Genomic DNA, 71,920 nt, shown 5'->3' on the forward strand with positions numbered 1-71,920 from the left:
TTGGTATTTTACCATTTCAAAGCTGTAATACTGTGCCTGGAATGGTAAATGGCTTTTCTCATTTTACAGCTCGGCAAGGTCAGCACTGTGCTAGTCCTATGCTTAAAGACTTTGCTGTAGAAATGGCAAAAGACTTTGTCCATTTCTATCTCGGCGTGGATAGCACTGTGCTAATCCTATGCTTAAAAACTTTGATAGAAAAGCAGACATTTAAGGTGAGCAGATCTAGAGTGTCGCTGGCGTTGAGGGTGCTCTATACAGGAGCTGCTGTCCACCTAAACTTGAGAACTACCCAGAGTTCTCTACTTCTTTTTTGCATAATTTATTCATCACTCTATGCCTGAAAGGGTATTTTTTTGACTTATACTGGGTGCTCCCTTATGTCTGGACAAAGCTATGCCTCTCTGAAGAGCTCTAATTAGAGCGAAACACTGTGTTAGGGGTTGCTTTTACTCATTTCAGGTTGGCTTGGTTGGTATTTTACCATTTCAAAGCTGTAATACTGTGCCTGGAATGGTAAATGGCTTTTCTCATTTTACAGCTCGGCAAGGTCAGCACTGTGCTAGTCCTATGCTTAAAGCCTTTGCTGTAGAAATGGCAAAAGACTTTGTTCATTTCTATCTCGGCGTGGATAGCACTGTGCTAATCCTATGCTTAAAAACTTTGATAGAAAAGCAGACATTTGAGGTGAGCAGATCTAGAGTGTCGCTGGTGTGGAGAGTGCTCTATACAGGAGCTGCTTTCCACCTAAACTTGAGTACTACCCAGAGTTCTCTACTTCTTTTTTGCATAATTTATTTGTCACTCTATGCCTGAAAGGGTATTTTTTTTACTTATACTGGGTGCTCCCTTATGTCTGGACAAAGCTATGCCTCTCTGAAGAGCTCTAATTAGAGCGAAACACTGTGTTAGGGGTTGCTTTTACTCATTTCAGGTTGGCTTGGTTGGTATTTTACCATTTCAAAGCTGTAATACTGTGCCTGGAATGGTAAATGGCTTTTCTCATTTTACAGCTCGGCAAGGTCAGCACTGTGCTAGTCCTATGCTTAAAGACTTTGCTGTAGAAATGGCAAAAGACTTTGTCCATTTCTATCTCGGCGTGGATAGCACTGTGCTAATCCTATGCTTAAAAACTTTGATAGAAAAGCAGACATTTAAGGTGAGCAGATCTAGAGTGTCGCTGGCGTTGAGGGTGCTCTATACAGGAGCTGCTTTCCACCTAAACTTGAGAACTACCCAGAGTTCTCTACTTCTTTTTTGCATAATTTATTCATCACTCTATGCCAGAAAGGGTATTTTTTTGACTTATACTGGGTGCTCCCTTGTGTCTGGACAAAGCTATACCTCTCTGAAGAGCTCTAATTAGAGCGAAACACTGTGTCAGGGGTTGCTTTTACTCATTTCAGGTTGGCTTGGTTGGTATTTTACCAATTCAAAGCTGTAATACTGTGCCTGGAGTGGTAAACGGCTTTTGTCATTTTACAGCTCGGCAAGGGCAGCGGTGTGCTATTCCTATGCTTAAAGACTTTGCTGTAGAAATGGCAAAAGACTTTGTCCATTTTTATATCGGCGTGGATAGCACTGTGCTAAGTCTATGCTTAAAAACTTTGATAGAAAAGCAGACATTTGAGGTGAGCAGATCTAGAGTGTCGCTGGTGTTGAGAGTGCTCTATGCAGGAGCTGCTTTCCACCTAAACTTGAGAACTACCCAGAGTTCTCTACTTCTTTTTTGCATCATTTATTCGTCACTCTATGCCTGAAAGGGTATTTTTTTGACTTATACTGGGTGCTCCCTTGTGTCTGGACAAAGCTATACCTCTCTGAAGAGCTCTAATTACAACGAAACACTGTGTCAGGGGTTGCTTTTACTCATTTCAGGTTGGCTTGGTTGGTATTTTACCAATTTGAAGCTGTAATACTGTGCCTGGAGTGGTAAATGGCTTTTGTCATTTTACAGCTTGGCAAGGACAGCACTGTGCTAGTCCTATGCTTAAAGCCTTTGCTGTAGAAATGGCAAAAGACTTTGTTCATTTCTATCTCGGCGTGGATAGCACTGTGCTAATCCTATGCTTAAAAACTTTGATAGAAAAGCAGACATTTGAGGTGAGCAGATCTAGAGTGTCGCTGGTGTGGAGAGTGCTCTATACAGGAGCTGCTTTCCACCTAAACTTGAGTACTACCCAGAGTTCTCTACTTCTTTTTTGCATAATTTATTTGTCACTCTATGCCTGAAAGGGTATTTTTTTGACTTATACTGGGTGCTCCCTTATGTCTGGACAAAGCTATACCTCTCTGAAGAGCTCTAATTAGAGCGAAACACTGTGTTAGGGGTTGCTTTTACTCATTTCAGGTTGGCTTGGTTTGTATTTTACCATTTCAAAGCTGTAATACTGTGCCTGGAATGGTAAATGGCTTTTCTCATTTTACAGCTCGGCAAGGTCAGCACTGTGCTAGTCCTATGCTTAAAGACTTTGCTGTAGAAATGGCAAAAGTCTTTGTCCATTTCTATCTCGGCGTGGATAGCACTGTGCTAATCCTATGCTTAAAAACTTTGATAGAAAAGCAGACATTTAAGGTGAGCAGATCTAGAGTGTCGCTGGCGTTGAGGGTGCTCTATACAGGAGCTGCTTTCCACCTAAACTTGAGAACTACCCAGAGTTCTCTACTTCTTTTTTGCATAATTTATTCATCACTCTATGCCTGAAAGGGTATTTTTTTTACTTATACTGGGTGCTCCCTTGTGTCTGGACAAAGCTATACCTCTCTGAAGAGCTCTAATTAGAGCGAAACACTGTGTCAGGGGTTGCTTTTACTCATTTCAGGTTGGCTTGGTTGGTATTTTACCAATTCAAAGCTGTAATACTGTGCCTGGAGTGGTAAATGGCTTTTGTCATTTTACAGCTCAGCAAGGTCAGCACTGTGCTAGTCCTATGCTTAAAGACTTTGCTGTAGAAATGGCAAAAGACTGTGTCCATTTCTATCTCGGCGTGGATAGCACTGTGCTAATCCTATGCTTAAAAACTTTGATAGAAAAGCAGACATTTGAGGTGAGCAGATCTAGAGTGTCACTGGTGTTGAGAGTGCTCTATACAGGAGCTGCTTTCCACCTAAACTTGAGAACTACCCAGAGTGCTCTACTTCTTTTTTGGATAATTTATTCGTCACTCTATGCCTGAAAGGGTATTTTTTTGACTTATACTGGGTGCTCCCTTGTGTCTGGACAAAGCTATACCTCTCTGAAGAGCTCTAATTAGAGCGAAACACTGTGTCAGGGGTTGCTTTCACTCATTTCAGGTTGGCTTGGTTGGTATTTTACCAATTCAAAGCTGTAATACTGTGCCTGGAGTGGTAAATGGATTTTGTCATTTTACAGCTCGCCAAGGTCAGCACTGTGCTAGTCCTATGCTTAAAGACTTTGCTGTAGAAATGGCAAAAGACTTTGTCCATTTCTATCTCGGCGTGGATAGCACTGTGCTAATCCTATGCTTAAAAACTTTGATAGAAAAGCAGACATTTAAGGTGAGCAGATCTAGAGTGTCGCTGGCGTTGAGGGTGCTCTATACAGGAGCTGCTTTCCACCTAAACTTGAGAACTACCCAGAGTTCTCTACTTCTTTTTTGCATAATTTATTCGTTACTCTATGCCTGAAAGGGTATTTTTTTGACTTATACTGGGTGCTCCCTTGTGCCTGGACAAAGCTATACCTCTCTGAAGAGATCTAATTAGAGCGAAACACTGTGTGAGGGGTTGCTTTTACTCATTTCAGGTTGGCTTGGTTGGTATTTTACCAATTCAAAGCTGTAATACTGTGCCTGGAGTGGTAAATGGCTTTTGTCATTTTACAGCTCGGCAAGGGCAGCGCTGTGCTATTCCTATGCTTAAAGACTTTGCTGTAGAAATGGCAAAAGACTTTGTCCATTTTTATATCGGCGTGGATAGCACTGTGCTAAGTCTATGCTTAAAAACTTTGATAGAAAAGCAGACATTTGAGGTGAGCAGATCTAGAGTGTCGCTGGTGTTGAGAGTGCTCTATACAGGAGCTGCTTTCCACCTAAACTTGAGAACTACCCAGAGTTCTCTACTTCTTTTTTGCATAATTTATTCATCACTCTATGCCTGAAAGGGTATTTTTTTGACTTATACTGGGTGCTCCCTTGTGTCTGGACAAAGCTATACCTCTCTGAAGAGCTCTAATTAGAGCGAAACACTGTGTCAGGGGTTGCTTTTACTCATTTCAGGTTGGCTTGGTTGGTATTTTACCAATTCAAAGCTGTAATACTGTGCCTGGAGTGGTAAACGGCATTTGTCATTTTACAGCTCGGCAAGGGCAGCGCTGTGCTATTCCTATGCTTAAAGACTTTGCTGTAGAAATGGCAAAAGACTTTGTCCATTTTTATATCGGCGTGGATAGCACTGTGCTAAGTCTATGCTTAAAAACTTTGATAGAAAAGCAGACATTTGAGGTGAGCAGATCTAGAGTGTCGCTGGTGTTGAGAGTGCTCTATACAGGAGCTGCTTTCCACCTAAACTTGAGAACTACCCAGAGTTCTCTACTTCTTTTTTGCATCATTTATTCGTCACTCTATGCCTGAAAGGGTATTTTTTTGACTTATACTGGGTGCCCCCATTGTGTCTGGACAAAGCTATACCTCTCTGAAGAGCTCTAATTAGAGCGAAACACTGTGTTAGGGGTTGCTTTTACTCATTTCAGGTTGGCTTGGTTGGTATTTTACCATTTCAAAGCTGTAATACTGTGCCTGGAATGGTAAATGGCTTTTCTCATTTTACAGCTCGGCAAGGTCAGCACTGTGCTAGTCCTATGCTTAAAGACTTTGCTGTAGAAATGGCAAAAGACTTTGTCCATTTCTATCTCGGCGTGGATAGCACTGTGCTAATCCTATGCTTAAAAACTTTGATAGAAAAGCAGACATTTAAGGTGAGCAGATCTAGAGTGTCGCTGGCGTTGAGGGTGCTCTATACAGGAGCTGCTGTCCACCTAAACTTGAGAACTACCCAGAGTTCTCTACTTCTTTTTTGCATAATTTATTCATCACTCTATGCCTGAAAGGGTATTTTTTTGACTTATACTGGGTGCTCCCTTATGTCTGGACAAAGCTATGCCTCTCTGAAGAGCTCTAATTAGAGCGAAACACTGTGTTAGGGGTTGCTTTTACTCATTTCAGGTTGGCTTGGTTGGTATTTTACCATTTCAAAGCTGTAATACTGTGCTTGGAATGGTAAATGGCTTTTCTCATTTTACAGCTCGGCAAGGTCAGCACTGTGCTAGTCCTATGCTTAAAGCCTTTGCTGTAGAAATGGCAAAAGACTTTGTTCATTTCTATCTCGGCGTGGATAGCACTGTGCTAATCCTATGCTTAAAAACTTTGATAGAAAAGCAGACATTTGAGGTGAGCAGATCTAGAGTGTCGCTGGTGTGGAGAGTGCTCTATACAGGAGCTGCTTTCCACCTAAACTTGAGTACTACCCAGAGTTCTCTACTTCTTTTTTGCATAATTTATTTGTCACTCTATGCCTGAAAGGGTATTTTTTTGACTTATACTGGGTGCTCCCTTATGTCTGGACAAAGCTATGCCTCTCTGAAGAGCTCTAATTAGAGCGAAACACTGTGTTAGGGGTTGCTTTTACTCATTTCAGATTGGCTTGGTTGGTATTTTACCATTTCAAAGCTGTAATACTGTGCCTGGAATGGTAAATGGCTTTTCTCATTTTACAGCTCGGCAAGGTCAGCACTGTGCTAGTCCTATGCTTAAAGACTTTGCTGTAGAAATGGCAAAAGACTGTGTCCATTTCTATCTCGGCGTGGATAGCACTGTGCTAATCCTATGCTTAAAAACTTTGATAGAAAAGCAGACATTTGAGGTGAGCAGATCTAGAGTGTCGCTGGTGTTGAGAGTGCTCTATACAGGAACTGCTTTCCACCTAAACTTGAGAACTACCCAGAGTTCTCTACTTCTTTTTTGCATAATTTATTCGTCACTCTATGCCAGAAAGGGTATTTTTTTGACTTATACTGGGTGCTCCCTTGTGTCTGGACAAAGCTATACCTCTCTGAAGAGCTCTAATTAGAGCGAAACACTGTGTCAGGGGTTGCTTTTACTCATTTCAGGTTGGCTTGGTTGGTATTTTACCAATTCAAAGCTGTAATACTGTGCCTGGAGTGGTAAACGGCTTTTGTCATTTTACAGCTCGGCAAGGGCAGCGGTGTGCTATTCCTATGCTTAAAGACTTTGCTGTAGAAATGGCAAAAGACTTTGTCCATTTTTATATCGGCGTGGATAGCACTGTGCTAAGTCTATGCTTAAAAACTTTGATAGAAAAGCAGACATTTGAGGTGAGCAGATCTAGAGTGTCGCTGGTGTTGAGAGTGCTCTATGCAGGAGCTGCTTTCCACCTAAACTTGAGAACTACCCAGAGTTCTCTACTTCTTTTTTGCATCATTTATTCGTCACTCTATGTCTGAAAGGGTATTTTTTTGACTTATACTGGGTGCTCCCTTGTGTCTGGACAAAGCTATACCTCTCTGAAGAGCTCTAATTAGAACGAAACACTGTGTCAGGGGTTGCTTTTACTCATTTCAGGTTGGCTTGGTTGGTATTTTACCAATTCAAAGCTGTAATACTGTGCCTGGAGTGGTAAATGGCTTTTGTCATTTTACAGCTCAGCAAGGTCAGCACTGTGCTAGTCCTATGCTTAAAGACTTTGCTGTAGAAATGGCAAAAGACTGTGTCCATTTCTATCTCGGCGTGGATAGCACTGTGCTAATCCTATGCTTAAAAACTTTGGGCCTCATTTATGAAAAGTGACGCATCACTGCGTGAAAACAGTGATGCGCCACTTTTCACTGCGCCCTCCCTGCGACTCCAGTGATGCGTCATATTTACAGTATGACGCATCATGTCGCAAGGAGTCACAGATACGTCAGTATTTCTGACGTATCTGTAGGCGCAAAAGTGACGCATCGCTGGAGTGTGTCACAAAAGTGACGCAACTCCAGCAATGTGTCCTTTCACATGGGGCAAGCCCCATGTGAAAGGGCCTGCGTCAGTCTTACGCCTGCTGTGAGGCAGGCGCAAGAAATTGACGCATTTGCACACTAGAAGTGGCGCAGTGAAATCTCGTAGATTTCACTGCGTCACTTCTACGACCCTTTTTTGCGTCAAAACGCCCCCCTTGCATACATTATACCTGGCGCAGGTATGATGTGGCGCAGGGGTTTACAAAGTGACGCATCTACCTAGATGCGTCACTTTGTAAATATGGCGCAACATGGCGCATGTTTTATGCCACTGGTGCGTCACAAAAAGTGACGCACCGGCGGCGCAAAAGTGACGCAGGGGCTCATAAATGAGCCCCTTTGATAGAAAAGCAGACATTTGAGGTGAGCAGATCTAGAGTGTCACTGGTGTTGAGAGTGCTCTATACAGGAGCTGCTTTCCACCTAAACTTGAGAACTACCCAGAGTTCTCTACTTCTTTTTTGGATAATTTATTCGTCACTCTATGCCTGAAAGGGTATTTTTTTTACTTATACTGGGTGCTCCCTTGTGTCTGGACAAAGCTATACCTCTCTGAAGAGCTCTAATTAGAGCGAAACACTGTGTCAGGGGTTGCTTTCACTCATTTCAGGTTGGCTTGGTTGGTATTTTACCAATTCAAAGCTGTAATACTGTGCCTGGAGTGGTAAATGGATTTTGTTATTTTACAGCTCGCCAAGGTCAGCACTGTGCTAGTCCTATGCTTAAAGACTTTGCTGTAGAAATGGCAAAAGACTTTGTCCATTTCTATCTCGGGGTGGATAGCACTGTGCTAATCCTATGCTTAAAAACTTTGATAGAAAAGCAGACATTTAAGGTGAGCAGATCTAGAGTGTCGCTGGCGTTGAGGGTGCTCTATACAGGAGCTGCTTTCCACCTAAACTTGAGAACTACCCAGAGTTCTCTACTTCTTTTTTGCATAATTTATTCGTTACTCTATGCCTGAAAGGGTATTTTTTTGACTTATACTGGGTGCTCCCTTGTGCCTGGACAAAGCTATACCTCTCTGAAGAGATCTAATTAGAGCGAAACACTGTGTGAGGGGTTGCTTTTACTCATTTCAGGTTGGCTTGGTTGGAATTTTACCAATTCAAAGCTGTAATACTGTGCCTGGAGTGGTAAATGGCTTTTGTCATTTTACAGCTCGGCAAGGTCAGCACTGTGCTAGTCCTATGCTTAAAGACTTTGCTGTAGAAATGGCAAAAGACTTTGTCCATTTCTATCTCGGCGTGGATAGTACTGTGCTAATCCTATGCTTAAAAACTTTGATAGAAAAGCAGACATTTGAGGTGAGCAGATCTAGAGTGTCGCTGGTGTTGAGAGTGCTCTATACAGGAGCTGCTTTCCACCTAAACTTGAGAACTACCGAGAGTTCTCTACTTCTTTTTTGCATAATTTATTCGTCACTCTATGCCAGAAAGGGTATTTTTTTGACTTATACTGGGTGCTCCCTTGTGTCTGGACAAAGCTATACTTCTCTGAAGAGCTCTAATTAGAGCGAAACACTGTGTCAGGGGTTGCTTTTACTCATTTCAGGTTGGCTTGGTTGGTATTTTACCAATTCAAAGCTGTAATACTGTGCCTGGAGTGGTAAACGGCTTTTGTCATTTTACAGCTCGGCAAGGGCAGCGCTGTGCTATTCCTATGCTTAAAGACTTTGCTGTAGAAATGGCAAAAGACTTTGTCCATTTTTTTATCGGCGTGGATAGCACTGTGCTAAGTCTATGCTTAAAAACTTTGATAGAAAAGCAGACATTTGAGGTGAGCAGATCTAGAGTGTCGCTGGTGTTGAGAGTGCTCTATACAGGAGCTGCTTTCCACCTAAACTTGAGAACTACCCAGAGTTCTCTACTTCTTTTTTGCATCATTTATTCGTCACTCTATGCCTGAAAGGGTATTTTTTTGACTTATACTGGGTGCTCCCTTGTGTCTGGACAAAGCTATACCTCTCTGAAGAGCTCTAATTAGAGCGAAACACTGTGTTAGGGGTTGCTTTTACTCATTTCAGGTTGGCTTGGTTGGTATTTTACCATTTCAAAGCTGTAATACTGTGCCTGGAATGGTAAATGGCTTTTCTCATTTTACAGCTCGGCAAGGTCAGCACTGTGCTAGTCCTATGCTTAAAGACTTTGCTGTAGAAATGGCAAAAGACTTTGTCCATTTCTATCTCGGCGTGGATAGCACTGTGCTAATCCTATGCTTAAAAACTTTGATAGAAAAGCAGACATTTAAGGTGAGCAGATCTAGAGTGTCGCTGGCGTTGAGGGTGCTCTATACAGGAGCTGCTTTCCACCTAAACTTGAGAACTACCCAGAGTTCTCTACTTCTTTTTTGCATAATTTATTCATCACTCTATGCCTGAAAGGGTATTTTTTTTACTTATACTGGGTGCTCCCTTGTGTCTGGACAAAGCTATACCTCTCTGAAGAGCTCTAATTAGAGCGAAACACTGTGTCAGGGGTTGCTTTTACTCATTTCAGGTTGGCTTGGTTGGTATTTTACCAATTCAAAGCTGTAATACTGTGCCTGGAGTGGTAAATGGCTTTTGTCATTTTACAGCTCAGCAAGGTCAGCACTGTGCTAGTCCTATGCTTAAAGACTTTGCTGTAGAAATGGCAAAAGACTGTGTCCATTTCTATCTCGGCGTGGATAGCACTGTGCTAATCCTATGCTTAAAAACTTTGATAGAAAAGCAGACATTTGAGGTGAGCAGATCTAGAGTGTCACTGGTGTTGAGAGTGCTCTATACAGTAGCTGCTTTCCACCTAAACTTGAGAACTACCCAGAGTTCTCTACTTCTTTTTTGGATAATTTATTCGTCATTCTATGCCTGAAAGGGTATTTTTTTGACTTATACTGGGTGCTCCCTTGTGTCTGGACAAAGCTATACCTCTCTGAAGAGCTCTAATTAGAGCGAAACACTGTGTCAGGGGTTGCTTTCACTCATTTCAGGTTGGCTTGGTTGGTATTTTACCAATTCAAAGCTGTAATACTGTGCCTGGAGTGGTAAATGGATTTTGTCATTTTACAGCTCGGCAAGGTCAGCACTGTGCTAGTCCTATGATTAAAGACTTTGCTGTAGAAATGGCAAAAGACTTTGTCCATTTCTATCTCGGCGTGGATAGCACTGTGCTAATCCTATGCTTAAAAAGTTTGATAGAAAAGCAGACATTTAAGGTGAGCAGATCTAGAGTGTCGCTGGCGTTGAGGGTGCTCTATACAGGAGCTGCTTTCCACCTAAACTTGAGAACTACCCAGAGTTCTCTACTTCTTTTTTGCATAATTTATTCGTTACTCTATGCCTGAAAGGGTATTTTTTTGACTTATACTGGGTGCTCCCTTGTGCCTGGACAAAGCTATACCTCTCTGAAGAGATCTAATTAGAGCGAAACACTGTGTGAGGGGTTGCTTTTACTCATTTCAGGTTGGCTTGGTTGGTATTTTACCAATTCAAAGCTGTAATACTGTGCCTGGAGTGGTAAATGGCTTTTGTCATTTTACAGCTCGGCAAGGGCAGCGCTGTGCTATTCCTATGCTTAAAGACTTTGCTGTAGAAATGGCAAAAGACTTTGTCCATTTTTATATCGGCGTGGATAGCACTGTGCTAAGTCTATGCTTAAAAACTTTGATAGAAAAGCAGACATTTGAGGTGAGCAGATCTAGAGTGTCGCTGGTGTTGAGAGTGCTCTATACAGGAGCTGCTTTCCACCTAAACTTGAGAACTACCCAGAGTTCTCTACTTCTTTTTTGCATAATTTATTCATCACTCTATGCCTGAAAGGGTATTTTTTTGACTTATACTGGGTGCTCCCTTGTGTCTGGACAAAGCTATACCTCTCTGAAGAGCTCTAATTAGAGCGAAACACTGTGTCAGGGGTTGCTTTTACTCATTTCAGGTTGGCTTGGTTGGTATTTTACCAATTCAAAGCTGTAATACTGTGCCTGGAGTGGTAAACGGCATTTGTCATTTTACAGCTCGGCAAGGGCAGCGCTGTGCTATTCCTATGCTTAAAGACTTTGCTGTAGAAATGGCAAAAGACTTTGTCCATTTTTATATCGGCGTGGATAGCACTGTGCTAAGTCTATGCTTAAAAACTTTGATAGAAAAGCAGACATTTGAGGTGAGCAGATCTAGAGTGTCGCTGGTGTTGAGAGTGCTCTATACAGGAGCTGCTTTCCACCTAAACTTGAGAACTACCCAGAGTTCTCTACTTCTTTTTTGCATCATTTATTCGTCACTCTATGCCTGAAAGGGTATTTTTTTGACTTATACTGGGTGCCCCCATTGTGTCTGGACAAAGCTATACCTCTCTGAAGAGCTCTAATTAGAGCGAAACACTGTGTTAGGGGTTGCTTTTACTCATTTCAGGTTGGCTTGGTTGGTATTTTACCATTTCAAAGCTGTAATACTGTGCCTGGAATGGTAAATGGCTTTTCTCATTTTACAGCTCGGCAAGGTCAGCACTGTGCTAGTCCTATGCTTAAAGACTTTGCTGTAGAAATGGCAAAAGACTTTGTCCATTTCTATCTCGGCGTGGATAGCACTGTGCTAATCCTATGCTTAAAAACTTTGATAGAAAAGCAGACATTTAAGGTGAGCAGATCTAGAGTGTCGCTGGCGTTGAGGGTGCTCTATACAGGAGCTGCTGTCCACCTAAACTTGAGAACTACCCAGAGTTCTCTACTTCTTTTTTGCATAATTTATTCATCACTCTATGCCTGAAAGGGTATTTTTTTGACTTATACTGGGTGCTCCCTTATGTCTGGACAAAGCTATGCCTCTCTGAAGAGCTCTAATTAGAGCGAAACACTGTGTTAGGGGTTGCTTTTACTCATTTCAGGTTGGCTTGGTTGGTATTTTACCATTTCAAAGCTGTAATACTGTGCTTGGAATGGTAAATGGCTTTTCTCATTTTACAGCTCGGCAAGGTCAGCACTGTGCTAGTCCTATGCTTAAAGCCTTTGCTGTAGAAATGGCAAAAGACTTTGTTCATTTCTATCTCGGCGTGGATAGCACTGTGCTAATCCTATGCTTAAAAACTTTGATAGAAAAGCAGACATTTGAGGTGAGCAGATCTAGAGTGTCGCTGGTGTGGAGAGTGCTCTATACAGGAGCTGCTTTCCACCTAAACTTGAGTACTACCCAGAGTTCTCTACTTCTTTTTTGCATAATTTATTTGTCACTCTATGCCTGAAAGGGTATTTTTTTGACTTATACTGGGTGCTCCCTTATGTCTGGACAAAGCTATGCCTCTCTGAAGAGCTCTAATTAGAGCGAAACACTGTGTTAGGGGTTGCTTTTACTCATTTCAGGTTGGCTTGGTTGGTATTTTACCATTTCAAAGCTGTAATACTGTGCCTGGAATGGTAAATGGCTTTTCTCATTTTACAGCTCGGCAAGGTCAGCACTGTGCTAGTCCTATGCTTAAAGACTTTGCTGTAGAAATGACAAAAGACTTTGTCCATTTCTATCTCGGCGTGGATAGCACTGTGCTAATCCTATGCTTAAAAACTTTGATAGAAAAGCAGACATTTAAGGTGAGCAGATCTAGAGTGTCGCTGGCGTTGAGGGTGCTCTATACAGGAGCTGCTTTCCACCTAAACTTGAGAACTACCCAGAGTTCTCTACTTCTTTTTTGCATAATTTATTCATCACTCTATGCCTGAAAGGGTATTTTTTTTACTTATACTGGGTGCTCCCTTGTGTCTGGACAAAGCTATACCTCTCTGAAGAGCTCTAATTAGAGCGAAACACTGTGTCAGGGGTTGCTTTTACTCATTTCAGGTTGGCTTGGTTGGTATTTTACCAATTCAAAGCTGTAATACTGTGCCTGGAGTGGTAAATGGCTTTTGTCATTTTACAGCTCGGCAAGGTCAGCACTGTGCTAGTCCTATGCTTAAAGACTTTGCTGTAGAAATGGCAAAAGACTGTGTCCATTTATATCTCGGCGTGGATAGCACTGTGCTAATCCTATGCTTAAAAACTTTGATAGAAAAGCAGACATTTGAGGTGAGCAGATCTAGAGTGTCGCTGGTGTTGAGAGTGCTCTATACAGGAACTGCTTTCCACCTAAACTTGAGAACTACCCAGAGTTCTCTACTTCTTTTTTGCATAATTTATTCGTCACTCTATGCCAGAAAGGGTATTTTTTTGACTTATACTGGGTGCTCCCTTGTGTCTGGACAAAGCTATACCTCTATGAAGAGCTCTAATTAGAGCGAAACACTGTGTCAGGGGTTGCTTTTACTCATTTCAGGTTGGCTTGGTTGGTATTTTACCAATTCAAAGCTGTAATACTGTGCCTGGAGTGGTAAACGGCTTTTGTCATTTTACAGCTCGGCAAGGGCAGCGGTGTGCTATTCCTATGCTTAAAGACTTTGCTGTAGAAATGGCAAAAGACTTTGTCCATTTTTATATCGGCGTGGATAGCACTGTGCTAAGTCTATGCTTAAAAACTTTGATAGAAAAGCAGACATTTGAGGTGAGCAGATCTAGAGTGTCGCTGGTGTTGAGAGTGCTCTATGCAGGAGCTGCTTTCCACCTAAACTTGAGAACTACCCAGAGTTCTCTACTTCTTTTTTGCATCATTTATTCGTCACTCTATGCCTGAAAGGGTATTTTTTTGACTTATACTGGGTGCTCCCTTGTGTCTGGACAAAGCTATACCTCTCTGAAGAGCTCTAATTAGAACGAAACACTGTGTCAGGGGTTGCTTTTACTCATTTCAGGTTGGCTTGGTTGGTATTTTACCAATTTGAAGCTGTAATACTGTGCCTGGAGTGGTAAATGGCTTTTGGCATTTTACAGCTTGGCAAGGACAGCACTGTGCTAGTCCTATGCTTAAAGCCTTTGCTGTAGAAATGGCAAAAGACTTTGTTCATTTCTATCTCGGCGTGGATAGCACTGTGCTAATCCTATGCTTAAAAACTTTGATAGAAAAGCAGACATTTAAGGTGAGCAGATCTAGAGTGTCGCTGGCGTTGAGGGTGCTCTATACAGGAGCTGCTTTCCACCTAAACTTGAGAACTACCCAGAGTTCTCTACTTCTTTTTTGCATAATTTATTCATCACTCTATGCCTGAAAGGGTATTTTTTTTACTTATACTGGGTGCTCCCTTGTGTCTGGACAAAGCTATACCTCTCTGAAGAGCTCTAATTAGAGCGAAACACTGTGTCAGGGGTTGCTTTTACTCATTTCAGGTTGGCTTGGTTGGTATTTTACCAATTCAAAGCTGTAATACTGTGCCTGGAGTGGTAAATGGCTTTTGTCATTTTACAGCTCAGCAAGGTCAGCACTGTGCTAGTCCTATGCTTAAAGACTTTGCTGTAGAAATGGCAAAAGACTGTGTCCATTTCTATCTCGGCGTGGATAGCACTGTGCTAATCCTATGCTTAAAAACTTTGATAGAAAAGCAGACATTTGAGGTGAGCAGATCTAGAGTGTCACTGGTGTTGAGAGTGCTCTATACAGGAGCTGCTTTCCACCTAAACTTGAGAACTACCCAGAGTTCTCTACTTCTTTTTTGGATAATTTATTCGTCACTCTATGCCTGAAAGGGTATTTTTTTGACTTATACTGGGTGCTCCCTTGTGTCTGGACAAAGCTATACCTCTCTGAAGAGCTCTAATTAGAGCGAAACACTGTGTCAGGGGTTGCTTTCACTCATTTCAGGTTGGCTTGGTTGGTATTTTACCAATTCAAAGCTGTAATACTGTGCCTGGAGTGGTAAATGGATTTTGTCATTTTACAGCTCGCCAAGGTCAGCACTGTGCTAGTCCTATGCTTAAAGACTTTGCTGTAGAAATGGCAAAAGACTTTGTCCATTTCTATCTCGGCGTGGATAGCACTGTGCTAATCCTATGCTTAAAAACTTTGATAGAAAAGCAGACATTTAAGGTGAGCAGATCTAGAGTGTCGCTGGCGTTGAGGGTGCTCTATACAGGAGCTGCTTTCCACCTAAACTTGAGAACTACCCAGAGTTCTCTACTTCTTTTTTGCATAATTTATTCGTCACTCTATGCCAGAAAGGGTATTTTTTTGACTTATACTGGGTGCTCCCTTGTGTCTGGACAAAGCTATACCTCTCTGAAGAGCTCTAATTAGAGCGAAACACTGTGTCAGGGGTTGCTTTTACTCATTTCAGGTTGGCTTGGTTGGTATTTTACCAATTCAAAGCTGTAATACTGTGCCTGGAGTGGTAAACGGCTTTTGTCATTTTACAGCTCGGCAAGGGCAGCGCTGTGCTATTCCTATGCTTAAAGACTTTGCTGTAGAAATGGCAAAAGACTTTGTCCATTTTTTTATCGGCGTGGATAGCACTGTGCTAAGTCTATGCTTAAAAACTTTGATAGAAAAGCAGACATTTGAGGTGAGCAGATCTAGAGTGTCGCTGGTGTTGAGAGTGCTCTATACAGGAGCTGCTTTCCACCTAAACTTGAGAACTACCCAGAGTTCTCTACTTCTTTTTTGCATCATTTATTCGTCACTCTATGCCTGAAAGGGTATTTTTTTGACTTATACTGGGTGCTCCCTTGTGTCTGGACAAAGCTATACCTCTCTGAAGAGCTCTAATTAGAGCGAAACACTGTGTTAGGGGTTGCTTTTACTCATTTCAGGTTGGCTTGGTTGGTATTTTACCATTTCAAAGCTGTAATACTGTGCCTGGAATGGTAAATGGCTTTTCTCATTTTACAGCTCGGCAAGGTCAGCACTGTGCTAGTCCTATGCTTAAAGACTTTGCTGTAGAAATGGCAAAAGACTTTGTCCATTTCTATCTCGGCGTGGATAGCACTGTGCTAATCCTATGCTTAAAAACTTTGATAGAAAAGCAGACATTTAAGGTGAGCAGATCTAGAGTGTCGCTGGCGTTGAGGGTGCTCTATACAGGAGCTGCTTTCCACCTAAACTTGAGAACTACCCAGAGTTCTCTACTTCTTTTTTGCATAATTTATTCATCACTCTATGCCTGAAAGGGTATTTTTTTTACTTATACTGGGTGCTCCCTTGTGTCTGGACAAAGCTATACCTCTCTGAAGAGCTCTAATTAGAGCGAAACACTGTGTCAGGGGTTGCTTTTACTCATTTCAGGTTGGCTTGGTTGGTATTTTACCAATTCAAAGCTGTAATACTGTGCCTGGAGTGGTAAATGGATTTTGTCATTTTACAGCTCGGCAAGGTCAGCACTGTGCTAGTCCTATGATTAAAGACTTTGCTGTAGAAATGGCAAAAGACTTTGTCCATTTCTATCTCGGCGTGGATAGCACTGTGCTAATCCTATGCTTAAAAACTTTGATAGAAAAGCAGACATTTAAGGTGAGCAGATCTAGAGTGTCGCTGGCGTTGAGGGTGCTCTATACAGGAGCTGCTTTCCACCTAAACTTGAGAACTACCCAGAGTTCTCTACTTCTTTTTTGCATAATTTATTCGTTACTCTATGCCTGAAAGGGTATTTTTTTGACTTATACTGGGTGCTCCCTTGTGCCTGGACAAAGCTATACCTCTCTGAAGAGATCTAATTAGAGCGAAACACTGTGTGAGGGGTTGCTTTTACTCATTTCAGGTTGGCTTGGTTGGTATTTTACCAATTCAAAGCTGTAATACTGTGCCTGAAGTGGTAAATGGCTTTTGTCATTTTACAGCTCGGCAAGGTCAGCACTGTGCTAGTCCTATTCTTAAAGACTTTGCTGTAGAAATGGCAAAAGACTTTGTCCATTTCTATCTCGGCGTGGATAGTACTGTGCTAATCCTATGCTTAAAAACTTTGATAGAAAAGCAGACATTTGAGGTGAGCAGATCTAGAGTGTCGCTGGTGTTGAGAGGGCTCTATACAGGAGCTGCTTTCCACCTAAACTTGAGAACTACTGAGAGTTCTCTACTTCTTTTTTGCATAATTTATTCGTCACTCTATGCCAGAAAGGGTATTTTTTTGACTTATACTGGGTGCTCCCTTGTGTCTGGACAAAGCTATACCTCTCTGAAGAGCTCTAATTAGAGCGAAACACTGTGTCAGGGGTTGCTTTTACTCATTTCAGGTTGGCTTGGTTGGTATTTTACCAATTCAAAGCTGTAATACTGTGCCTGGAGTGGTAAACGGCTTTTGTCATTTTACAGCTCGGCAAGGGCAGCGCTGTGCTATTCCTATGCTTAAAGACTTTGCTGTAGAAATGGCAAAAGACTTTGTCCATTTTTTCATCGGCGTGGATAGCACTGTGCTAAGTCTATGCTTAAAAACTTTGATAGAAAAGCAGACATTTGAGGTGAGCAGATCTAGAGTGTCGCTGGTGTTGAGAGTGCTCTATACAGGAGCTGCTTTCCACCTAAACTTGAGAACTACCCAGAGTTCTCTACTTCTTTTTTGCATCATTTATTCGTCACTCTATGCCTGAAAGGGTATTTTTTTGACTTATACTGGGTGCTCCCTTGTGTCTGGACAAAGCTATACCTCTCTGAAGAGCTCTAATTAGAGCGAAACACTGTGTCAGGGGTTGCTTTTACTCATTTCAGGTTGGCTTGGTTGGTATTTTACCAATTCGAAGCTGTAATACTGTGCCTGGACTGGTAAATGGCTTTTGACATTTTACAGCTCGGCAAGGACAGCACTGTGCTAGTCCTATGCTTAAAGACTTTTCTGTAGAAATGGCAAAAGACTTTGTTCATTTCTATCTCGGCGTGGATAGCACTGTGCTAATCCTATGCTTAAAAACTTTGATAGAAAAGCAGACATTTGAGGTGAGCAGATCTAGAGTGTCGCTGGTGTGGAGAGTGCTCTATACAGGAGCTGCTTTCCACCTAAACTTGAGTACTACCCAGAGTTCTCTACTTCTTTTTTGCATAATTTATTTGTCACTCTATGCCTGAAAGGGTATTTTTTTGACTTATACTGGGTGCTCCCTTATGTCTGGACAAAGCTATACCTCTCTGAAGAGCTCTAATTAGAGCGAAACACTGTGTTAGGGGTTGTTTTTACTCATTTCAGGTTGGCTTGGTTGGTATTTTACCAATTCAAAGCTGTAATACTGTGCCTGGAGTGGTAAATGGCTTTTCTAATTTTACAGCTCGGCAAGGTCAGCACTGTGCTAGTCCTATGCTTAAAGACTTTGCTGTAGAAATGGCAAAAGACTTTGTCCATTTCTATCTCGTCGTGGATAGCACTGTGCTAATCCTATGCTTAAAAACTTTGATAGAAAAGCAGACATTTGAGGTGAGCAGATCTAGAGTGTCGCTGGTGGTGAGAGTGCTCTATACAGGAGCTGCTTTCCACCTAAACTTGAGAACTACCCAGAGTTCTGTACTTCTTTTTTGGATAATTTATTCGTCACTCTATGCCTGAAAGGGTATTTTTTTGACTTATACTGGGTGCTCCCTTGTGTCTGGACAAAGCTATACCTCTCTGAAGAGCTCTAATTAGAGCGAAACACTGTGTCAGGGGTTGCTTTCACTCATTTCAGGTTGGCTTGGTTGGTATTTTATCAATTCAAAGCTGTAATACTGTGCCTAGAGTGGTAAATGGATTTTGTCATTTTACAGCTCGGCAAGGTCAGCACTGTGCTAGTCCTATGCTTAAAGACTTTGCTGTAGAAATGGCAAAAGACTTTGTCCATTTCTATCTCGGCGTGGATAGCACTGTGCTAATCCTATGCTTAAAAACTTTGATAGAAAAGCAGACATTTAAGGTGAGCAGATCTAGAGTGTCGCTGGCGTTGAGGGTGCTCTATACAGGAGCTGCTTCCCACCTAAACTTGAGAACTACCCAGAGTTCTCTACTTCTTTTTTGCATAATTTATTTGTTACTCTATGCCTGAAAGGGTATTTTTTTGACTTATACTGGGTGCTCCCTTGTGCCTGGACAAAGCTGTACCTCTCTGAAGAGATCTAATTAGAGCGAAACACTGTGTCAGGGGTTGCTTTTACTCATTTCAGGTTGGCTTGGTTGGTATTTTACCAATTCAAAGCTGTAATACTGTGCCTGGAGTGGTAAATGGCTTTTGTCATTTTACAGCTCGGCAAGGTCAGCACTGTGCTAGTCCTATGCTGAAAGACTTTGCTGTAGAAATGGCAAAAGACTTTGTCCATTTCTATCTCGGCGTGGATAGCACTGTGCTAATCCTATGCTTAAAAACTTTGATAGAAAAGCAGACATTTAAGGTGAGCAGATCTAGAGTGTCGCTGGCGTTGAGGGTGCTCTATACAGGAGCTGCTTTCCACCTAAACTTGAGAATTACCCAGAGTTCTCTATTTCTTTTTTGCATAATTTATTCGTTACTCTATGCCTGAAAGGGTATTTTTTTGACTTATACTGGGTGCTCCCTTGTGTCTGGACAAAGCTATACCTCTCTGAAGAGCTCTAATTAGAGCGAAACACTGTGTCAGGGGTTGCTTTTACTAATTTCAGGTTGGCTTGGTTGGTATTTTACCAATTCAAAGCTGTAATACTGTGCCTGGAGTGGTAAATGGCTTTTCTAATTGTACAGCTCGGCAAGGTCAGCACTGTGCTAGTCCTATGCTTAAAGACTTTGCTGTAGAAATGGCAAAAGACTTTGTCCATTTCTATCTCGGCGTGGATAGCACTGTGCTAATCCTATGCTTAAAAACTTTGATAGAATAGCAGACATTTGAGGTGATCAGATCTAGAGTGTCGCTGGTGTGGAGAGTGCTCTATACAGGAGCTGCTTTCCACCTAAACTTGAGAACTACCCAGAGTTCTCTACTTCTTTTTTGCATAATTTATATGTCACTCTATGCCTGAAAGGGTATTTTTTTGACTTATACTGGGTGCTCCCTTGTGTCTGGACAAAGCTATACCTCTCTGAAGAGCTCTAATTAGAGCGAAACACTGTGTCAGGGGTTGCTTTTACTCATTTCAGGTTGGCTTGGTTGGTATTTTACCAATTCAAAGCTGTAATACTGTGCCTGGAGTGGTCAATGGCTTTTGTCATTTTACAGCTCGGCAAGGTCAGCACTGTGCTAGTCCTATGCTTAAAGACTTTGCTGTAGAAAAGGCAAAAGACTTTGTCCATTTCTATCTCGGCGTGGATAGCACTGTGCTAATCCTATGCTTAAAAACTTTGATAGAATAGCAGACATTTGAGGTGAGCAGATCTAGAGTGTCGCTGGTGTGGAGAGTGCTCTATACAGGAGCTGCTTTCCACCTAAACTTGAGAACTACCCAGAGTTCTCTACTTCTTTTTTGCATAATTTATTTGTCACTCTATGCCTGAAAAGGTATTTTTTTGACTTATACTGGGTGCTCCCTTGTGTCTGGACAAAGCTATACCTCTCTGAAGAGCTCTAATTAGAGCGAAACACTGTGTCAGGGGTTGCTTTTACTCATTTCAGGTTGGCTTGGTTGGTATTTTACCAATTCAAAGCTGTAATACTGTGCCTGGAGTGGTAAATGGCTTTTGTCATTTTACAGCTCGGCAAGGTCAGCACTGTGCTAGTCCTATGCTTAAAGACTTTGCTGTAGAAATGGCAAAAGACTTTGTCCATTTCTATCTCGGCGTGGATAGCACTGTGCTAATCCTATGCTTAAAAACTTTGATAGAAAAGCAGACATTTGAGGTGAGCAGATCTAGAGTGTCGCTGGTGTTGAGAGTGCTCTATACAGGAGCTGCTTTCCACCTAAACTTGAGAACTACCCAGAGTTCTCTACTTCTTTTTTGGATAATTTATTCGTCACTCTATGCCTGAAAGGGTATTTTTTTGACTTATACTGGGTGCTCCCTTGTGTCTGGACAAAGCTATACCTCTCTGAAGAGCTCTAATTAGAGCGAAACACTGTGTCTGGGGTTGCCTTTACTCATTTCAGGTTGGCTTGGTTGGTATTTTACCAATTCAAAGCTGTAATACTGTGCCTGCAGTGGTAAATGGCTTTTGTCATTTTACAACTCGGCAAGGTCAGCACTGTGCTAGTCCTATGCTTAAAGACTTTGCTGTAGAAATGGCAAAAGACTTTGTCCATTTCTATTTCGGCGTGGATAGCACTGTGCTAATCCTATGCTTAAAAACTTTGATAGAAAAGCAGACATTTAAGGTGAGCAGATCTAGAGTGTCGCTGGCGTTGAGGGTGCTCTATACAGGAGCTGCTTTCCACCTAAACTTGAGAACTACCCAGAGTTCTCTACTTCTTTTTTGCATAATTTATTCGTTACTCTATGCCTGAAAGGGTATTTTTTGGACTTATACTGGGTGCTCCCTTGTGTCTGGACAAAGTTATACCTCTCTGAAGAGATCTAATTAGAGCGAAACACTGTGTCAGGGGTTGCTTTTACTCATTTCAGGTTGGCTTGGTTGGTATTTTACCAATTCAAAGCTGTAATACTGTGCCTGGAGTGGTAAATGGCTTTTGTCGTTTTACAGCTCGGCAAGGTCAGCACTGTGCTAGTCCTATGCTTAAAGACTTTGCTGTAGAAATGGCAAAAGACTTTGTCCATTTCTATCTCGGCGTGGATAGCACTGTGCTAATCCTATGCTTAAAAACTTTGATAGAAAAGCAGACATTTGAGGTGAGCAGATCTAGAGTGTCGCTGGTGTTGAGAGTGCTCTATACAGGAGCTGCTTTCCACCTAAACTTGAGAACTACCCAGAGTTCTCTACTTCTTTTTTGCATAATTTATTCGTCACTCTATGCCAGAAAGGGTATTTTTTTGACTTATACTGGGTGCTCCCTTGTGTCTGGACAAAGCTATACCTCTCTGAAGAGCTCTAATTAGAGCGAAACACTGTGTTAGGGGTTGCTTTTACTCATTTCAGGTTGGTTTGGTTGGTATTTTACCAATTCAAAGCTGTAATACTGTGCCTGGATTGGTAAATGGCTTTTGTCATTTTACAGCTCGGCAAGGGCAGCGCTGTGCTATTCCTATGCTTAAAGACTTTGCTGTAGAAATGGCAAAAGACTTTGTCCATTTTTATATCGGCGTGGATAGCACTGTGCTAAGTCTATGCTTAAAAACTTTGATAGAAAAGCAGACATTTGAGGTGAGCAGATCTAGAGTGTCGCTGGTGTTGAGAGTGCTCTATACAGGAGCTGCTTTCCACCTAAACTTGAGAACTACCCAGAGTTCTCTACTTCTTTTTTGCATCATTTATTCGTCACTCTATGCCTGAAAGGGTATTTTTTTGACTTATACTGGGTGCTCCCTTGTGTCTGGACAAAGCTATACCTCTCTGAAGAGCTCTAATTAGAGCGAAACACTGTGTCAGGGGTTGCTTTTACTCATTTCAGGTTGGCTTGGTTGGTATTTTACCAATTCGAAGCTGTAATACTGTGCCTGGAGTGGTAAATGGCTTTTGTCATTTTACAGCTCGGCAAGAACAGCACTGTGCTAGTCCTATGCTTAAAGACTTTGCTGTAGAAATGGCAAAAGACTTTGTCCATTTCTATCTCGGCGTGGATAGCACTGTGCTAATCCTATGCTTAAAAACTTTGATAGAAAAGCAGACATTTCAGGTGAGCAGATCTAGAGTGTTGCTGGTGTTGAGAGTGCTCTATACAGGAGCTGCTTTCCACCTAAACTTGAGAACTACCCAGAGTTCTCTACTTCTTTTTTGCATAATTTATTCATCACTCTATGCCTGAAAGGGTATTTTTTTGACTTATACTGGGTGCTCCCTTGTGTCTGGACAAAGCTATACCTCTCTGAAGAGCTCTAATTAGAGCGAAACACTGTGTCAGGGTTTGCTTTTACTCATTTCAGGTTTGCTTGGTTGGTATTTTACCAATTCAAAGCTGTAATACTGTGCCTGGAGTGGTAAATGGCTTTTGTCATTTTACAGCTCGGCAAGGTCAGCACTGTGCTAGTCCTATGCTTAAAGACTTTGCTGTAGAAATGGCAAAAGACTGTGTCCATTTCTATCTCGGCGTGGATAGCACTGTGCTAATCCTATGCTTAAAAACTTTGATAGAAAAGCAGACATTTGAGGTGAGCAGATCTAGAGTGTCGCTGGTGTTGAGAGTGCTCTATACAGGAGCTGCTTTCCACCTAAACTTGAGAACTACCCAGAGTTCTCTACTTCATTTTTGCATAATTTATTCGTCACTCTATGCCAGAAAGGGTATTTTTTTGACTTATACTGGGTGCTCCCTTGTGTCTGGACAAAGCTATACCTCTCTGAAGAGCTCTAATTAGAGCGAAACACTGTGTCAGGGGTTGCTTTTACTCATTTCAGGTTGGCTTGGTTGGTATTTTACCAATTCAAAGCTGTAATACTGTGCCTGGATTGGTAAATGGCTTTTGTCATTTTACAGCTCGGCAAGGGCAGCGCTGTGCTATTCCTATGCTTAAAGACTTTGCTGTAGAAATGGCAAATGACTTTGTCCATTTTTATATCGGCGTGGATAGCACTGTCTTAAGTCTATGCTTAAAAACTTTGATAGAAAAGCAGACATTTGAGGTGAGCAGATCTAGAGTGTCGCTGGTGTTGAGAGTGCTCTATACAGGAGCTGCTTTCCACCTAAACTTGAGAACTACCCAGAGTTCTCTACTTCTTTTTTGCATCATTTATTTGTCACTCTATGCCTGAAAGGGTATTTTTTTGACTTATACTGGGTGCTCCCTTGTGTCTGGACAAAGCTATACCTCTCTGAAGAGCTCTAATTAGAGCGAAACACTGTGTCAGGGGTTGCTTTTACTCATTTCAGGTTGGCTTGGTTGGTATTTTACCAATTCGAAGCTGTAATACTGTGCCTGGAGTGGTAAATGGCTTTTGTCATTTAACAGCTCGGCAAGGACAGCACTGTGCTAGTCCTATGCTTAAAGACTTTGCTGTAGAAATGGCAAAAGACTTTGTTCATTTCTATCTCGGCGTGGATAGCACTGTGCTAATCCTATGCTTAAAAACTTTGATAGAAAAGCAGACATTTGAGGTGAGCAGATCTAGAGTGTCGCTGGTGTGGAGAGTGCTCTATACAGGAGCTGCTTTCCACCTAAACTTGAGAACTACCCAGAGTTCTCTACTTCTTTTTTGCATAATTTATTCATCACTCTATGCCTGAAAGGGTATTTTTTTGACTTATACTGGGTGCTCCCTTGTGTCTGGACAAAGCTATACCTCTCTGAAGAGCTCTAATTAGAGCGAAACACTGTGTCAGGGTTTGCTTTTACTCATTTCAGGTTAGCTTGGTTGGTATTTTACCAATTCAAAGCTGTAATACTGTGCCTGGAGTGGTAAATGGCTTTTGTCATTTTACAGCTCGGCAAGGTCAGCACTGTGCTAGTCCTATGCTTAAAGACTTTGCTGTAGAAATGGCAAAAGACTGTGTCCATTTCTATCTCGGCGTGGATAGCACTGTGCTAATCCTATGCTTAAAAACTTTGATAGAAAAGCAGACATTTGAGGTGAGCAGATCTAGAGTGTCGCTGGTGTTGAGAGTGCTCTATACAGGAGCTGCTTTCCACCTAAACTTGAGAACTACCCAGAGTTCTCTACTTCTTTTTTGGATAATTTTTTCGTCACTCTATGCCTGAAAGGGTATTTTTTTGACTTATACTGGGTGCTCCCTTGTGTCTGGACAAAGCTATACCTCTCTGAAGAGCTCTAATTAGAGCGAAACACTGTGTCAGGGGTTGCTTTCACTCATTTCAGGTTGGCTTGGTTGGTATTTTACCAATTCAAAGCTGTAATACTGTGCCTGGAGTGGTAAATGGCTTTTGTCATTTTACAGCTCGGCAAGGTCAGCACTGTGCTAGTCCTATGCTTAAAGACTTTGCTGTAGAAATGGCAAAAGACTTTGTCCATTTCTATTTCGGCGTGGATAGCACTGTGCTAATCCTATGCTTAAAAACTTTGATAGAAAAGCAGACATTTAAGGTGAGCAGATCTAGAGTGTCGCTGGCGTTGAGGGTGCTCTATACAGGAGCTGCTTTCCACCTAAACTTGAGAACTACCCAGAGTTCTCTACTTCTTTTTTGCATAATTTATTCGTTACTCTATGCCTGAAAGGGTATTTTTTGGACTTATACTGGGTGCTCCCTTGTGTCTGGACAAAGCTATACCTCTCTGAAGAGATCTACTTAGAGCGAAACACTGTGTCAGGGGTTGCTTTTACTCATTTCAGGTTGGCTTGGTTGGTATTTTACCAATTCAAAGCTGTAATACTGTGCCTGGAGTGGTAAATGGCTTTTGTCGTTTTACAGCTCGGCAAGGTCAGCACTGTGCTAGTCCTATGCTTAAAGACTTTGCTGTAGAAATGGCAAAAGACTTTGTCCATTTCTATCTCGGCGTGGATAGCACTGTGCTAATCCTATGCTTAAAAACTTTGATAGAAAAGCAGACATTTGAGGTGAGCAGATCTAGAGTGTCGCTGGTGTTGAGAGTGCTCTATACAGGAGCTGCTTTCCACCTAAACTTGAGAACTACCCAGAGTTCTCTACTTCTTTTTTGCATAATTTATTCGTCACTCTATGCCAGAAAGGGTATTTTTTTGACTTATACTGGGTGCTCCCTTGTGTCTGGACAAAGCTATACCTCTCTGAAGAGCTCTAATTAGAGCGAAACACTGTGTCAGGGGTTGCTTTTACTCATTTCAGGTTGGCTTGGTTGGTATTTTACCAATTCAAAGCTGTAATACTGTGCCTGGATTGGTAAATGGCTTTTGTCATTTTACAGCTCGGCAAGGGCAGCGCTGTGCTATTCCTATGCTTAAAGACTTTTCTGTAGAAATGGCAAAAGACTTTGTCCATTTTTATATCGGCGTGGATAGCACTGTGCTAAGTCTATGCTTAAAAACTTTGATAGAAAAGCAGACATTTGAGGTGAGCAGATCTAGAGTGTCGCTGGTGTTGAGAGTGCTCTATACAGGAGCTGCTTTCCACCTAAACTTGAGAACTACCCAGAGTTCTCTACTTCTTTTTTGCATCATTTATTTGTCACTCTATGCCTGAAAGGGTATTTTTTTGACTTATACTGGGTGCTCCCTTGTGTCTGGACAAAGCTATACCTCTCTGAAGAGCTCTAATTAGAGCGAAACACTGTGTCAGGGGTTGCTTTTACTCATTTCAGGTTGGCTTGGTTGGTATTTTACCAATTCGAAGCTGTAATACTGTGCCTGGAGTGGTAAATGGCTTTTGTCAATTTACAGCTCGGCAAGGACAGCACTGTGCTAGTCCTATGCTTAAAGACTTTGCTGTAGAAATGGCAAAAGACTTTGTTCATTTCTATCTCGGCGTGGATAGCACTGTGCTAATCCTATGCTTAAAAACTTTGATAGAAAAGCAGACATTTGAGGTGGGCAGATCTAGAGTGTCGCTGGTGTGGAGAGTGCTCTATACAGGAGCTGCTTTCCACCTAAACTTGAGAACTACCCAGAGTTCTCTACTTCTTTTTTGCATAATTTATTCGTCACTCTATGCCTGAAAGGGTATTTTTTTGACTTATACTGGGTGCTCCCTTGTGTCTGGACAAAGCTATACCTCTTTGAAGAGCTCTAATTAGAGCGAAACACTGTGTTAGGGGTTGCTTTTACTCATTTCAGGTTGGCTTGGTTGGTATTTTACCAATTCAAAGCTGTAATACTGTGCCTGGAGTGGTAAATGGCTTTTCTAATTTTACAGTTCGGCAAGGTCAGCACTGTGCTAGTCCTATGCTTAAGGACTTTGCTGTAGAAATGGCAAAAGACTTTGTCCATTTCTATCTCGGCGTGGATAGCACTGTGCTAATCCTATGCTTAAAAACTTTGATAGAATAGCAGACATTTGAGGTGAGCAGATCTAGAGTGTCGCTGGTGAGGAGAGTGCTCTATCCAGAAGCTGCTTTCCACCTAAACTTGAGAACTACCCAGAGTTCTCTACTTCTTTTTTGCATAATTTATTTGTCACTCTATGCCTGAAAGGGTATTTTTTTGACTTATACTGGGTGCTCCCTTGTGTCAGGACAAAGCTATACCTCTCTGAAGAGCTCTAATTAGAGCGAAACACTGTGTTAGGGGTTGCTTTTACTCATTTCAGGTTGGCTTCGTTGGTATTTTACCAATTCAAAGCTGTAATACTGTGCCTGGAGTGGTAAATGGCTTTTCTCATTTTACAGCTCGGCAAGGTCAGCACTGTGCTAGTCCTATGCTTATAGACTTTGCTGGAGAAATGGCAAAAGACTTTGTCCATTTCTATCTCGGTGTGGATAGCACTGTGCTAATCCTATGCTTAAAAACTTTGATAGAAAAGCAGACATTTCAGGTGAGCAGATCTAGAGTGTCGCTGGTGTTGAGAGTGCTCTATACAGGAGCTGCTTTCCACCTAAACTTGAGAACTACCCAGAGTTCTCTACTTCTTTTTTGCATAATTTATTCGTCACTCTATGCCTGAAAGGGTATTTTTTTGACTTATACTGGGTGCTCCCTTGTGTCTGGACAAAGCTATACCTCTCTGAAGTGCTCCAATTAGAGCGAAACACTGTGTCAGGGGTTGCTTTTACTCATTTCAGGTTGGCTTGGTTGGTATTTTACCAATTCAAAGCTGTAATACTGTGCCTGGAGTGGTAAATGGCTTTTGTCATTTTACAGCTCGGCAAGGTCAGCACTGTGCTAGTCCTATGCTTAAAGACTTTGCTGTAGAAATGGCAAAAGACTTTGTCCATTTCTATCTCGGCGTGGATAGCACTGTGCTAATCCTATTCTTAAAAACTTTGATAGAAAAGCAGACATTTGAGGTGAGCAGATCTAGAGTGTCGCTGGTGTTGAGAGTGCTCTATACAGGAGCTGCTTTCCACCTAAACTTGAGAACTACCCAGAGTTCTCTACTTCTTTTTTGCATAATTTATTCGTCACTCTATGCCAGAAAGGGTATTTTTTTGACTTATACTGGGTGCTCCCTTGTGTCTGGACAAAGCTATACCTCTCTGAAGAGCTCTAATTAGAGCGAAACACTGTGTCAGGGGTTGCTTTTACTCATTTCAGGTTGGCTTGGTTGGTATTTTACCAATTCAAAGCTGTAATACTGTGCCTGGAGTGGTAAACGGCTTTTGTCATTTTACAGCTCGGCAAGGGCAGCGCTGTGCTATTCCTATGCTTAAAGACTTTGCTGTAGAAATGGCAAAAGACTTTGTCCATTTTTATATCGGCGTGGATAGCACTGTGCTAAGTCTATGCTTAAAAACTTTGATAGAAAAGCAGACATTTGAGGTGAGCAGATCTAGAGTGTCGCTGGTGTTGAGAGTGCTCTATACAGGAGCTGCTTTCCACCTAAACTTGAGAACTACCCAGAGTTCTCTACTTCTTTTTTGCATCATTTATTCGTCACTCTATGCCTGAAAGGGTATTTTTTTGACTTATACTGGGTGCTCCCTTGTGTCTGGACAAAGCTATACCTCTCTGAAAAGCTCTAATTAGAGCGAAACACTGTGTCAGGGGTTGCTTTTACTCATTTCAGGTTGGCTTGGTTGGTATTTTACCAATTCAAATCTGTAATACTGTGCCTGGAGTGGTAAATGGCTTTTGTCATTTTACAGCTCGGCAAGGGCAGCGCTGTGCTATTCCTATGCTTAAAGACTTTGCTGTAGAAATGGCAAAAGACTTTGTCCATTTTTATATCGGCGTGGATAGCACTGTGCTAAGTCTATGCTTAAAAACTTTGATAGAAAAGCAGACATTTGAGGTGAGCAGATCTAGAGTGTCGCTGGTGTTGAGAGTGCTCTATACAGGAGCTGCTTTCCACCTAAACTTGAGAACTACCCAGAGTTCTCTACTTCTTTTTTGGATAATTTATTCGTCACTCTATGCCTGAAAGGGTATTTTTTTGACTTATACTGGGTGCTTCCTTGTGTCTGGACAAAGCTATACCTCTCTGAAGAGCTCTAATTAGAGCGAAACACTGTGTCAGGGGTTGCTTTCACTCATTTCAGGTTGGCTTGGTTGGTATTTTACCAATTCAAAGCTGTAATACTGTGCCTGGAGTGGTAAATGGCTTTTGTCATTTTACAGCTCGGCAAGGTCAGCACTGTGCTAGTCCTATGCTTAAAGACTTTGCTGTAGAAATGGCAAAAGACTTTGTCCATTTCTATTTCGGCGTGGATAGCACTGTGCTAATCCTATGCTTAAAAACTTTGATAGAAAAGCAGACATTTAAGGTGAGCAGATCTAGAGTGTCGCTGGCGTTGAGGGTGCTCTATACAGGAGCTGCTTTCCACCTAAACTTGAGAACTACCCAGAGTTCTCTACTTCTTTTTTGCATAATTTATTCGTTACTCTATGCCTGAAAGGGTATTTTTTGGACTTATACTGGGTGCTCCCTTGTGTCTGGACAAAGCTATACCTCTCTGAAGCGATCTAATTAGAGCGAAACACTGTGTCAGGGGTTGCTTTTACTCATTTCAGGTTGGCTTGGTTGGTATTTTACCAATTCAAAGCTGTAATACTGTGCCTGGAGTGGTAAATGGCTTTTGTCGTTTTACAGCTCAGCAAGGTCAGCACTGTGCTAGTCCTATGCTTAAGGACTTTGCTGTAGAAATGGCAAAAGACTTTGTCCATTTCTATCTCGGCGTGGATAGCACTGTGCTAATCCTATTCTTAAAAACTTTGATAGAAAAGCAGACATTTGAGGTGAGCAGATCTAGAGTGTCGCTGGTGTTGAGAGTGCTCTATACAGGAGCTGCTTTCCACCTAAACTTGAGAACTACCCAGAGTTCTCTACTTCTTTTTTGCATCATTTATTCGTCACTCTATGCCTGAAAGGGTATTTTTTTGACTTATACTGGGTGCTCCCTTGTGTCTGGACAAAGCTATACCTCTCTGAAAAGCTCTAATTAGAGCGAAACACTGTGTCAGGGGTTGCTTTTACTCATTTCAGGTTGGCTTGGTTGGTATTTTACCAATTCAAATCTGTAATACTGTGCCTGGAGTGGTAAATGGCTTTTGTCATTTTACAGCTCGGCAAGGGCAGCGCTGTGCTATTCCTATGCTTAAAGACTTTGCTGTAGAAATGGCAAAAGACTTTGTCCATTTTTATATCGGCGTGGATAGCACTGTGCTAAGTCTATGCTTAAAAACTTTGATAGAAAAGCAGACATTTGAGGTGAGCAGATCTAGAGTGTCGCTGGTGTTGAGAGTGCTCTATACAGGAGCTGCTTTCCACCTAAACTTGAGAACTACCCAGAGTTCTCTACTTCTTTTTTGGATAATTTATACGTCACTCTATGCCTGAAAGGGTATTTTTTTGACTTATACTGGGTGCTCCCTTGTGTCTGGACAAAGCTATACCTCTCTGAAGAGCTCTAATTAGAGCGAAACACTGTGTCAGGGGTTGCTTTCACTCATTTCAGGTTGGCTTGGTTGGTATTTTACCAATTCAAAGCTGTAATACTGTGCCTGGAGTGGTAAATGGCTTTTGTCATTTTACAGCTCGGCAAGGTCAGCACTGTGCTAGTCCTATGCTTAAAGACTTTGCTGTAGAAATGGCAAAAGACTTTGTCCATTTCTATTTCGGCGTGGATAGCACTGTGCTAATCCTATGCTTAAAAACTTTGATAGAAAAGCAGACATTTAAGGTGAGCAGATCTAGAGTGTCGCTGGCGTTGAGGGTGCTCTATACAGGAGCTGCTTTCCACCTAAACTTGAGAACTACCCAGAGTTCTCTACTTCTTTTTTGCATAATTTATTCGTTACTCTATGCCTGAAAGGGTATTTTTTGGACTTATACTGGGTGCTCCCTTGTGTCTGGACAAAGCTATACCTCTCTGAAGAGATCTAATTAGAACGAAACACTGTGTCAGGGGTTGCTTTTACTCATCTCAGGTTGGCTTGGTTGGTATTTTACCAATTCAAAGCTGTAATACTGTGCCTGGAGTGGTAAATGGCTTTTGTCGTTTTACAGCTCGGCAAGGTCAGCACTGTGCTAGTCCTATGCTTAAAGACTTTGCTGTAGAAATGGCAAAAGACTTTGTCCATTTCTATCTCGGCGTGGATAGCACTGTGCTAATCCTATGCTTAAAAACTTTGATAGAAAAGCAGACATTTGAGGTGAGCAGATCTAGAGTGTCGCTGGTGTTGAGAGTGCTCTATACAGGAGCTGCTTTCCACCTAAACTTGAGAACTACCCAGAGTTCTCTACTTCTTTTTTGCATAATTTATTCGTCACTCTATGCCAGAAAGGGTATTTTTTTGACTTATACTGGGTGCTCCCTTGTGTCTGGACAAAGCTATACCTCTCTGAAGAGCTCTAATTAGAGCGAAACACTGTGTCAGGGGTTGCTTTTACTCATTTCAGGTTGGCTTGGTTGGTGTTTTACCAATTCAAAGCTGTAATACTGTGCCTGGATTGGTAAATGGCTTTTGGCATTTTACAGCTCGGCAAGGGCAGCGCTGTGCTATTCCTATGCTTAAAGACTTTGCTGTAGAAATGGCAAAAGACTTTGTCCATTTTTATATCGGCGTGGATAGCACTGTGTTAAGTCTATGCTTAAAAACTTTGATAGAAAAGCAGACATTTGAGGTGAGCAGATCTAGAGTGTCGCTGGTGTTGAGAGTGCTCTATACAGGAGCTGCTTTCCACCTAAACTTGAGAACTACCCAGAGTTCTCTACTTCTTTTTTGCATCATTTATTCGTCACTCTATGCCTGAAAGGGTATTTTTTTTACTTATCCTGGGTGCTCCCTTGTGTCTGGACAAAGCTATACCTCTCTGAAGAGCTCTAATTAGAGCGAAACACTGTGTCAGGGGTTGCTTTTACTCATTTCAGGTTGGCTTGGTTGGTATTTTACCAATTCGAAGCTGTAATACTGTGCCTGGAGTGGTAAATGGCTTTTGTCATTTTACAGCTCGGCAAGGACAGCACTGTGCTAGTCCTATGCTTAAAGACTTTGCTGTAGAAATGGCAAAAGACTTTGTTCATTTCTATCTCGGCGTGGATAGCACTGTGCTAATCCTATGCTTAAAAACTTTGATAGAAAAGCAGACATTTGAGGTGAGCAGATCTAGAGTGTCGCTGGCGTTGAGGGTGCTCTATACAGGAGCTGCTTTCCACCTAAACTTGAGAACTACCCAGAGTTCTCTACTTCTTTTTTGCATAATTTATTTGTCACTCTATGCCTGAAAGGGTATTTTTTTGACTTATACTGGGTGCTCCCTTATGTCTGGACAAAGCTATACCTCTCTGAAGAGCTCTAATTAGAGCGAAACACTGTGTTAGGGGGTTGCTTTTACTCATTTCAGGTTGGCTTGGTTGGTATTTTACCATTTCAAAGCTGTAATACTGTGCCTGGAATGGTAAATGGCTTTTCTCATTTTACAGCTCGGCAAGGTCAGCACTGTGCTAGTCCTATGCTGAAAGACTTTGCTGTAGAAATGGCAAAAGACTTTGTCCATTTCTATCTCGGCGTGGATAGCACTGTGCTAATCCTATGCTTAAAAACTTTGATAGAAAAGCAGACATTTAAGGTGAGCAGATCTAGAGTGTCGCTGGCGTTGAGGGTGCTCTATACAGGAGCTGCTTTCCACCTAAACTTGAGAATTACCCAGAGTTCTCTATTTCTTTTTTGCATAATTTATTCGTTACTCTATGCCTGAAAGGGTATTTTTTTGACTTATACTGGGTGCTCCCTTGTGTCTGGACAAAGCTATACCTCTCTGAAGAGCTCTAATTAGAGCGAAACACTGTGTCAGGGGTTGCTTTTACTAATTTCAGGTTGGCTTGGTTGGTATTTTACCAATTCAAAGCTGTAATACTGTGCCTGGAGTGGTAAATGGCTTTTCTAATTGTACAGCTCGGCAAGGTCAGCACTGTGCTAGTCCTATGCTTAAAGACTTTGCTGTAGAAATGGCAAAAGACTTTGTCCATTTCTATCTCGGCGTGGATAGCACTGTGCTAATCCTATGCTTAAAAACTTTGATAGAATAGCAGACATTTGAGGTGATCAGATCTAGAGTGTCGCTGGTGTGGAGAGTGCTCTATACAGGAGCTGCTTTCCACCTAAACTTGAGAACTACCCAGAGTTCTCTACTTCTTTTTTGCATAATTTATATGTCACTCTATGCCTGAAAGGGTATTTTTTTGACTTATACTGGGTGCTCCCTTGTGTCTGGACAAAGCTATACCTCTCTGAAGAGCTCTAATTAGAGCGAAACACTGTGTCAGGGGTTGCTTTTACTCATTTCAGGTTGGCTTGGTTGGTATTTTACCAATTCAAAGCTGTAATACTGTGCCTGGAGTGGTAAATGGCTTTTGTCATTTTACAGCTCGGCAAGGTCAGCACTGTGCTAGTCCTATGCTTAAAGACTTTGCTGTAGAAATGGCAAAAGACTTTGTCCATTTCTATCTCGGCGTGGATAGCACTGTGCTAATCCTATTCTTAAAAACTTTGATAGAAAAGCAGACATTTGAGGTGAGCAGATCTAGAGTGTCGCTGGTGTTGAGAGTGCTCTATACAGGAGCTGCTTTCCACCTAAACTTGAGAACTACCCAGAGTTCTCTACTTCTTTTTTGCATAATTTATTCGTCACTCTATGCCAGAAAGGGTATTTTTTTGACTTATACTGGGTGCTCCCTTGTGTCTGGACAAAGCTATACCTCTCTGAAGAGCTCTAATTAGAGCGAAACACTGTGTCAGGGGTTGCTTTTACTCATTTCAGGTTGGCTTGGTTGGTATTTTACCAATTCAAAGCTGTAATACTGTGCCTGGAGTGGTAAACGGCTTTTGTCATTTTACAGCTCGGCAAGGGCAGCGCTGTGCTATTCCTATGCTTAAAGACTTTGCTGTAGAAATGGCAAAAGACTTTGTCCATTTTTATATCGGCGTGGATAGCACTGTGCTAAGTCTATGCTTAAAAACTTTGATAGAAAAGCAGACATTTGAGGTGAGCAGATCTAGAGTGTCGCTGGTGTTGAGAGTGCTCTATACAGGAGCTGCTTTCCACCTAAACTTGAGAACTACCCAGAGTTCTCTACTTCTTTTTTGCATCATTTATTCGTCACTCTATGCCTGAAAGGGTATTTTTTTGACTTATACTGGGTGCTCCCTTGTGTCTGGACAAAGCTATACCTCTCTGAAAAGCTCTAATTAGAGCGAAACACTGTGTCAGGGGTTGCTTTTACTCATTTCAGGTTGGCTTGGTTGGTATTTTACCAATTCAAATCTGTAATACTGTGCCTGGAGTGGTAAATGGCTTTTGTCATTTTACAGCTCGGCAAGGGCAGCGCTGTGCTATTCCTATGCTTAAAGACTTTGCTGTAGAAATGGCAAAAGACTTTGTCCATTTTTATATCGGCGTGGATAGCACTGTGCTAAGTCTATGCTTAAAAACTTTGATAGAAAAGCAGACATTTGAGGTGAGCAGATCTAGAGTGTCGCTGGTGTTGAGAGTGCTCTATACAGGAGCTGCTTTCCACCTAAACTTGAGAACTACCCAGAGTTCTCTACTTCTTTTTTGGATAATTTATTCGTCACTCTATGCCTGAAAGGGTATTTTTTTGACTTATACTGGGTGCTCCCTTGTGTCTGGACAAAGCTATACCTCTCTGAAGAGCTCTAATTAGAGCGAAACACTGTGTCAGGGGTTGCTTTCACTCATTTCAGGTTGGCTTGGTTGATATTTTACCAATTCAAAGCTGTAATACTGTGCCTGGAGTGGTAAATGGCTTTTGTCATTTTACAGCTCGGCAAGGTCAGCACTGTGCTAGTCCTATGCTTAAAGACTTTGCTGTAGAAATGGCAAAAGACTTTGTCCATTTCTATTTCGGCGTGGATAGCACTGTGCTAATCCTATGCTTAAAAACTTTGATAGAAAAGCAGACATTTAAGGTGAGCAGATCTAGAGTGTCGCTGGCGTTGAGGGTGCTCTATACAGGAGCTGCTTTCCACCTAAACTTGAGAACTACCCAGAGTTCTCTACTTCTTTTTTGCATAATTTATTCGTTACTCTATGCCTGAAAGGGTATTTTTTGGACTTATACTGGGTGCTCCCTTGTGTCTGGACAAAGCTATACCTCTCTGAAGAGATCTAATTAGAGCGAAACACTGTGTCAGGGGTTGCTTTTACTCATTTCAGGTTGGCTTGGTTGGTATTTTACCAATTCAAAGCTGTAATACTGTGCCTGGAGTGGTAAATGGCTTTTGTCGTTTTACAGCTCAGCAAGGTCAGCACTGTGCTAGTCCTATGCTTAAAGACTTTGCTGTAGAAATGGCAAAAGACTTTGTCCATTTCTATCTCGGCGTGGATAGCACTGTGCTAATCCTATGCTTAAAAACTTTGATAGAAAAGCAGACATTTGAGGTGAGCAGATCTAGAGTGTCGCTGGTGTTGAGAGTGCTCTACACAGGAGCTGCTTTCCACCTAAACTTGAGAACTACCCAGAGTTCTCTACTTCTTTTTTGCATAATTTATTCGTCACTCTATGCCAGAAAGGGTATTTTTTTGACTTATACTGGGTGCTCCCTTGTGTCTGGACAAAGCTATACCTCTCTGAAGAGCTCTAATTAGAGCGAAACACTGTGTCAGGGGTTGCTTTTACTCATTTCAGGTTGGCTTGGTTGGTGTTTTACCAATTCAAAGCTGTAATACTGTGCCTGGATTGGTAAATGGCTTTTGGCATTTTACAGCTCGGCAAGGGCAGCGCTGTGCTATTCCTATGCTTAAAGACTTTGCTGTAGAAATGGCAAAAGACTTTGTCCATTTTTATATCGGCGTGGATAGCACTGTGTTAAGTCTATGCTTAAAAACTTTGATAGAAAAGCAGACATTTGAGGTGAGCAGATCTAGAGTGTCGCTGGTGTTGAGAGTGCTCTATACAGGAGCTGCTTTCCACCTAAACTTGAGAACTACCCAGAGTTCTCTACTTCTTTTTTGCATCATTTATTCGTCACTCTATGCCTGAAAGGGTATTTTTTTTACTTATCCTGGGTGCTCCCTTGTGTCTGGACAAAGCTATACCTCTCTGAAGAGCTCTAATTAGAGCGAAACACTGTGTCAGGGGTTGCTTTTACTCATTTCAGGTTGGCTTGGTTGGTATTTTACCAATTCGAAGCTGTAATACTGTGCCTGGAGTGGTAAATGGCTTTTGTCATTTTACAGCTCGGCAAGGACAGCACTGTGCTAGTCCTATGCTTAAAGACTTTGCTGTAGAAATGGCAAAAGACTTTGTTCATTTCTATCTCGGCGTGGATAGCACTGTGCTAATCCTATGCTTAAAAACTTTGATAGAAAAGCAGACATTTGAGGTGAGCAGATCTAGAGTGTCGCTGGCGTTGAGGGTGCTCTATACAGGAGCTGCTTTCCACCTAAACTTGAGAACTACCCAGAGTTCTCTACTTCTTTTTTGCATAATTTATTTGTCACTCTATGCCTGAAAGGGTATTTTTTTGACTTATACTGGGTGCTCCCTTATGTCTGGACAAAGCTATACCTCTCTGAAGAGCTCTAATTAGAGCGAAACACTGTGTTAGGGGGTTGCTTTTACTCATTTCAGGTTGGCTTGGTTGGTATTTTACCATTTCAAAGCTGTAATACTGTGCCTGGAATGGTAAATGGCTTTTCTCATTTTACAGCTCGGCAAGGTCAGCACTGTGCTAGTCCTATGCTGAAAGACTTTGCTGTAGAAATGGCAAAAGACTTTGTCCATTTCTATCTCGGCGTGGATAGCACTGTGCTAATCCTATGCTTAAAAACTTTGATAGAAAAGCAGACATTTAAGGTGAGCAGATCTAGAGTGTCGCTGGCGTTGAGGGTGCTCTATACAGGAGCTGCTTTCCACCTAAACTTGAGAATTACCCAGAGTTCTCTATTTCTTTTTTGCATAATTTATTCGTTACTCTATGCCTGAAAGGGTATGTTTTTTGACTTATACTGGGTGCTCCCTTGTGTCTGGACAAAGCTATACCTCTCTGAAGAGCTCTAATTAGAGCGAAACACTGTGTCAGGGGTTGCTTTTACTAATTTCAGGTTGGCTTGGTTGGTATTTTACCAATTCAAAGCTGTAATACTGTGCCTGGAGTGGTAAATGGCTTTTCTAATTGTACAGCTCGGCAAGGTCAGCACTGTGCTAGTCCTATGCTTAAAGACTTTGCTGTAGAAATGGCAAAAGACTTTGTCCATTTCTATCTCGGCGTGGATAGCACTGTGCTAATCCTATGCTTAAAAACTTTGATAGAATAGCAGACATTTGAGGTGATCAGATCTAGAGTGTCGCTGGTGTGGAGAGTGCTCTATACAGGAGCTGCTTTCCACCTAAACTTGAGAACTACCCAGAGTTCTCTACTTCTTTTTTGCATAATTTATATGTCACTCTATGCCTGAAAGGGTATTTTTTTGACTTATACTGGGTGCTCCCTTGTGTCTGAACAAAGCTATACCTCTCTGAAGAGCTCTAATTAGAGCGAAACACTGTGTCAGGGGTTGCTTTTACTCATTTCAGGTTGGCTTGGTTGGTATTTTACCAATTCAAAGCTGTAATACTGTGCCTGGAGTGGTAAATGGCTTTTGTCATTTTACAGCTCGGCAAGATCAGCACTGTGCTAGTCCTATGCTTAAAGACTTTGCTGTAGAAATGGCAAAAGACTTTGTCCATTTCTATCTCGGCGTGGATAGCACTGTGCTAATCCTATGCTTAAAAACTTTGATAGAAAAGCAGACATTTGAGGTGAGCAGATCTAGAGTTTCGCTGGTGTTGAGAGTGCTCTATACAGGAGCTGCTTTCCACCTAAACTTGAGAACTACCCAGTGTTCTCTACTTCTTTTTTGCATAATTTATTCGTCACTCTATGCCTGAAAGGGTATTTTTTTGACTTATACTGGGTGCTCCCTTGTGTCTGGACAAAGCTATACCTCTCTGAAGAGCTCTAATTAGAGCGAAACACTGTGTCTGGGGTTGCCTTTACTCATTTCAGGTTGGCTTGGTTGGTATTTTACCAATTCAAAGCTGTAATACTGTGCCTGCAGTGGTAAATGGCTTTTGTCATTTTACAGCTCGGCAAGGTCAGCACTGTGCTAGTCCTATGCCTAAAGACTTTGCTGTAGAAATGGCAAAAGACTTTGTCCATGTTTATCTCGGCGTGGATAGCACTGTGCTAATCCTATGCTTACAAACTTTGATAGAAAAGCAGACATTTGAGGTGTGCAGATCTAGAGTGTCGCTGGTGTTGAGAGTGCTCTAAACAGGAGCTGCTTTCCACCTAAACTTGAGAACTACCCAGAGTTCTCTACTTCTTTTTTGCATAAGTTATTCGTCACTCTATGCCTGAAAGGGTATTTTTTTGACTTATACTGGGTGCTCCCTTGTGTCTGGACAAAGCTATACCTCTCTGAAGAACTCTAATTAGAGCAAAACACTGTGTCAGGGGTTGCTTTCACTCATTTCAGGTTGGCTTGGTTGGTATTTTACCAATTCAAAGCTGTAATACTGTGCCTGGAGTGGTAAATGGCTTTTGTCATTTTACAGCTCGGCAAGGTCAGCACTGTGCTAGTCCTATGCTTAAAGACTTTGCTGTAGAAATGGCAAAAGACTTTGTCCATTTCTATTTCGGCGTGGATAGCACTGTGCTAATCCTATGCTTAAAAACTTTGATAGAAAAGCAGACATTTAAGGTGAGCAGATCTAGAGTGTCGCTGGCGTTGAGGGTGCTCTATACAGGAGCTGCTTTCCACCTAAACTTGAGAACTACCCAGAGTTCTCTACTTCTTTTTTGCATAATTTATTCGTTACTCTATGCCTGAAAGGGTATTTTTTGGACTTATACTGGGTGCTCCCTTGTGTCTGGACAAAGCTATACCTCTCTGAAGAGATCTAATTAGAGCGAAACACTGTGTCAGGGGTTGCTTTTACTCATTTCAGGTTGGCTTGGTTGGTATTTTACCAATTCAAAGCTGTAATACTGTGCCTGGAGTGGTAAATGGCTTTTGTCGTTTTACAGCTCGGCAAGGTCAGCACTGTGCTAGTCCTATGCTTAAAGACTTTGCTGTAGAAATGGCAAAAGACTTTGTCCATTTCTATCTCGGCGTGGATAGCACTGTGCTAATCCTATGCTTAAAAACTTTGATAGAAAAGCAGACATTTGAGGTGAGCAGATCTAGAGTGTCGCTGGTGTTGAGAGTGCTCTATACAGGAGCTGCTTTCCACCTAAACTTGAGAACTACCCAGAGTTCTCTACTTCTTTTTTGCATAATTTATTCGTCACTCTATGCCAGAAAGGGTATTTTTTTGACTTATACTGGGTGCTCCCTTGTGTCTGGACAAAGCTATACCTCTCTGAAGAGCTCTAATTAGAGCGAAACAATGTGTCAGGGGTTGCTTTTACTCATTTCAGGTTGGCTTGGTTGGTATTTTACCAATTCAAAGCTGTAATACTGTGCCTGGATTGGTAAATGGCTTTTGTCATTTTACAGCTCGGCAAGGGCAGCGCTGTGCTATTCCTATGCTTAAAGACTTTGCTGTAGAAATGGCAAAAGACTTTGTCCATTTTTATATCGGCGTGGATAGCACTGTGCTAAGTCTATGCTTAAAAACTTTGATAGAAAAGCAGACATTTGAGGTGAGCAGATCTAGAGTGTCGCTGGTGTTGAGAGTGCTCTATACAGGAGCTGCTTTCCACCGAAACTTGAGAACTACCCAGAGTTCTCTACTTCTTTTTTGCATCATTTATTCGTCACTCTATGCCTGAAAGGGTATTTTTTTTACTTATACTGGGTGCTCTCTTGTGTCTGGACAAAGCTATACCTCTCTGAAGAGCTCTAATTAGAGCGAAACACTGTGTCAGGGGTTGCTTTTACTCATTTCAGGTTGGCTTGGTTGGTATTTTACCAATTCGAAGCTGTAATACTGTGCCTGGAGTGGTAAATGGCTTTTGTCATTTTACAGCTCGGCAAGGACAGCACTGTGCTAGTCCTATGCTTAAAGACTTTGCTGTAGAAATGGCAAAAGACTTTGTCCATTTCTATCTCGGTGTGGATAGCACTGTGCTAATCCTATGCTTAAAAACTTTGATAGAAAAGCAGACATTTCAGGTGAGCAGATCTAGAGTGTTGCTGGTGTTGAGAGTGCTCTATACAGGAGCTGCTTTCAACCTAAACTTGAGAACTACCCAGAGTTCTCTACTTCTTTTTTGCATAATTTATTCATCACTCTATGCCTGAAAGGGTATTTTTTTGACTTATACTGGGTGCTCCCTTGTGTCTGGACAAAGCTATACCTTTCTGAAGAGCTCTAATTAGAGCGAAACACTGTGTCAGGGTTTGCTTTTACTCATTTCAGGTTGGCTTGGTTGGTATTTTACCAATTCAAAGCTGTAATACTGTGCCTGGAGTGGTAAATGGCTTTTGTCATTTTACAGCTCGGCAAGGTCAGCACTGTGCTAGTCCTACGCTTAAAGACTTTGCTGTAGAAATGGCAAAAGACTGTGTCCATTTCTATCTCGGCGTGGATAGCACTGTGCTAATCCTATACTTAAAAACTTTGATAGAAAAGCAGACATTTGAGGTGAGCAGATCTAGAGTGTCGCTGGTGTTGAGAGTGCTCTATACAGGAGCTGCTTTCCACCTAAACTTGAGAACTACCCAGAGTTCTCTACTTCTTTTTTGGATAATTTAATCGTCACTCTATGCCTGAAAGGGTATTTTTTTGACTTATACTGGGTGCTCCCTTGTGTCTGGACAAAGCTATACCTCTCTGAAGAGCTCTAATTAGAGCGAAACACTGTGTCAGGGGTTGCTTTCACTCATTTCAGGTTGGCTTGGTTGGTACTTTACCAATTCAAAGCTGTAATACTGTGCCTGGAGTGGTAAATGGCTTTTGTCATTTTACAGCTCGGCAAGGTCAGCACTGTGCTAGTCCTATGCTTAAAGACTTTGCTGTAGAAATGGCAAAAGACTTTGTCCATTTCTATTTCGGCGTGGATAGCACTGTGCTAATCCTATGCTTAAAAACTTTGATAGAAAAGCAGACATTTGAGGTGAGCAGATCTAGAGTGTCGCTGGTGTTGAGAGTGCTCTATACAGGAGCTGCTTTCCACCTAAACTTGAGAACTACCCAGAGTTCTCTACTTCTTTTTTGCATCATTTATTCGTCACTCTATGCCTGAAAGGGTATTTTTTTGACTTATACTGGGTGCTCCCTTGTGTCTGGACAAAGCTATACCTCTCTGAAGAGCTCTAATTAGAGCGAAACACTGTGTCAGGGGTTGCTTTTACTCATTTCAGGTTGGCTTGGTTGGTATTTTACCAATTCGAAGCTGTAATACTGTGCCTGGAGTGGTAAATGGCTTTTGTCATTTTACAGCTCGGCAAGGACAGCACTGTGCTAGTCCTATGCTTAAAGACTTTGCTGTAGAAATGGCAAAAGACTTTGTTCATTTTTATCTCGGCGTGGATAGCACTGTTCTAATCCTATGCTTAAAAACTTTGATAGAAAAGCAGACATTTGAGGTGAGCAGATCTAGAGTGTCGCTGGTGTGGAGAGTGCTCTATACAGGAGCTGCTTTCCACCTAAACTTGAGAACTACCCAGAGTTCTCTACTTCTTTTTTGCATAATTTATTCGTTACTCTATGCCTGAAAGGGTATTTTTTGGACTTATACTGGGTGCTCCCTTGTGTCTAGACAAAGCTATACCTCTCTGAAGAGATCTAATTAGAGCGAAACACTGTGTCAGGGGTTGCTTTTACTCATTTCAGGTTGGCTTGGTTGGTATTTTACCAATTCAAAGCTGTAATACTGTGCCTGGAGTGGTAAATGGCTTTTGTCGTTTTACAGCTCGGCAAGGTCAGCACTGTGCTAGTCCTATGCTTAAAGACTTTGCTGTAGAAATGGCAAAAGACTTTGTCCATTTCTATCTCGGCGTGGATAGCACTGTGCTAATCCTATGCTTAAAAACTTTGATAGAAAAGCAGACATTTGAGGTGAGCAGATCTAGAGTGTCGCTGGTGTTGAGAGTGCTCTATACAGGAGCTGCTTTCCACCTAAACTTGAGAACTACCCAGAGTTCTCTACTTCTTTTTTGCATAATTTATTCGTCACTCTATGCCAGAAAGGGTATTTTTTTGACTTATACTGGGTGCTCCCTTGTGTCTGGACAAAGCTATACCTCTCTGAAGAGCTCTAATTAGAGCGAAACACTGTGTCAGGGGTTGCTTTTACTCATTTCAGGTTGGCTTGGTTGGTGTTTTACCAATTCAAAGCTGTAATACTGTGCCTGGATTGGTAAATGGCTTTTGGCATTTTACAGCTCGGCAAGGGCAGCGCTGTGCTATTCCTATGCTTAAAGACTTTGCTGTAGAAATGGCAAAAGACTTTGTCCATTTTTATATCGGCGTGGATAGCACTGTGTTAAGTCTATGCTTAAAAACTTTGATAGAAAAGCAGACATTTGAGGTGAGCAGATCTAGAGTGTCGCTGGTGTTGAGAGTGCTCTATACAGGAGCTGCTTTCCACCTAAACTTGAGAACTACCCAGAGTTCTCTACTTCTTTTTTGCATCATTTATTCGTCACTCTATGCCTGAAAGGGTATTTTTTTTACTTATCCTGGGTGCTCCCTTGTGTCTGGACAAAGCTATACCTCTCTGAAGAGCTCTAATTAGAGCGAAACACTGTGTCAGGGGTTGCTTTTACTCATTTCAGGTTGGCTTGGTTGGTATTTTACCAATTCGAAGCTGTAATACTGTGCCTGGAGTGGTAAATGGCTTTTGTCATTTTACAGCTCGGCAAGGACAGCACTGTGCTAGTCCTATGCTTAAAGACTTTGCTGTAGAAATGGCAAAAGACTTTGTTCATTTCTATCTCGGCGTGGATAGCACTGTGCTAATCCTATGCTTAAAAACTTTGATAGAAAAGCAGACATTTGAGGTGAGCAGATCTAGAGTGTCGCTGGCGTTGAGGGTGCTCTATACAGGAGCTGCTTTCCACCTAAACTTGAGAACTACCCAGAGTTCTCTACTTCTTTTTTGCATAATTTATTTGTCACTCTATGCCTGAAAGGGTATTTTTTTGACTTATACTGGGTGCTCCCTTATGTCTGGACAAAGCTATACCTCTCTGAAGAGCTCTAATTAGAGCGAAACACTGTGTTAGGGGGTTGCTTTTACTCATTTCAGGTTGGCTTGGTTGGTATTTTACCATTTCAAAGCTGTAATACTGTGCCTGGAATGGTAAATGGCTTTTCTCATTTTACAGCTCGGCAAGGTCAGCACTGTGCTAGTCCTATGCTGAAAGACTTTGCTGTAGAAATGGCAAAAGACTTTGTCCATTTCTATCTCGGCGTGGATAGCACTGTGCTAATCCTATGCTTAAAAACTTTGATAGAAAAGCAGACATTTAAGGTGAGCAGATCTAGAGTGTCGCTGGCGTTGAGGGTGCTCTATACAGGAGCTGCTTTCCACCTAAACTTGAGAATTACCCAGAGTTCTCTATTTCTTTTTTGCATAATTTATTCGTTACTCTATGCCTGAAAGGGTATGTTTTTTGACTTATACTGGGTGCTCCCTTGTGTCTGGACAAAGCTATACCTCTCTGAAGAGCTCTAATTAGAGCGAAACACTGTGTCAGGGGTTGCTTTTACTAATTTCAGGTTGGCTTGGTTGGTATTTTACCAATTCAAAGCTGTAATACTGTGCCTGGAGTGGTAAATGGCTTTTCTAATTGTACAGCTCGGCAAGGTCAGCACTGTGCTAGTCCTATGCTTAAAGACTTTGCTGTAGAAATGGCAAAAGACTTTGTCCATTTCTATCTCGGCGTGGATAGCACTGTGCTAATCCTATGCTTAAAAACTTTGATAGAATAGCAGACATTTGAGGTGATCAGATCTAGAGTGTCGCTGGTGTGGAGAGTGCTCTATACAGGAGCTGCTTTCCACCTAAACTTGAGAACTACCCAGAGTTCTCTACTTCTTTTTTGCATAATTTATATGTCACTCTATGCCTGAAAGGGTATTTTTTTGACTTATACTGGGTGCTCCCTTGTGTCTGGACAAAGCTATACCTCTCTGAAGAGCTCTAATTAGAGCGAAACACTGTGTCAGGGGTTGCTTTTACTCATTTCAGGTTGGCTTGGTTGGTATTTTACCAATTCAAAGCTGTAATACTGTGCCTGGAGTGGTAAATGGCTTTTGTCATTTTACAGCTCGGCAAGATCAGCACTGTGCTAGTCCTATGCTTAAAGACTTTGCTGTAGAAATGGCAAAAGACTTTGTCCATTTCTATCTCGGCGTGGATAGCACTGTGCTAATCCTATGCTTAAAAACTTTGATAGAAAAGCAGACATTTGAGGTGAGCAGATCTAGAGTTTCGCTGGTGTTGAGAGTGCTCTATACAGGAGCTGCTTTCCACCTAAACTTGAGAACTACCCAGTGTTCTCTACTTCTTTTTTGCATAATTTATTCGTCACTCTATGCCTGAAAGGGTAGTTTTTTTGACTTATACTGGGTGCTCCCTTGTGTCTGGACAAAGCTATACCTCTCTGAAGAGCTCTAATTAGAGCGAAACACTGTGTCTGGGGTTGCCTTTACTCATTTCAGGTTGGCTTGGTTGGTATTTTACCAATTCAAAGCTGTAATACTGTGCCTGCAGTGGTAAATGGCTTTTGTCATTTTACAGCTCGGCAAGGTCAGCACTGTGCTAGTTCTATGCCTAAAGACTTTGCTGTAGAAATGGCAAAAGACTTTGTCCATGTTTATCTCGGCGTGGATAGCACTGTGCTAATCCTATGCTTAAAAACTTTGATAGAAAAGCAGACATTTGAGGTGTGCAGATCTAGAGTGTCGCTGGTGTTGAGAGTGCTCTAAACAGGAGCTGCTTTCCACCTAAACTTGAGAACTACCCAGAGTTCTCTACTTCTTTTTTGCATAAGTTATTCGTCACTCTATGCCTGAAAGGGTATTTTTTTGACTTATACTGGGTGCTCCCTTGTGTCTGGACAAAGCTATTTCTCTCTGAAGAGCTCCAATTAGAGCGAAATACTGTGTTAGGGGTTGCTTTTACTCATTTCAGGTTGGCTTGGTTGGTATTTTACCAATTCAAAGCTGTAATACTGTGCCTGGAGTGGTAAATGGCTTTTGTCATTTTACAGCTCGGCAAGGTCAGCACTGTGCTAGTCCTATGCTTAAAGACTTTGCTGAAGAAATGGCAAAAGACTTTGTCCATTTCTATCTCGGCGTGGATAGCACTGTGCTATCCTATGCTTAAAAACTTTGATAGAAAAGCAGACATTTGAGGTGAGCAGATCTAGAGTGTCGCTGGTGTTGAGAGTGCTCTATACAGGAGCTGCTTTCCACCTAAACTTGAGAACTACCCAGAGTTCTCTACTTCTTTTTTGCATAATTTATTCGTCACTCTATGCCTGAAAGGGTATTTTTTTGACTTATACTGGGTGCTCCCTTGTGTCTGGACAAAGTTATACCTCTCTGAAGAGCTCTAATTAGAGCGAAACACTGTGTCAGGGGTTGCTTTCACTCATTTCAGGTTGGCTTGGTTGGTATTTTACCAATTCAAAGCTGTAATACTGTGCCTGGAGTAGTAAATGGCTTTTGTCATTTTACAGCTTAGCAAGGTCAGCACTGTGCTAGTCCTATGCTTAAAGACTTTGCTGTAGAAATGGCAAAAGACTTTGTCCATTTCTATCTCGGCGTGGATAGCACTGTGCTAATCCTATGCTTAAAAACTTTGATAGAAAAGCAGACATTTCAGGTGAGCAGATCTAGAGTGTTGCTGGTGTTGAGAGTGCTCTATACAGGAGCTGCTTTCCACCTAAACTTGAGAACTACCCAGAGTTCTCTACTTCTTTTTTGCATAATTTATTCTTCACTCTATGCCTGAAAGGGTATTTTTTTGACTTATACTGGGTGCTCCCTTGTGTCTGGACAAAGCTATACCTCTCTGAAGAGCTCTAATTAGAGCGAAACACTGTGTCAGGGGTTGCTTTTACTCATTTCAGGTTGGCTTGGTTGGTATTTTACCAATTCAAAGCTGTAATACTGTGCCTGGATTGGTAAATGGCTTTTGTCATTTTACAGCTCGGCAAGGTCAGCTCTGTGCTAGTCCTATGCTTAAAGCCTTTGCTGTAGAAATGGCAAAAGACTGTGTCCATTTCTATCTCGGCGTGGATAGCACTGTGCTAATCCTATGCTTAAAAACTTTGATAGAAAAGCAGACATTTGAGGTGAGCAGATCTAGAGTGTCGCTGGTGTTGAGAGTGCTCTATACAGGAGCTGCTTTCCACCTAAACTTGAGAACTACCCAGAGTTCTCTACTTCTTTTTTGGATAATTTATTCGTCACTCTATGCCTGAAAGGGTATTTTTTTGACTTATACTGGGTGCTCCCTTGTGTCTGGACAAAGCTATACCTCTCTGAAGAACTCTAATTAGAGCGAAACACTGTGTCAGGGGTTGCTTTCACTCATTTCAGGTTGGCTTGGTTGGTATTTTACCAATTCAAAGCTGTAATACTGTGCCTGGAGTGGTAAATGGCTTTTGTCATTTTACAGCTCGGCAAGGTCAGCACTGTGCTAGTCCTATGCTTAAAGACTTTGCTGTAGAAATGGCAAAAGACTTTGTCCATTTCTATTTCGGCGTGGATAGCACTGTGCTAATCCTATGCTTAAAAACTTTGATAGAAAAGCAGACATTTAAGGTGAGCAGATCTAGAGTGTCGCTGGCGTTGAGGGTGCTCTATACAGGAGCTGCTTTCCACCTAAACTTGAGAACTACCCAGAGTTCTCTACTTCTTTTTTGCATAATTTATTCGTTACTCTATGCCTGAAAGGGTATTTTTTGGACTTATACTGGGTGCTCCCTTGTGTCTGGACAAAGCTATACCTCTCTGAAGAGATCTAATTAGAGCGAAACACTGTGTCAGGGGTTGCTTTTACTCATTTCAGGTTGGCTTGGTTGGTATTTTACCAATTCAAAGCTGTAATACTGTGCCTGGAGTGGTAAATGGCTTTTGTCGTTTTACAGCTCGGCAAGGTCAGCACTGTGCTAGTCCTATGCTTAAAGACTTTGCTGTAGAAATGGCAAAAGACTTTGTCCATTTCTATCTCGGCGTGGATAGCACTGTGCTAATCCTATGCTTAAAAACTTTGATAGAAAAGCAGACATTTGAGGTGAGCAGATCTAGAGTGTCGCTGGTGTTGAGAGTGCTCTATACAGGAGCTGCTTTCCACCTAAACTTGAGAACTACCCAGAGTTCTCTACTTCTTTTTTGCATAATTTATTCGTCACTCTATGCCAGAAAGGGTATTTTTTTGACTTATACTGGGTGCTCCCTTGTGTCTGGACAAAGCTATACCTCTCTGAAGAGCTCTAATTAGAGCGAAACACTGTGTCAGGGGTTGCTTTTACTCATTTCAGGTTGGCTTGGTTGGTATTTTACCAATTCAAAGCTGTAATACTGTGCCTGGATTGGTAAATGGCTTTTGTCATTTTACAGCTCGGCAAGGGCAGCGCTGTGCTATTCCTATGCTTAAAGACTTTGCTGTAGAAATGGCAAAAGACTTTGTCCATTTTTATATCGGCGTGGATAGCACTGTGCTAAGTCTATGCTTAAAAACTTTGATAGAAAAGCAGACATTTGAGGTGAGCAGATCTAGAGTGTCGCTGGTGTTGAGAGTGCTCTATACAGGAGCTGCTTTCCACCTAAACTTGAGAACTACCCAGAGTTCTCTACTTCTTTTTTGCATCATTTATTCGTCACTCTATGCCTGAAAGGGTATTTTTTTTACTTATACTGGGTGCTCCCTTGTGTCTGGACAAAGCTATACCTCTCTGAAGAGCTCTAATTAGAGCGAAACACTGTGTCAGGGGTTGCTTTTACTCATTTCAGGTTGGCTTGGTTGGTATTTTACCAATTCGAAGCTGTAATACTGTGCCTGGAGTGGTAAATGGCTTTTGTCATTTTACAGCTCGGCAAGGACAGCACTGTGCTAGTCCTATGCTTAAAGACTTTGCTGTAGAAATGGCAAAAGACTTTGTCCATTTCTATCTCGGTGTGGATAGCACTGTGCTAATCCTATGCTTAAAAACTTTGATAGAAAAGCAGACATTTCAGGTGAGCAGATCTAGAGTGTTGCTGGTGTTGAGAGTGCTCTATACAGGAGCTGCTTTCAACCTAAACTTGAGAACTACCCAGAGTTCTCTACTTCTTTTTTGCATAATTTATTCATCACTCTATGCCTGAAAGGGTATTTTTTTGACTTATACTGGGTGCTCCCTTGTGTCTGGACAAAGCTATACCTCTCTGAAGAGCTCTAATTAGAGCGAAACACTGTGTCAGGGTTTGCTTTTACTCATTTCAGGTTGGCTTGGTTGGTATTTTACCAATTCAAAGCTGTAATACTGTGCCTGGAGTGGTAAATGGCTTTTGTCATTTTACAGCTCGGCAAGGTCAGCACTGTGCTAGTCCTACGCTTAAAGACTTTGCTGTAGAAATGGCAAAAGACTGTGTCCATTTCTATCTCGGCGTGGATAGCACTGTGCTAATCCTATGCTTAAAAACTTTGATAGAAAAGCAGACATTTGAGGTGAGCAGATCTAGAGTGTCGCTGGCGTTGAGGGTGCTCTATACAGGAGCTGCTTTCCACCTAAACTTGAGAACTACCCAGAGTTCTCTACTTCTTTTTTGCATAATTTATTTGTCACTCTATGCCTGAAAGGGTATTTTTTTGACTTATACTGGGTGCTCCCTTATGTCTGGACAAAGCTATACCTCTCTGAAGAGCTCTAATTAGAGCGAAACACTGTGTTAGGGGGTTGCTTTTACTCATTTCAGGTTGGCTTGGTTGGTATTTTACCATTTCAAAGCTGTAATACTGTGCCTGGAATGGTAAATGGCTTTTCTCATTTTACAGCTCGGCAAGGTCAGCACTGTGCTAGTCCTATGCTGAAAGACTTTGCTGTAGAAATGGCAAAAGACTTTGTCCATTTCTATCTCGGCGTGGATAGCACTGTGCTAATCCTATGCTTAAAAACTTTGATAGAAAAGCAGACATTTAAGGTGAGCAGATCTAGAGTGTCGCTGGCGTTGAGGGTGCTCTATACAGGAGCTGCTTTCCACCTAAACTTGAGAATTACCCAGAGTTCTCTATTTCTTTTTTGCATAATTTATTCGTTACTCTATGCCTGAAAGGGTATGTTTTTTGACTTATACTGGGTGCTCCCTTGTGTCTGGACAAAGCTATACCTCTCTGAAGAGCTCTAATTAGAGCGAAACACTGTGTCAGGGGTTGCTTTTACTAATTTCAGGTTGGCTTGGTTGGTATTTTACCAATTCAAAGCTGTAATACTGTGCCTGGAGTGGTAAATGGCTTTTCTAATTGTACAGCTCGGCAAGGTCAGCACTGTGCTAGTCCTATGCTTAAAGACTTTGCTGTAGAAATGGCAAAAGACTTTGTCCATTTCTATCTCGGCGTGGATAGCACTGTGCTAATCCTATGCTTAAAAACTTTGATAGAATAGCAGACATTTGAGGTGATCAGATCTAGAGTGTCGCTGGTGTGGAGAGTGCTCTATACAGGAGCTGCTTTCCACCTAAACTTGAGAACTACCCAGAGTTCTCTACTTCTTTTTTGCATAATTTATATGTCACTCTATGCCTGAAAGGGTATTTTTTTGACTTATACTGGGTGCTCCCTTGTGTCTGGACAAAGCTATACCTCTCTGAAGAGCTCTAATTAGAGCGAAACACTGTGTCAGGGGTTGCTTTTACTCATTTCAGGTTGGCTTGGTTGGTATTTTACCAATTCAAAGCTGTAATACTGTGCCTGGAGTGGTAAATGGCTTTTGTCATTTTACAGCTCGGCAAGATCAGCACTGTGCTAGTCCTATGCTTAAAGACTTTGCTGTAGAAATGGCAAAAGACTTTGTCCATTTCTATCTCGGCGTGGATAGCACTGTGCTAATCCTATGCTTAAAAACTTTGATAGAAAAGCAGACATTTGAGGTGAGCAGATCTAGAGTTTCGCTGGTGTTGAGAGTGCTCTATACAGGAGCTGCTTTCCACCTAAACTTGAGAACTACCCAGTGTTCTCTACTTCTTTTTTGCATAATTTATTCGTCACTCTATGCCTGAAAGGGTAGTTTTTTTGACTTATACTGGGTGCTCCCTTGTGTCTGGACAAAGCTATACCTCTCTGAAGAGCTCTAATTAGAGCGAAACACTGTGTCTGGGGTTGCCTTTACTCATTTCAGGTTGGCTTGGTTGGTATTTTACCAATTCAAAGCTGTAATACTGTGCCTGCAGTGGTAAATGGCTTTTGTCATTTTACAGCTCGGCAAGGTCAGCACTGTGCTAGTTCTATGCCTAAAGACTTTGCTGTAGAAATGGCAAAAGACTTTGTCCATGTTTATCTCGGCGTGGATAGCACTGTGCTAATCCTATGCTTAAAAACTTTGATAGAAAAGCAGACATTTGAGGTGTGCAGATCTAGAGTGTCGCTGGTGTTGAGAGTGCTCTAAACAGGAGCTGCTTTCCACCTAAACTTGAGAACTACCCAGAGTTCTCTACTTCTTTTTTGCATAAGTTATTCGTCACTCTACGCCTGAAAGGGTATTTTTTTGACTTATACTGGGTGCTCCCTTGTGTCTGGACAAAGCTATTTCTCTCTGAAGAGCTCCAATTAGAGCGAAATACTGTGTTAGGGGTTGCTTTTACTCATTTCAGGTTGGCTTGGTTGGTATTTTACCAATTCAAAGCTGTAATACTGTGCCTGGAGTGGTAAATGGCTTTTGTCATTTTACAGCTCGGCAAGGTCAGCACTGTGCTAGTCCTATGCTTAAAGACTTTGCTGAAGAAATGGCAAAAGACTTTGTCCATTTCTATCTCGGCGTGGATAGCACTGTGCTATCCTATGCTTAAAAACTTTGATAGAAAAGCAGACATTTGAGGTGAGCAGATCTAGAGTGTCGCTGGTGTTGAGAGTGCTCTATACAGGAGCTGCTTTCCACCTAAACTTGAGAACTACCCAGAGTTCTCTACTTCTTTTTTGCATAATTTATTCGTCACTCTATGCCTGAAAGGGTATTTTTTTGACTTATACTGGGTGCTCCCTTGTGTCTGGACAAAGTTATACCTCTCTGAAGAGCTCTAATTAGAGCGAAACACTGTGTCAGGGGTTGCTTTCACTCATTTCAGGTTGGCTTGGTTGGTATTTTACCAATTCAAAGCTGTAATACTGTGCCTGGAGTAGTAAATGGCTTTTGTCATTTTACAGCTTAGCAAGGTCAGCACTGTGCTAGTCCTATGCTTAAAGACTTTGCTGTAGAAATGGCAAAAGACTTTGTCCATTTCTATCTCGGCGTGGATAGCACTGTGCTAATCCTATGCTTAAAAACTTTGATAGAAAAGCAGACATTTCAGGTGAGCAGATCTAGAGTGTTGCTGGTGTTGAGAGTGCTCTATACAGGAGCTGCTTTCCACCTAAACTTGAGAACTACCCAGAGTTCTCTACTTCTTTTTTGCATAATTTATTCTTCACTCTATGCCTGAAAGGGTATTTTTTTGACTTATACTGGGTGCTCCCTTGTGTCTGGACAAAGCTATACCTCTCTGAAGAGCTCTAATTAGAGCGAAACACTGTGTCAGGGGTTGCTTTTACTCATTTCAGGTTGGCTTGGTTGGTATTTTACCAATTCAAAGCTGTAATACTGTGCCTGGATTGGTAAATGGCTTTTGTCATTTTACAGCTCGGCAAGGTCAGCTCTGTGCTAGTCCTATGCTTAAAGACTTTGCTGTAGAAATGGCAAAAGACTGTGTCCATTTCTATCTCGGCGTGGATAGCACTGTGCTAATCCTATGCTTAAAAACTTTGATAGAAAAGCAGACATTTGAGGTGAGCAGATCTAGAGTGTCGCTGGTGTTGAGAGTGCTCTATACAGGAGCTGCTTTCCACCTAAACTTGAGAACTACCCAGAGTTCTCTACTTCTTTTTTGGATAATTTATTCGTCACTCTATGCCTGAAAGGGTATTTTTTTGACTTATACTGGGTGCTCCCTTGTGTCTGGACAAAGCTATACCTCTCTGAAGAACTCTAATTAGAGCGAAACACTGTGTCAGGGGTTGCTTTCACTCATTTCAGGTTGGCTTGGTTGGTATTTTACCAATTCAAAGCTGTAATACTGTGCCTGGAGTGGTAAATGGCTTTTGTCATTTTACAGCTCGGCAAGGTCAGCACTGTGCTAGTCCTATGCTTAAAGACTTTGCTGTAGAAATGGCAAAAGACTTTGTCCATTTCTATTTCGGCGTGGATAGCACTGTGCTAATCCTATGCTTAAAAACTTTGATAGAAAAGCAGACATTTAAGGTGAGCAGATCTAGAGTGTCGCTGGCGTTGAGGGTGCTCTATGCAGGAGCTGCTTTCCACCTAAACTTGAGAACTACCCAGAGTTCTCTACTTCTTTTTTGCATAATTTATTCGTTACTCTATGCCTGAAAGGGTATTTTTTGGACTTATACTGGGTGCTCCCTTGTGTCTGGACAAAGCTATACCTCTCTGAAGAGATCTAATTAGAGCGAAACACTGTGTCAGGGGTTGCTTTTACTCATTTCAGGTTGGCTTGGTTGGTATTTTACCAATTCAAAGCTGTAATACTGTGCCTGGAGTGGTAAATGGCTTTTGTCGTTTTACAGCTCGGCAAGGTCAGCACTGTGCTAGTCCTATGCTTAAAGACTTTGCTGTAGAAATGGCAAAAGACTTTGTCCATTTCTATCTCGGCGTGGATAGCACTGTGCTAATCCTATGCTTAAAAACTTTGATAGAAAAGCAGACATTTGAGGTGAGCAGATCTAGAGTGTCGCTGGTGTTGAGAGTGCTCTATACAGGAGCTGCTTTCCACCTAAACTTGAGAACTACCCAGAGTTCTCTACTTCTTTTTTGCATAATTTATTCGTCACTCTATGCCAGAAAGGGTATTTTTTTGACTTATACTGGGTGCTCCCTTGTGTCTGGACAAAGCTATACCTCTCTGAAGAGCTCTAATTAGAGCGAAACACTGTGTCAGGGGTTGCTTTTACTCATTTCAGGTTGGCTTGGTTGGTATTTTACCAATTCAAAGCTGTAATACTGTGCCTGGATTGGTAAATGGCTTTTGTCATTTTACAGCTCGGCAAGGGCAGCGCTGTGCTATTCCTATGCTTAAAGACTTTGCTGTAGAAATGGCAAAAGACTTTGTCCATTTTTATATCGGCGTGGATAGCACTGTGCTAAGTCTATGCTTAAAAACTTTGATAGAAAAGCAGACATTTGAGGTGAGCAGATCTAGAGTGTCGCTGGTGTTGAGAGTGCTCTATACAGGAGCTGCTTTCCACCTAAACTTGAGAACTACCCAGAGTTCTCTACTTCTTTTTTGCATCATTTATTCGTCACTCTATGCCTGAAAGGGTATTTTTTTTACTTATACTGGGTGCTCCCTTGTGTCTGGACAAAGCTATACCTCTCTGAAGAGCTCTAATTAGAGCGAAACACTGTGTCAGGGGTTGCTTTTACTCATTTCAGGTTGGCTTGGTTGGTAGTTTACCAATTCGAAGCTGTAATACTGTGCCTGGAGTGGTAAATGGCTTTTGTCATTTTACAGCTCGGCAAGGACAGCACTGTGCTAGTCCTATGCTTAAAGACTTTGCTGTAGAAATGGCAAAAGACTTTGTCCATTTCTATCTCGGTGTGGATAGCACTGTGCTAATCCTATGCTTAAAAACTTTGATAGAAAAGCAGACATTTCAGGTGAGCAGATCTAGAGTGTTGCTGGTGTTGAGAGTGCTCTATACAGGAGCTGCTTTCAACCTAAACTTGAGAACTACCCAGAGTTCTCTACTTCTTTTTTGCATAATTTATTCATCACTCTATGCCTGAAAGGGTATTTTTTTGACTTATACTGGGTGCTCCCTTGTGTCTGGACAAAGCTATACCTCTCTGAAGAGCTCTAATTAGAGCGAAACACTGTGTCAGGGTTTGCTTTTACTCATTTCAGGTTGGCTTGGTTGGTATTTTACCAATTCAAAGCTGTAATACTGTGCCTGGAGTGGTAAATGGCTTTTGTCATTTTACAGCTCGGCAAGGTCAGCACTGTGCTAGTCCTACGCTTAAAGACTTTGCTGTAGAAATGGCAAAAGACTGTGTCCATTTCTATCTCGGCGTGGATAGCACTGTGCTAATCCTATACTTAAAAACTTTGATAGAAAAGCAGACATTTGAGGTGAGCAGATCTAGAGTGTCGCTGGTGTTGAGAGTGCTCTATACAGGAGCTGCTTTCCACCTAAACTTGAGAACTACCCAGAGTTCTCTACTTCTTTTTTGGATAATTTATTCGTCACTCTATGCCTGAAAGGGTATTTTTTTGACTTATACTGGGTGCTCCCTTGTGTCTGGACAAAGCTATACCTCTCTGAAGAGCTCTAATTAGAGCGAAACACTGTGTCAGGGGTTGCTTTCACTCATTTCAGGTTGGCTTGGTTGGTACTTTACCAATTCAAAGCTGTAATACTGTGCCTGGAGTGGTAAATGGCTTTTGTCATTTTACAGCTCGGCAAGGTCAGCACTGTGCTAGTCCTATGCTTAAAGACTTTGCTGTAGAAATGGCAAAAGACTTTGTCCATTTCTATTTCGGCGTGGATAGCACTGTGCTAATCCTATGCTTAAAAACTTTGATAGAAAAGCAGACATTTGAGGTGAGCAGATCTAGAGTGTCGCTGGTGTTGAGAGTGCTCTATACAGGAGCTGCTTTCCACCTAAACTTGAGAACTACCCAGAGTTCTCTACTTCTTTTTTGCATCATTTATTCGTCACTCTATGCCTGAAAGGGTATTTTTTTGACTTATACTGGGTGCTCCCTTGTGTCTGGACAAAGCTATACCTCTCTGAAGAGCTCTAATTAGAGCGAAACACTGTGTCAGGGGTTGCTTTTACTCATTTCAGGTTGGCTTGGTTGGTATTTTACCAATTCGAAGCTGTAATACTGTGCCTGGAGTGGTAAATGGCTTTTGTCATTTTACAGCTCGGCAAGGACAGCACTGTGCTAGTCCTATGCTTAAAGACTTTGCTGTAGAAATGGCAAAAGACTTTGTTCATTTCTATCTCGGCGTGGATAGCACTGTTCTAATCCTATGCTTAAAAACTTTGATAGAAAAGCAGACATTTGAGGTGAGCAGATCTAGAGTGTCGCTGGTGTGGAGAGTGCTCTATACAGGAGCTGCTTTCCACCTAAACTTGAGTACTACCCAGAGTTCTCTACTTCTTTTTTGCATAATTTATTTGTCACTCTATGCCTGAAAGGGTATTTTTTTGACTTATACTGGGTGCTCCCTTATGTCTGGACAAAGCTATACCTCTCTGAAGAGCTCTAATTAGAGCGAAACACTGTGTTAGGGGTTGCTTTTACTCATTCCAGGTTGGCTTGGTTGGTATTTTACCATTTCAAAGCTGTAATACTGTGCCTGGAATGGTAAATGGCTTTTCTCATTTTACAGCTCAGCAAGGTCAGCACTGTGCTAGTCCTATGCTTAAAGACTTTGCTGTAGAAATGGCAAAAGACTTTGTCCATTTCTATCTCGGCGTGGATAGCACTGTGCTAATCCTATGCTTAAAAACTTTGATAGAAAAGCAGACATTTAAGGTGAGCAGATCTAGAGTGTCGCTGGCGTTGAGGGTGCTCTATACAGGAGCTGCTTTCCACCTAAACTTGAGAACTACCCAGAGTTCTCTATTTCTTTTTTGCATAATTTATTCGTTACTCTATGACTGAAAGGGTATTTTTTGGACTTATACTGGGTGCTCCCTTGTGTCTGGACAAAGCTATACCTCTCTGAAGAGCTCTAATTAGAGCGAAACACTGTGTCAGGGGTTGCTTTTACTCATTTCAGGTTGGCTTGGTTGGTATTTTACCAATTCAAAGCTGTAATACTGTGCCTGGAGTGGTAAATGGCTTTTGTCATTTTACAGCTTAGCAAGGTCAGCACTGTGCTAGTCCTATGCTTAAAGACTTTGCTGTAGAAATGGCAAAAGACTTTGTCCATTTCTATCTCGGCGTGGATAGCACTGTGCTAATCCTATGCTTAAAAACTTTGATAGAATAGCAGACATTTGAGGTGAGCAGATCTAGAGTGTCGCTGGTGTGGAGAGTGCTCTATCCAGGAGCTGCTTTCCACCTAAACTTGAGAACTACCCAGAGTTCTCTACTTCTTTTTTGCATAATTTATTTGTCACTCTATGCCTGAAAGGGTATTTTTTTGACTTATACTGGGTGCTCCCTTGTGTCAGGACAAAGCTATACCTCTCTGAAGAGCTCTAATTAGAGCGAAACACTGTGTTAGGGGTTGCTTTTACTCATTTCAGGTTGGCTTCGTTGGTATTTTACCAATTCAAAGCTGTAATACTGTGCCTGAAGTGGTATATGGCTTTTCTCATTTTACAGCTCGGCAAGGTCAGCACTGTGCTAGTCCTATGCTTAAAGACTTTGCTGGAGAAATGGCAAAAGACTTTGTCCATTTCTATCTCGGTGTGGATAGCACTGTGCTAATCCTATGCTTAAAAACTTTGATAGAAAAGCAGACATTTCAGGTGAGCAGATCTAGAGTGTCGCTGGTGTTGAGAGTGCTCTATACAGGAGCTGCTTTCCACCTAAACTTGAGAACTACCCAGAGTTCTCTACTTCTTTTTTGCATAATTTATTCGTCACTCTATGCCTGAAAGGGTATTTTTTTGACTTATACTGGGTGCTCCCTTGTGTCTGGACAAAGCTATACCTCTCTGAAGTGCTCCAATTAGAGCGAAACACTGTGTCAGGGGTTGCTTTTACTCATTTCAGGTTGGCTTTGTTGGTATTTTACCAATTCAAAGCTGTAATACTGTGCCTGGAGTGGTAAATGGCTTTTGTCATTTTACAGCTCGGCAAGGTCAGCACTGTGCTAGTCCTATGCTTAAAGACTTTGCTGTAGAAATGGCAAAAGACTTTGTCCATTTCTATCTCGGCGTGGATAGCACTGTGCTAATCCTATTCTTAAAAACTTTGATAGAAAAGCAGACATTTGAGGTGAGCAGATCTAGAGTGTCGCTGGTGTTGAGAGTGCTCTATACAGGAGCTGCTTTCCACCTAAACTTGAGAACTACCCAGAGTTCTCTACTTCTTTTTTGCATAATTTATTCGTCACTCTATGCCAGAAAGGGTATTTTTTTGACTTATACTGGGTGCTCCCTTGTGTCTGGACAAAGCTATACTTCTCTGAAGAGCTCTAATTAGAGCGAAACACTGTGTCAGGGGTTGCTTTTACTCATTTCAGGTTGGCTTGGTTGGTATCTTACCAATTCAAAGCTGTAATACTGTGCCTGGAGTGGTAAACGGCTTTTGTCATTTTACAGCTCGGCAAGGGCAGCGCTGTGCTATTCCTATGCTTAAAGACTTTGCTGTAGAAATGGCAAAAGACTTTGTCCATTTTTATATCGGCGTGGATAGCACTGTGCTAAGTCTATGCTTAAAAACTTTGATAGAAAAGCAGACATTTGAGGTGAGCAGATCTAGAGTGTCGCTGGTGTTGAGAGTGCTCTATACAGGAGCTGTTTTCCACCTAAACTTGAGAACTACCCAGAGTTCTCTACTTCTTTTTTGCATCATTTATTCATCACTCTATGCCTGAAAGGGTATTTTTTTGACTTATACTGGGTGCTCCCTTGTGTCTGGACAAAGCTATACCTCTCTGAAAAGCTCTAATTAGAGCGAAACACTGTGTCAGGGGTTGCTTTTACTCATTTCAGGTTGGCTTGGTTGGTATTTTACCAATTCAAATCTGTAATACTGTGCCTGGAGTGGTAAATGGCTTTTGTCATTTTACAGCTCGGCAAGGGCAGCGCTGTGCTATTCCTATGCTTAAAGACTTTGCTGTAGAAATGGCAAAAGACTTTGTCCATTTTTATATCGGCGTGGATAGCACTGTGCTAAGTCTATGCTTAAAAACTTTGATAGAAAAGCAGACATTTGAGGTGAGCAGATCTAGAGTGTCGCTGGTGTTGAGAGTGCTCTATACAGGAGCTGCTTTCCACCTAAACTTGAGAACTACCCAGAGTTCTCTACTTCTTTTTTGGATAATTTATTCGTCACTCTATGCCTGAAAGGGTATTTTTTTGACTTATACTGGGTGCTCCCTTGTGTCTGGACAAAGCTATACCTCTCTGAAGAGCTCTAATTAGAGCGAAACACTGTGTCAGGGGTTGCTTTCACTCATTTCAGGTTGGCTTGGTTGGTATTTTACCAATTCAAAGCTGTAATACTGTGCCTGGAGTGGTAAATGGCTTTTGTCATTTTACAGCTCGGCAAGGTCAGCACTGTGCTAGTCCTATGCTTAAAGACTTTGCTGTAGAAATGGCAAAAGACTTTGTCCATTTCTAATTCGGCGTGGATAGCACTGTGCTAATCCTATGCTTAAAAACTTTGATAGAAAAGCAGACATTTAAGGTGAGCAGATCTAGAGTGTCGCTGGCGTTGAGGGTGCTCTATACAGGAGCTGCTTTCCACCTAAACTTGAGAACTACCCAGAGTTCTCTACTTCTTTTTTGCATAATTTATTCGTTACTCTATGCCTGAAAGGGTATTTTTTGGACTTATACTGGGTGCTCCCTTGTGTCTGGACAAAGCTATACCTCTCTGAAGAGATCTAATTAGAGCGAAACACTGTGTCAGGGGTTGCTTTTACTCATTTCAGGTTGGCTTGGTTGGTATTTTACCAATTCAAAGCTGTAATACTGTGCCTGGAGTGGTAAATGGCTTTTGTCGTTTTACAGCTCGGCAAGGTCAGCACTGTGCTAGTCCTATGCTTAAAGACTTTGCTGTAGAAATGGCAAAAGACTTTGTCCATTTCTATCTCGGCGTGGATAGCACTGTGCTAATCCTATGCTTAAAAACTTTGATAGAAAAGCAGACATTTGAGGTGAGCAGATCTAGAGTGTCGCTGGTGTTGAGAGTGCTCTATACAGGAGCTGCTTTCCACCTAAACTTGAGAACTACCCAGAGTTCTCTACTTCTTTTTTGCATAATTTATTCGTCACTCTATGCCAGAAAGGGTATTTTTTTGACTTATACTGGGTGCTCCCTTGTGTCTGGACAAAGCTATACCTCTCTGAAGAGCTCTAATTAGAGCGAAACACTGTGTCAGGGGTTGCTTTTACTCATTTCAGGTTGGCTTGGTTGGTATTTTACCAATTCAAAGCTGTAATACTGTGCCTGGATTGGTAAATGGCTTTTGTCATTTTACAGCTCGGCAAGGGCAGCGCTGTGCTATTCCTATGCTTAAAGACTTTGCTGTAGAAATGGCAAAAGACTTTGTCCATTTTTATATCGGCGTGGATAGCACTGTGCTAAGTCTATGCTTAAAAACTTTGATAGAAAAGCAGACATTTGAGGTAAGCAGATCTAGAGTGTCGCTGGTGTTGAGAGTGCTCTATACAGGAGCTGCTTTCCACCTAAACTTGAGAACTACCCAGAGTTCTCTACTTCTTTTTTGCATCATTTATTCGTCACTCTATGCCTGAAAGGGTATTTTTTTTACTTATACTGGGTGCTCCCTTGTGTCTGGACAAAGCTATACCTCTCTGAAGAGCTCTAATTAGAGCGAAACACTGTGTCAGGGGTTGCTTTTACTCATTTCAGGTTGGCTTGGTTGGTATTTTACCAATTCGAAGCTGTAATACTGTGCCTGGAGTGGTAAATGGCTTTTGTCATTTTACAGCTCGGCAAGGACAGCACTGTGCTAGTCCTATGCTTAAAGACTTTGCTGTAGAAATGGCAAAAGACTTTGTTCATTTCTATCTCGGCGTGGATAGCACTGTGCTAATCCTAAACTTAAAAACTTTGATAGAAAAGCAGACATTTGAGGTGAGCAGATCTAGAGTGTCGCTGGCGTTGAGGGTGCTCTATACAGGAGCTGCTTTCCACCTAAACTTGAGAACTACCCAGAGTTCTCTACTTCTTTTTTGCATAATTTATTTGTCACTCTATGCCTGAAAGGGTATTTTTTTGACTTATACTGGGTGCTCCCTTATGTCTGGACAAAGCTATACCTCTCTGAAGAGCTCTAATTAGAGTGAAACACTGTGTTAGGGGTTGCTTTTACTCATTTCAGGTTGGCTTGGTTGGTATTTTACCATTTCAAAGCTGTAATACTGTGCCTGGAATGGTAAATGGCTTTTCTCATTTTACAGCTCGGCAAGGTCAGCACTGTGCTAGTCCTATGCTTAAAGACTTTGCTGTAGAAATGGCAAAAGACTTTGTCCATTTTTATATCGGCGTGGATAGCACTGTGCTAAGTCTATGCTTAAAAACTTTGATAGAAAAGCAGACATTTGAGGTGAGCAGATCTAGAGTGTCGCTGGTGTGGAGAGTGCTCTATCCAGGAGCTGCTTTCCACCTAAACTTGAGAACTACCCAGAGTTCTCTACTTCTTTTTTGCATAATTTATTTGTCACTCTATGCTTGAAAGGGTATTTTTTTGACTTATACTGGGTGCTCCCTTGTGTCAGGACAAAGCTATACCTCTCTGAAGAGCTCTAATTAGAGCGAAACACTGTGTTAGGAGTTGCTTTTACTCATTTCAGGTTGGCTTCGTTGGTATTTTACCAATTCAAAGCTGTAATACTGTGCCTGGAGTGGTAAATGGCTTTTCTCATTTTACAGCTCGGCAAGGTCAGCACTGTGCTAGTCCTATGCTTAAAGACTTTGCTGGAGAAATGGCAAAAGACTTTGTCCATTTCTATCTCGGTGTGGATAGCACTGTGCTAATCCTATGCTTAAAAACTTTGATAGAAAAGCAGACATTTCAGGTGAGCAGATCTAGAGTTTCGCTGGTGTTGAGAGTGCTCTATACAGGAGCTGCTTTCCACCTAAACTTGAGAACTACCCAGAGTTCTCTACTTCTTTTTTGCATAATTTATTCGTCACTCTATGCCTGAAAGGGTATTTTTTTGACTTATACTGGGTGCTCCCTTGTGTCTGGACAAAGCTATACCTCTCTGAAGTGCTCCAATTAGAGCGAAACACTGTGTCAGGGGTTGCTTTTACTCATTTCAGGTTGGCTTGGTTGGTATTTTACCAATTCAAAGCTGTAATACTGTGCCTGGAGTGGTAAATGGCTTTTGTCATTTTACAGCTCGGCAAGGTCAGCACTGTGCTAGTCCTATGCTTAAAGTCTTTGCTGTAGAAATGGCAAAAGACTTTGTCCATTTCTATCTCGGCGTGGATAGCACTGTGCTAATCCTATTCTTAAAAACTTTGATAGAAAAGCAGACATTTGAGGTGAGCAGATCTAGAGTGTCGCTGGTGTTGAGAGTGCTCTATACAGGAGCTGCTTTCCACCTAAACTTGAGAACTACCCAGAGTTCTCTACTTCTTTTTTGCATAATTTATTCGTCACTCTATGCCAGAAAGGGTATTTTTTTTACTTATACTGGGTGCTCCCTTGTGTCTGGACAAAGCTATACCTCTCTGAAAAGCTCTAATTAGAGCGAAACACTGTGTCAGGGGTTGCTTTCACTCATTTCAGGTTGGCTTGGTTGGTATTTTACCAATTCAAAGCTGTAATACTGTGCCTGGAGTGGTAAATGGCTTTTGTCATTTTACAGCTCGGCAAGGTCAGCACTGTGCTAGTCCTATGCTTAAACACTTTGCTGTAGAAATGGCAAAAGACTTTGTCCATTTCTATTTCGGCGTGGATAGCACTGTGCTAATCCTATGCTTAAAAAGTTTGATGGAAAAGCAGACATTTAAGGTGAGCAGATCTAGAGTGTCGCTGGCGTTGAGGGTGCTCTATACAGGAGCTGCTTTCCACCTAAACTTGAGAACTACCCAGAGTTCTCTACTTCTTTTTTGCATAATTTATTCGTTACTCTATGCCTGAAAGGGTATTTTTTGGACTTATACTGGGTGCTCCCTTGTGTCTGGACAAAACTATACCTCTCTGAAGAAATCTAATTAGAGCGAAACACTGTGTCAGGGGTTGCTTTTACTCATTTCAGGTTGGCTTGGTTGGTATTTTACCAATTCAAAGCTGTAATACTGTGCCTGGAGTGGTAAATGGCTTTTGTCGTTTTACAGCTCGGCAAGGTCAGCACTGTGCTAGTCCTATGCTTAAAGACTTTGCTGTAGAAATGGCAAAAGACTTTGTCCATTTCTATCTCGGCGTGGATAGCACTGTGCTAATCCTATGCTTAAAAACTTTGATAGAAAAGCAGACATTTGAGGTGAGCAGATCTAGAGTGTCGCTGGTGTTGAGAGTGCTCTATACAGGAGCTGCTTTCCACCTAAACTTGAGAACTACCCAGAGTTCTCTACTTCTTTTTTGCATAATTTATTTGTCACTCTATGCCAGAAAGGGTATTTTTTTGACTTATACTGGGTGCTCCCTTTTGTCTGGACAAAGCTATACCTCTCTGAAGAGCTCTAATTAGAGCGAAACACTGTGTCAGGGGTTGCTTTTACTCATTTCAGGTTGGCTTGGTTGGTGTTTTACCAATTCAAAGCTGTAATACTGTGCCTGGATTGGTAAATGGCTTTTGTCATTTTACAGCTCGGCAAGGGCAGCGCTGTGCTATTCCTATGCTTAAAGACTTTGCTGTAGAAATGGCAGAAGACTTTGTCCATTTTTATATCGGCGTGGATAGCACTGTGCTAAGTCTATGCTTAAAAACTTTGATAGAAAAGCAGACATTTGAGGTGAGCAGATCTAGAGTGTCGCTGGTGTTGAGAGTGCTCTATACAGGAGCTGCTTTCCACCTAAACTTGAGAACTACCCAGAGTTCTCTACTTCTTTTTTGCATCATTTATTCGTCACTCTATGCCTGAAAGGGTATTTTTTTTACTTATACTGGGTGCTCCCTTGTGTCTGGACAAAGCTATACCTCTCTGAAGAGCTCTAATTAGAGCGAAACACTGTGTCAGGGGTTGCTTTTACTCATTTCAGGTTGGCTTGGTTGGTATTTTACCAATTCGAAGCTGTAATACTGTGCCTGGAGTGGTAAATGGCTTTTGTCATTTTACAGCTCGGCAAGGACAGCACTGTGCTAGTCCTATGCTTAAAGACTTTGCTGTAGAAATGGCAAAAGACTTTGTTCATTTCTATCTCGGCGTGGATAGCACTGTGCTAATCCTATGCTTAAAAACTTTGATAGAAAAGCAGACATTTGAGGTGAGCAGATCTAGAGTGTCGCTGGCATTGAGGGTGCTCTATACAGGAGCTGCTTTCCACCTAAACTTGAGAACTACCCAGAGTTCTCTACTTCTTTTTTGCATAATTTATTTGTCACTCTATGCCTGAAAGGGTATTTTTTTGACTTATACTGGGTGCTCCCTTATGTCTGGACAAAGCTATACCTCTCTGAAGAGCTCTAATTAGAGGGAAACACTGTGTTAGGGGTTGCTTTTACTCATTTCAGGTTGGCTTGGTTGGTATTTTACCATTTCAAAGCTGTAATACTGTGCCTGGAATGGTAAATGGCTTTTCTCATTTAACAGCTCGGCAAGGTCAGCACTGTGCTAGTCCTATGCTGAAAGACTTTGCTGTAGAAATGGCAAAAGACTTTGTCCATTTCTATCTCGGCGTGGATAGCACTGTGCTAATCCTATGCTTAAAAACTTTGATAGAAAAGCAGACATTTAAGGTGAGCAGATCTAGAGTGTCGCTGGCGTTGAGGGTGCTCTATACAGGAGCTGCTTTCCACCTAAACTTGAGAATTACCCAGAGTTCTCTATTTCTTTTTTGCATAATTTATTCGTTACTCTATGCCTGAAAGGGTATTTTTTTGACTTATACTGGGTGCTCCCTTGTGTCTGGACAAAGCTATACCTCTCTGAAGAGCTCTAATTAGAGCGAAACACTCTGTCAGGGGTTGCTTTTACTCATTTCAGGTTGGCTTGGTTGGTATTTTACCAATTCAAAGCTGTAATACTGTGCCTGGAGTGGTAAATGGCTTTTCTAATTGTACAGCTCGGCAAGGTCAGCACTGTGCTAGTCCTATGCTTAAAGACTTTGCTGTAGAAATGGCAAAAGACTTTGTCCATTTCTATCTCGGCGTGGATAGCACTGTGCTAATCCTATGCTTAAAAACTTTGATAGAATAGCAGACATTTGAGGTGAGCATATCTAGAGTGTCGCTGGTGTGGAGAGTGCTCTATACAGGAGCTGCTTTCCACCTAAACTTGAGAACTACCCAGAGTTCTCTACTTCTTTTTTGCATAATTTATTTGTCACTCTATGCCTGAAAGGGTATTTTTTTGACTTATACTGGGTGCTCCCTTGTGTCTGGACAAAGCTATACCTCTCTGAAGAGCTCTAATTAGAGTGAAACACTGTGTCAGGGGGTGCTTTTACTCATTTCAGGTTGGCTTGGTTGGTATTTTACCAATTCAAAGCTGTAATACTGTGCCTGGAGTGGTAAATGGCTTTTGTCATTTTACAGCTCGGCAAGGTCAGCACTGTGCTAGTCCTATGCTTAAAGACTTTGCTGTAGAAATGGCAAAAGACTTTGTCCATTTCTATCTCGGCGTGGATAGCACTGTGCTAATCCTATGCTTAAAAACTTTGATAGAATAGCAGACATTTGAGGTGAGCAGATCTAGAGTGTCGCTGGTGTGGAGAGTGCTCTATCCAGGAGCTGCTTTCCACCTAAACTTGAGAACTACCCAGAGTTCTCTACTTCTTTTTTGCATAATTTATTTGTCACTCTATGCCTGAAAGGGTATTTTTTTGACTTATACTGGGTGCTCCCTTGTGTCAGGACAAAGCTATACCTCTCTGAAGAGCTCTAATTAGAGCGAAACACTGTGTTAGGAGTTGCTTTTACTCATTTCAGGTTGGCTTCGTTGGTATTTTACCAATTCAAAGCTGTAATACTGTGCCTGGAGTGGTAAATGGCTTTTCTCATTTTACAGCTCGGCAAGGTCAGCACTGTGCTAGTCCTATGCTTAAAGACTTTGCTGGAGAAATGGCAAAAGACTTTGTCCATTTCTATCTCGGTGTGGATAGCACTGTGCTAATCCTATGCTTAAAAACTTTGATAGAAAAGCAGACATTTCAGGTGAGCAGATCTAGAGTTTCGCTGGTGTTGAGAGTGCTCTATACAGGAGCTGCTTTCCACCTAAACTTGAGAACTACCCAGAGTTCTCTACTTCTTTTTTGCATAATTTATTCGTCACTCTATGCCTGAAAGGGTATTTTTTTGACTTATACTGGGTGCTCCCTTGTGTCTGGACAAAGCTATACCTCTCTGAAGTGCTCCAATTAGAGCGAAACACTGTGTCAGGGGTTGCTTTTACTCATTTCAGGTTGGCTTGGTTGGTATTTTACCAATTCAAAGCTGTAATACTGTGCCTGGAGTGGTAAATGGCTTTTGTCATTTTACAGCTCGGCAAGGTCAGCACTGTGCTAGTCCTATGCTTAAAGTCTTTGCTGTAGAAATGGCAAAAGACTTTGTCCATTTCTATCTCGGCGTGGATAGCACTGTGCTAATCCTATTCTTAAAAACTTTGATAGAAAAGCAGACATTTGAGGTGAGCAGATCTAGAGTGTCGCTGGTGTTGAGAGTGCTCTATACAGGAGCTGCTTTCCACCTAAACTTGAGAACTACCCAGAGTTCTCTACTTCTTTTTTGCATAATTTATTCGTCATTCTATGCCAGAAAGGGTATTTTTTTGACTTATACTGGGTGCTCCCTTGTGTCTGGACAAAGCTATACCTCTCTGAAGAGCTCTAATTGGAGCGAAACACTGTGTCAGGGGTTGCTTTTACTCATTTCAGGTTGGCTTGGTTGGTATTTTACCAATTCAAAGCTGTAATACTGTGCCTGGAGTGGTAAACGGCTTTTGTCATTTTACAGCTCGGCAAGGGCAGCGCTGTGCTATTCCTATGCTTAAAGACTTTGCTGTAGAAATGGCAAAAGACTTTGTCCATTTTTATATCGGCGTGGATAGCACTGTGCTAAGTCTATGCTTAAAAACTTTGATAGAAAAGCAGACATTTGAGGTGAGCAGATCTAGAGTGTCGCTGGTGTTGAGAGTGCTCTATACAGGAGCTGCTTTCCACCTAAACTTGAGAACTACCCAGAGTTCTCTACTTCTTTTTTGCATCATTTATTCGTCACTCTATGCCTGAAAGGGTATTTTTTTTACTTATACTGGGTGCTCCCTTGTGTCTGGACAAAGCTATACCTCTCTGAAAAGCTCTAATTAGAGAGAAACACTGTGTCAGGGGTTGCTTTTACTCATTTCAGGTTGGCTTGGTTGGTATTTTACCAATTCAAAGCTGTAATACTGTGCCTGGAGTGGTAAATGGCTTTTGTCATTTTACAGGTCGGCAAGGGCAGCGCTGTGCTATTCCTATGCTTAAAGACTTTGCTGTAGAAATGGCAAAAGACTTTGTCTATTTTTATATCGGCGTGGATAGCACTGTGCTAAGTCTATGCTTAAAAACTTTGATAGAAAAGCAGACATTTGAGGTGAGCAGATCTAGAGTGTCGCTGGTGTTGAGAGTGCTCTATACAGGAGCTGCTTTCCACCTAAACTTGAGAACTACCCAGAGTTCTCTACTTCTTTTTTGCATCATTTATTCGTCACTCTATGCCTGAAAGGGTATTTTTTTGACTTATACTGGGTGCTCCCTTGTGTCTGGACAAAGCTATACCTCTCTGAAGAGCTCTAATTAGAGCGAAACACTGTGTCAGGGGTTGCTTTCACTCATTTCAGGTTGGCTTGGTTGGTATTTTACCAATTCAAAGCTGTAATACTGTGCCTGGAGTGGTAAATGGCTTTTGTCATTTTACAGCTCAGCAAGGTCAGCACTGTGCTAGTCCTATGCTTAAACACTTTGCTGTAGAAATGGCAAAAGACTTTGTCTATTTCTATTTCGGCGTGGATAGCACTGTGCTAATCCTATGCTTAAAAAGTTTGATGGAAAAGCAGACTTTTAAGGTGAGCAGATCTAGAGTGTCGCTGGCGTTGAGGGTGCTCTATACAGGAGCTGCTTTCCACCTAAACTTGAGAACTACCCAGAGTTCTCTACTTCTTTTTTGCATAATTTATTCGTTACTCTATGCCTGAAAGGGTATTTTTTGGACTTATACTGGGTGCTCCCTTGTGTCTGGACAAAGCTATACCTCTCTGAAGAAATCTAATTAGAGCGAAACACTGTGTCAGGGGTTGCTTTTTCTCATTTCAGGTTGGCTCGGTTGGTATTTTACCAATTCAAAGCTGTAATACTGTGCCTGGAGTGGTAAATGGCTTTTGTCGTTTTACAGCTCGGCAAGGTCAGCACTGTGCTAGTCCTATGCTTAAAGACTTTGCTGGAGAAATGGCAAAAGACTTTGTCCATTTCTATCTCGGTGTGGATAGCACTGTGCTAATCCTATGCTTAAAAACTTTGATAGAAAAGCAGACATTTCAGGTGAGCAGATCTAGAGTTTCGCTGGTGTTGAGAGTGCTCTATACAGGAGCTGCTTTCCACCTAAACTTGAGAACTACCCAGAGTTCTCTACTTCTTTTTTGCATAATTTATTCGTCACTCTATGCCTGAAAGGGTATTTTTTTGACTTATACTGGGTGCTCCCTTGTGTCTGGACAAAGCTATACCTCTCTGAAGTGCTCCAATTAGAGCGAAACACTGTGTCAGGGGTTGCTTTTACTCATTTCAGGTTGGCTTGGTTGGTATTTTACCAATTCAAAGCTGTAATACTGTGCCTGGAGTGGTAAATGGCTTTTGTCATTTTACAGCTCGGCAAGGTCAGCACTGTGCTAGTCCTATGCTTAAAGTCTTTGCTGTAGAAATGGCAAAAGACTTTGTCCATTTCTATCTCGGCGTGGATAGCACTGTGCTAATCCTATTCTTAAAAACTTTGATAGAAAAGCAGACATTTGAGGTGAGCAGATCTAGAGTGTCGCTGGTGTTGAGAGTGCTCTATACAGGAGCTGCTTTCCACCTAAACTTGAGAACTACCCAGAGTTCTCTACTTCTTTTTTGCATAATTTATTCGTCATTCTATGCCAGAAAGGGTATTTTTTTGACTTATACTGGGTGCTCCCTTGTGTCTGGACAAAGCTATACCTCTCTGAAGAGCTCTAATTGGAGCGAAACACTGTGTCAGGGGTTGCTTTTACTCATTTCAGGTTGGCTTGGTTGGTATTTTACCAATTCAAAGCTGTAATACTGTGCCTGGAGTGGTAAACGGCTTTTGTCATTTTACAGCTCGGCAAGGGCAGCGCTGTGCTATTCCTATGCTTAAAGACTTTGCTGTAGAAATGGCAAAAGACTTTGTCCATTTTTATATCGGCGTGGATAGCACTGTGCTAAGTCTATGCTTAAAAACTTTGATAGAAAAGCAGACATTTGAGGTGAGCAGATCTAGAGTGTCGCTGGTGTTGAGAGTGCTCTATACAGGAGCTGCTTTCCACCTAAACTTGAGAACTACCCAGAGTTCTCTACTTCTTTTTTGCATCATTTATTCGTCACTCTATGCCTGAAAGGGTATTTTTTTTACTTATACTGGGTGCTCCCTTGTGTCTGGACAAAGCTATACCTCTCTGAAAAGCTCTAATTAGAGAGAAACACTGTGTCAGGGGTTGCTTTTACTCATTTCAGGTTGGCTTGGTTGGTATTTTACCAATTCAAAGCTGTAATACTGTGCCTGGAGTGGTAAATGGCTTTTGTCATTTTACAGGTCGGCAAGGGCAGCGCTGTGCTATTCCTATGCTTAAAGACTTTGCTGTAGAAATGGCAAAAGACTTTGTCTATTTTTATATCGGCGTGGATAGCACTGTGCTAAGTCTATGCTTAAAAACTTTGATAGAAAAGCAGACATTTGAGGTGAGCAGATCTAGAGTGTCGCTGGTGTTGAGAGTGCTCTATACAGGAGCTGCTTTCCACCTAAACTTGAGAACTACCCAGAGTTCTCTACTTCTTTTTTGCATCATTTATTCGTCACTCTATGCCTGAAAGGGTATTTTTTTGACTTATACTGGGTGCTCCCTTGTGTCTGGACAAAGCTATACCTCTCTGAAGAGCTCTAATTAGAGCGAAACACTGTGTCAGGGGTTGCTTTCACTCATTTCAGGTTGGCTTGGTTGGTATTTTACCAATTCAAAGCTGTAATACTGTGCCTGGAGTGGTAAATGGCTTTTGTCATTTTACAGCTCAGCAAGGTCAGCACTGTGCTAGTCCTATGCTTAAACACTTTGCTGTAGAAATGGCAAAAGACTTTGTCTATTTCTATTTCGGCGTGGATAGCACTGTGCTAATCCTATGCTTAAAAAGTTTGATGGAAAAGCAGACTTTTAAGGTGAGCAGATCTAGAGTGTCGCTGGCGTTGAGGGTGCTCTATACAGGAGCTGCTTTCCACCTAAACTTGAGAACTACCCAGAGTTCTCTACTTCTTTTTTGCATAATTTATTCGTTACTCTATGCCTGAAAGGGTATTTTTTGGACTTATACTGGGTGCTCCCTTGTGTCTGGACAAAGCTATACCTCTCTGAAGAAATCTAATTAGAGCGAAACACTGTGTCAGGGGTTGCTTTTTCTCATTTCAGGTTGGCTCGGTTGGTATTTTACCAATTCAAAGCTGTAATACTGTGCCTGGAGTGGTAAATGGCTTTTGTCGTTTTACAGCTCGGCAAGGTCAGCACTGTGCTAGTCCTATGCTTAAAGACTTTGCTGTAGAAATGGCAAAAGACTTTGTCCATTTCTATCTCGGCGTGGATAGCACTGTGCTAATCCTATGCTTAAAAACTTTGATAGAAAAGCAGACATTTGAGGTGAGCAGATCTAGAGTGTCGCTGGTGTTGAGAGTGCTCTATACAGGAGCTGCTTTCCACCTAAACTTGAGAACTACCCAGAGTTCTCTACTTCTTTTTTGCATAATTTATTCGTCACTCTATGCCAGAAAGGGTATTTTTTTGACTTATACTGGGTGCTCCCTTGTGTCTGGACAAAGCTATACCTCTCTGAAGAGCTCTAATTAGAGCGAAACACTGTGTCAGGGGTTGCTTTTACTCATTTCAGGTTGGCTTGGTTGGTGTTTTACCAATTCAAAGCTGTAATACTGTGCCTGGATTGGTAAATGGCTTTTGTCATTTTACAGCTCGGCAAGGGCAGCGCTGTGCTATTCCTATACTTAAAGACTTTGCTGTAGAAATGGCAAAAGACTTTGTCCATTTTTATATCGGCGTGGATAGCACTGTGCTAAGTCTATGCTTAAAAACTTTGATAGAAAAGCAGACATTTGAGGTGAGCAGATCTAGAGTGTCGCTGGTGTTGAGAGTGCTCTATACAGGAGCTGCTTTCCACCTAAACTTGAGAACTACCCAGAGTTCTCTACTTCTTTTTTGCATAATTTATTTGTCACTCTATGCCTGAAAGGGTATTTTTTTGACTTATACTGGGTGCTCCCTTATGTCTGGACAAAGCTATACCTCTCTGAAGAGCTCTAATTAGAGCGAAACACTGTGTTAGGGGTTGCTTTTACTCATTTCAGGTTGGCTTGGTTGGTATTTTACCATTTCAAAGCTGTAATACTGTGCCTGGAATGGTAAATGGCTTTTCTCATTTAACAGCTCGGCAAGGTCAGCACTGTGCTAGTCCTATGCTGAAAGACTTTGCTGTAGAAATGGCAAAAGACTTTGTCCATTTCTATCTCGGCGTGGATAGCACTGTGCTAATCCTATGCTTAAAAACTTTGATAGAAAAGCAGACATTTAAGGTGAGCAGATCTAGAGTGTCGCTGGCGTTGAGGGTGCTCTATACAGGAGCTGCTTTCCACCTAAACTTGAGAATTACCCAGAGTTCTCTATTTCTTTTTTGCATAATTTATTCGTTACTCTATGCCTGAAAGGGTATTTTTTTGACTTATACTGGGTGCTCCCTTGTGTCTGGACAAAGCTATACCTCTCTGAAGAGCTCTAATTAGAGCGAAACACTGTGTCAGGGGTTGCTTTTACTCATTTCAGGTTGGCTTGGTTGGTATTTTACCAATTCAAAGCTGTAATACTGTGCCTGGAGTGGTAAATGGCTTTTCTAATTGTACAGCTCGGCAAGGTCAGCACTGTGCTAGTTCTATGCTTAAAGACTTTGCTGTAGAAATGGCAAAAGACTTTGTCCATTTCTATCTCGGCGTGGATAGCACTGTGCTAATCCTATGCTTAAAAACTTTGATAGAATAGCAGACATTTGAGGTGAGCAGATCTAGAGTGTCGCTGGTGTGGAGAGTGCTCTATACAGGAGCTGCTTTCCACCTAAACTTGAGAACTACCCAGAGTTCTCTACTTCTTTTTTGCATAATTTATTTGTCACTCTATGCCTGAAAGGGTATTTTTTTGACTTATACTGGGTGCTCCCTTGTGTCTGGACAAAGCTATACCTCTCTGAAGAGCTCTAATTAGAGCGAAACACTGTGTCAGGGGTTGCTTTTACTCATTTCAGGTTGGCTTGGTTGGTATTTTACAAATTCGAAGCTGTAATACTGTGCCTGGAGTGGTAAATGGCTTTTGTCATTTTACAGCTCGGCAAGGACAGCACTGTGCTAGTCCTATGCTTAAAGACTTTGCTGTAGAAATGGCAAAAGACTTTGTTCATTTCTATCTCGGCGTGGATAGCACTGTGCTAATCCTATGCTTAAAAACTTTGATAGAAAAGCAGACATTTGAGGTGAGCAGATCTAGAGTGTCGCTGGTGTGGAGAGTGCTCTATACAGGAGCTGCTTTCCACCTAAACTTGAGTACTACCCAGAGTTCTCTACTTCTTTTTTGCATAATTTATTTGTCACTCTATGCCTGAAAGGGTATTTTTTTGACTTATACTGGGTGCTCCCTTATGTCTGGACAAAGCTATACCTCTCTGAAGAGCTCTAATTAGAGCGAAACACTGTGTTAGGGGTTGCTTTTACTCATTTCAGGTTGGCTTGGTTGGTATTTTACCATTTCAAAGCTGTAATACTGTGCCTGGAATGGTAAATGGCTTTTCTCTTTT

The sequence above is a fragment of the Triturus cristatus genome, chromosome 5_1 (assembly GCF_964204655.1).
Source record: "Triturus cristatus chromosome 5_1, aTriCri1.1, whole genome shotgun sequence".
NCBI classification, from domain to species: domain Eukaryota; kingdom Metazoa; phylum Chordata; class Amphibia; order Caudata; family Salamandridae; genus Triturus; species Triturus cristatus.